The sequence below is a fragment of the Callithrix jacchus genome, chromosome 13 (assembly GCF_049354715.1).
Source record: "Callithrix jacchus isolate 240 chromosome 13, calJac240_pri, whole genome shotgun sequence".
In the NCBI taxonomy this organism is placed as follows: Eukaryota; Metazoa; Chordata; class Mammalia; order Primates; family Cebidae; genus Callithrix; species Callithrix jacchus.
Window position 1 is genome coordinate 70,647,117 of NC_133514.1, and position 72,089 is coordinate 70,719,205.

A 72,089-nucleotide genomic window follows, 5' to 3' on the forward strand; every position below is an offset into this window, starting at 1 on the left:
AAGTAAGATAAGGCCTTTGGATTTTATTCCAAATGCAGTAAATGGTCACTGGGACATTTCATTTCATGACAAATTCTAGATCACACTTAATAGAATACATAAAAATGAGATGAAGACCATGTACAGTAGGGTGAATCCAGCCCTATTTTAAGTAGATACTTGACTTAAAAATAAACTGTATCAGATAACAATTATTCAATGATGTCTCTTATGAATAGTTAGGATATTTTTGGTAGACTGAATCAAGTTGTTTATAATTCACACAGTGTATTATTATCTAGAACAAGATCATATATTGTCCCAAGAACTGTCTGTTTTTCTTCTATGTTAAGGACTTTGTATGGATTTGTTAGATTGAATGACAAGACAGTTTGATAGAAAATCTACTTTTACTTTTCTGAATTACTACATTATGTTATTTTGTCTCTCATTATAAATGTCTATTTCATTTCAAATGCTACATTTCAAAGAAATCATTTGCATTAAATCAAATACCGCATTATTCTTCCTGTTCTAAAATCATAAAACAGTTAATCAGAAAGAAGACATTGCAAATTTTAGAACTTTCTTGTCTTTTAATTTGCAATTTATACATTCCTACTAGTAGCTCATTCAGTTCTATGCTAATATAACTAATGATTTAACAACATTTGGAAATCAATTTTAAGACTAAGATTGAAATGGCACGTTTATATTTCTATGCAATTTCTACCTAACGGTGTTTAGACTAATTACTGCATGTAATATAGTGGCCTATACCTTTAAGCAAAAGTATCAATTATTTTTTCTATAACCTAATTCAGAACTCATTGCTTCTAGGAAGCCTTTAAGGACTAATTGTTGGCATGTGTTTTTTCCTTATTCTGAGTATCACCTTGGAATTTAGTCATTTTCTGCTCCTCTAAGTCATACCTGTTATTTAACAGGTAGCAGGCAGAAATCACACAGATTCATCAGTAGTGTTTAAGAGTAACCCCTCCCTCCACCACACATCTACAAATACACAGAACATTTCATTTTATCACTAATAACTCCAAGGGACAATAGATAAGATAAACATAGGCAATTTGAATGTCCCTTCTGGGTAAATATATATTGTCAATTATATTGAGTCCATTACAGAACCTAAAAAGGAAGCATTTAATGCATTTCTCATGCCCTCTACCAAGTTCAAGGCAATCCTGAGCTGGATCTTCAAAATTGGTTTTCATGGGAAAATGAGGGAAGAGAAACAATTTGGTTCCACAGAGGCAAAACCTTTGTTTTCCTCCCTAAGAAACAAAATGGATATCCAAATGTTGTTAAATTTGCCTGTTGCCCATTAATAACCTGCTCCAAGAGAGAAAGAGAGAGTTCAAAGGGTTGGCAGGGAATGTTGCCAGTTATCCCTGACATCAGGCAGTGGCCACTGTTTTGTGTTCTCCCCAGGGCTGAGGTTTCAGTGCTTCTGAGGTTGGTAGCAAAGTATCTCACCCATTTGTAAAATAGGGCAAGCTCCTACAACTCAAATCCGATTCCGCTTAGAAGAATGATCGAGTTAGAAAGCATGAACATTGTGGGGAAGGCAGGCTGCCAGCACACCCGTGGCCCACGCTACCCCCTCACCTCTGAGCACCTCAGACATGTGAATGGAATTTGATGGGTTATTTTGTTAGACCTTTCATTTGTGGTGTTTGGCTCTTTATCTAGATTTATCAGAGGAGCATTTTCTTTAGCCAAGTGTTCACAGGTCAATAACTACATAGCCTTATTGATCACTCTCTATTTTTCTATCTATGATGAAAAACTCTTCACAGACTGTGTTTTCTTTGCTACGTTTTGCACAAAATGTTGATCTTTCCGAAATCCATATATAGAGAGAGTATACGTATTTTTTCCCTTTTAAAATCGTTTCGTAAGGTGTCAATTCTTCTGTGATCCACATACACAAAGTAATACTTGATGGGTGACGGAAAACTCAGAAACAGCAATCATAATACAGCTTACAAATGGGTGCATGAACATGGCATTCTTGGGCTATGCTGTTTACAGAGAAGTCAAAGATCCATGTTATAATCAGGTGCTTGACTTGAACCCATACACGTAGTGATTGGAACTATAGTTCTATCAGTCTCCATTCTAGTGATCATGGTAACACTTTCGAGCTGAGAAAATGCCATTTTTAAAGGCAATGCCAAAAGAGCCAGCAGTTAGGTTGAAGTGTTAATTGTAGTGAGCCTGTGGCATGAAGATCCTCCCCAGTAAATATCAGCCTGCAAACAGAATCACCAGTGCTGAGCAGCAGTGTTGCAGTATCGCTGGAATGGTGGTAGAAGGATCTCTTTACCCCTAGACTACCATGGAAGATTGGAACCCAGGAATCCACAGAGAGAACATGCAATTTCTATCTAGACAAAGGGAGCAAAAGAGAAAGAAAGGGAGTGGGGAGGGTGGGACTCTGTAGTTCAGGGGTCTGCAGTCTCTGTACCAGGACACCAGGAGACCGGACTCAGGGAAGAGACTAGAAACCAGCAGAAAGAAACTAAAGAGTGGCCTGGTAAGTCAGTGATTAAGAACAAAGACATCTTCAAAATAAGCTGAGCATTATCTATTAGTTATCCCTGAAATATATTCTGGTCATATACTAAGCTGCAGGGACAGACATATGTCTTGGGAATTACCAAAAGGGAGAGAAGCATAGCCAATATCCATTCTCCCACCATCTCCAGCAATAACCAGGCTTATCACCTCCTGTTCAGCACTCAGACTCTTTCTCTCTAGACATACCAGAAACACTGTGATCCTAGACTCCTGCTGGAGAATCCAAGGCAACTTCTAAAGAAACATCTGATTTACAATTCTTCAGCATGGGACGGCTGTACAAATAAGGAGGTCTTCCTAGTTGGTCTATCCTGAGGGAACTGGATTTGGGAAAGAGAAATGACCAGTCAAGGCTTGTCAAGTCGTCTAGACCTTTACAGGATCAGAGTGGATCTTTGGTGGCCTGAGAACATTTACACCCACTTTAAGGTTTCTTGTGTTATATGCAGGCTAAATCAACACATGAAGAGTACTAATGAGTTTCAAAAACAAAAGAACAGTCTCATGGTATAGCTCAGAAAGAAACTTCCTTACCCAAAAGCCTGAATGGGTGAAAGAAAAATGAATGAATCAGGAACAGAAAGGTGGAATTTGAGGCTTTATGGCAACATGTCACAGATATGATTTCAGTGGACTCTCAGTTTTCAAACACAAGACTAAAAGAGGGAATAAAAGGCATGAGGGAGATGAAGGGAAATGAACCAGAGTGCATGCACAGCCTTCTGTCTTGTTACCTCTAACAAATGAACCAGGAGAGGGGGTAATTGAGGGCCTCCATTTAACCATCATGGGCAATGTTAACTTGGGCAGCCAGTGTTTACTGTAAAATAGGTAAGGAGTAACTGAAGTTGACATTGACCTTGGCAGAGTTACATAACTACCCATTTCCAGTGAGGCTCCTCCTTGAAGAAATCTCACTTTTCCATCCAAAAACTGAATTCCTTTGATCCCCCAAATCCTCAGAATTTTGCAAAAAGATATTTTTGAATCTCAAAGGGCTATTTTTAATTAAACACATCAAACATGTAAATATTCTAAAGAGAAAGTTATGGCATGGAATAAATTTTGGCAAATAGCTTTGTCACCTCCTACTATATGGTTCTTCATATTAATTCCATATATGCATTATACTCATACTAATATGCATGCATTCTAGTTACAGAAAAATTCCTTAATTGTTTGTATATATTTTTAAATGTTAATTCTTGTAAAGAATTGGAAAGTCACAACTTAAAGGACAGTAATTACTTCAAAATTCCTTTTACTATGTGGAAATAATGAATCATATAAAGGAGTTCATCTCTGCTATTATTATATGACTTTTTGTAAAAACATGATACTCTTGTAAGTCATAGCTATGGAAACTATAACCTGAAGCAAAGTATTTCCTAAAAATTATCATTATAGAAGGGAGATCTTCCCATAAATTGTTAATTGACATTTTCTGCCAAATTACCTTTGCAAACGACACCCAGAAGTCTTAAATGTTGTCAAAATATCCTCATATTCAGAATCTGCCAATCTGCAGGTAGTGAGCTTCTTGGAATGTGATTAGAGACTAGTTACTGAGAGGTGGAACTACTTAGGTAGACACCCTTGCTACAGGCAGACCAGGAGCCAGCATTTCTCAAGATCAAACTCCAGGTTGAATTCATTGTTTTCAGCTAAGTTGCTGCCTTCAGGTTTTTGTGGTTTAATCCGAGGATATTTCTGAGTCAGCCAGCCCTCTGTATTGAGTACTTGCTGTGTACGGTGTACTCTTCTAGGGTCTTTGGGAAATGCAATAATATTTCCAACAGCTATAAAAAAATAAGCAGGGTCAAGCAGGTCCTAGTTAAGAAAGATAATTTTATTTTATTTTTCCGTAGGTCTTAAGGAATCTAGAAATTGATATTTTTGTTTGTCATAGTTAAGAAAAAGGACTTTCATATTATAGAAGCAGGTTAAGAGCTAAGCAGAATATATCTTAAAGTATTCTCCAAATAAGAATGATTTGTATCTAGTTATATATTCATCTCTGGGTCTCTCCATTTTCTTATCAATAGGCTTTAAGTAAAAGTCCTATTTAAACACCTCTTTTCAATTTTGCTACAAAAAGATATATTGGATGATAAAGAAGAATTGTCCTCAGAGGCCAAGAAATTGTTGATAGCAGGAAAATGAGGGGTCCTCAAGAGAAAGGTGTAGTCAGAGGATCAGAGTTGGGGATAGAAGAGTCTATTTCCTTCTTCAAATGCAAAGTTTTTTTCCATGGCCAGCTTTCAAGGTTAGGGTCTGATTTTGTGGCAGTGATTTTTTAAAAATTGATTTTATATAGTGTGAAGAACTGTGCTAGGTTCTTGGAACATGAAATAGATAAGACTTAGGCATTGCCCTAAGGGTGGTCAAGTTATATCTTGATTAATTGGACTTTTTATTTTTTTTTGAGACGGAGTCTTACTCTTGTTGCCTAGGCTGGAGTGCAAGGGCATGACCTCGGCTCACCACAACTTCTGCCTCCCGGGTTCAAGCAATTCTCCTGCCTCAGCTTCCCGAGTAGTTGGGATTACAGGCATGCACCACTACCTCCAGCTAATGTATTTTTAGAAGAGGTGGGGTTTCTCTACATTGGTCAGGCTGGTCTTGAACTTCTGACCTCAGGTGAACCACCTGCCTTGGCCTCCCACAGTGAAATTTGACTTTATTATCAAGGAAATTTTGATTTGCAGGGCATTTGTCATGTCATTGTGTCAAAATATAAAGTGACTCTTTTAAAATAGCAATAATATTTATAATCACACCTCACCTATTTTCTACCCCTCTTCCCACTTCTTACTCCTCCAATTCATGGGGCAAAAATGGGGTGGAGCCAAAAGTAGGAAAAGAGGCACTCATTTTTAATTTTAAAAGCTTGAAATATAGTGGCTAATTTTTAAGGCCGTGTAAAACTAGCTGTTTCATTGTGATTACATCTAAATGGCTGCATGAAATTGTTTACATGGAACTTCCTTGGCCTCCTGACTCACAGGTTTCAGTAGAAATAAGAGCTGCCAGCCAGGTCATCCGGGTTTTCCAGGAGAAATGATTCAGAGCTGTAGTTTCCAGCTGAGGGAGGTGCAGTATCATTGACTGATTTTGCAGATACTTAATGTTGGAAAAGTTAATGATGGTTCTGCTTTAAATCTAGAGCAACCTTGGAGAAGAAAGGTTTCACCTACAGTTTCTCTTGCTTGATTTGATTAGAATCTCAAATGAGACCAACAACTGATTCTTTGACTTGATTGATCGTTCCTAAGGGTTACTTTGGCAAAATGGCTCTGGGGACTTCTGATTTAGAAGATAAAATAGATTTGACCCTCTTTTAAACCTATAGGACCAAGGTATGCATCTTGACTTGTGTGTTCATGCTTGGCCACGCACTGAATTGTAATCAACTACTCAGGCAGTTTCTTTCAATGTAGTGAGATGTGATATCCCAAACGACTCATCTTCCCAGTGTAGAATTCCCCAAAGCATGTGCTACAGAACATCAGTGCTGTGAGCTTTTAGAAACTAGTCCATTTAAAAAAATTTTTTTTTGGCTAAATGAGTATGGAAAACCTTGGTCTAAACAACGTGGAATGGATTTATTTACTGCAGGATTTCTCAAAACTTCAAATAGGGTAGTGAGGGGAAGTGCATTATCTCTGAGTCCTAGCTCTACCTCTCTGTAGCTTTTACCTTGAGTAAGTTATTTAATCTTTCCAAGACTTAATATACTTATCCGTAAAATGAGGGTACAAATACCTATGGCACAGGATTGGTCAGTGGATTAAATAAGATTAAATAGCCAAAGCGGTAATTTTTGCCATTTGTTTTGGGGTGTTTTTTGTATCACTGTGTTTCTATGTCATACAATTTAAGTTATGTTTTGGCATAACAAATTGTAGATTCAATTTTATTTTAAAATTTTTAAATATATTTTTTATTTACTTTAGAGAAAGGGTCTTGCTGTGTCACCCAGGCTGGCATGCACTGGCATTATCATAGTTCACCATAACCTTGAACTCCTGAGCTCAAGTGATCCTCTCACCTCAGCCTCATGAATAGCTGGGTCTACAGGCATGTGTCACCACACCTGGTGAAAGGACTTAATTTTAATTTGCAAACAAAGCAGAGGTACTGCTGAGCATTTCAAATTCTACTTAATCACTCTTATATTAGATGCCCCATTGGAAATCACACAGCAAATCTCTGGGAATTATCTCATCATTTAATGTCCATTTTTATGTGACCTTAGTATTATCCTATACTGGTCATTGATTTTTCTATTGGAATTCTATAGACCTTTAAATGGCCTTGCACTAATGATGTCAATGTGTTTTAAAATATTGGACAGGTAAAGCAGTGCTTCCTACGTACAGCGCATGCTCTTGCTGAGAAGCTGAATCTCACCAGAGGCCCTGTTCTTTGATCTCACATTACACTGAATTGAGTTGCCCAGATTACTACTCAAGAGCCATCAGGATATCTGAACTCTGAGTTTCCAGCATTTACCTTATTTATTGTCACATTATCCATCTTCATTAGGGTACAATAAACATCTTTGCAGAGGACACTATCTTGAAAATAGTTCAAGTATTAGTTTTAGCCCAAGAAGAACTTGAGTAAATCATACCTTTTCTGCTCTTTAGAATCTATCAGTCTATTTCATAGGAGATCCCATTTCAGGCAGGAGAGGACTTTATATATCCTTCAATTAGTACCTTCCAAGCGTGCCCTTTGGAAAGAAGAGATAATTGTGACTATACATAAGAAACCTAGTGATACACTATTGTTCTCCTCATCATGCTCACTCTCTTCCCCATGACTGCAAAAAATAGGCATTACATTTTTAGTTATTATATGAAGATTCTGAAAAATGGTGGCATATAAGTCCAGTTCATTTTTTATACACAACCGTATTAGATATGAAACCTTGGTAAGAGCTAAATAGTGTTTGTTGTGTCCTATTAGGGATATATAATATCAAAGATGGAGTGTCTCATCCACCTGTGGGACAAGCAGGTTAGTTAAGATATTCAGGGAGGCTATGGGCTCTGTATGGCAGGATAATGGTCTCTTCTAAGAACACAGCTTATATCAGTCATAGTGTATTGAGGACACCCCAAGTTCCAAGTCTATATGGCAAGCTCTAAGCTCTGACAGGTAGCACAGAGGACCTCTGTCCTCAAAAGTTTATTTATAATACCAGGACATTCAAATGAGGAAAGGCAAAAATAAGGCAACAGATAAATGCAAGATGCATCAGCAAATGCTGCAGGAGGTCAGAGGAGAAGAGATGCTAGTGGGCTGTAGATAGGCAAAATGACTTTCTTGGAAGAAAAAATTTATTGGAACCTTTGAACCAGGGTAAGATTGGATTGGGCAAACAAAGAAGGAAAGGACTCCTGGAAGTAGGAAAGGAATGGCAAAGAGTTGAGTAAGTGAAGAACCCAGTAAAACAATGGTATGAGTGAAGTGAGTTAAGAAAAGAACAAACACTTTGTGCAAGTGGCTTAGAGCAAGTTGAAGAAAAATTCTAAATCTATAATTTGGCGTTGATTATGGGTGATATTATAGAGTCTGTAGGGAAGACATGATTCTGTAGGAAAACAGAGCCTCAGAAAAATGGATTGGGTAGTTTTGTGCAAGAAAAGTTCGAAATGAAGTGTAAGGAGGGAGGTCACTGGGATGACCTAAGGGGGAGGTTGCTGAAGACTTGGATAAGGGTCAAAACAGGTGGGTAGAGAGGAGATAAACAGAGAAACATTAAAAAGAATATCTTGCAATGCATGGATGATATCCGGAAATGCTTAGAAAGTATAGTTAGTCAATGATGTAAAGAAAGTGTTGCATTTGAGACATACATGAAAAGCTGTAGAAGTTATGGAGTTTAGAATTATACTTGAGTTTGAATCTCAGCTTGCTTCTTACCAACAGAGATCTCAGGAAAATTATTAAATTATTTATACTTAAATTTTCCTAAATCTAAAATTAGAATAAAGTCGTTTATGTGAAGATTAAGCAAACTAACACATAAAATGCCCATCATGAGTAGGCACTCAAAAACACTAGCCCCTGTTTCTCTTAGGGAATCCTAAGTCATCCCACAGGGAGCTAGAAACAAGGAACCGGAAATCAGGTTCAAGTTCAGTGGCTAGAAGTGTAGATTAACCACTGTCTAAAAAGAGGTGGCAGTCTGAATCATAAGTAAGGCCTGCAACTGTGTTGAGGAAATAACTAAATAAGGAAAAGAAGAAAAGGTACATAAAATTTGGAGAAAACTTAAGATGAGAAAAAGAAAAGAAGTAGTACATAAAAATATGAGCAGTATATATGTGGTGTCTTTAGTACGATATTTAGAAGCCAGTAATCACTCAGTAAAAACTAGTTGTTATTATTGTTAGAGATGCTTAAAGGCTTAAGAATGAACCCTGGCAAGAATAATGCCATGATCATGAACTACAGTAAACTAAGAGGTGATCCTCTGTGTCCTAATTGGCCAAAAGATTAGGAGAGGACTGCAAAGCCTTTTCAAATGAAAGTAGTTGGTCACCTAAGTATTTGACCTTTGTAATTCTCATTTCTAGTGAAAACTCCATCTTAATTTAGGAACAAGACTACGTGATGCTCACATCACGACCTGAACTATGAATGATGCATGATTGGTTAACCATTGCCAACAATACCTCTCCAGCCAATACCCAACCTGCCACAGAAAGAACAGAGAATCAGTGTCCTTAAAATAAATGCAACTGACAAGCTATTCTAACATAGACAAAAATAGGAAACTATGAATTATAAAAAAATATAATTCCCTCTGATGATTTTCAATAAAGCCAAATGCCAAATACTGGCTTTCCATTTTGTTGAAAAATGAATAAACAGTTTTGCAATGACCTGGAGGCTTGGATAGAGGGAATAAATAAATTATTGACACATAGAGGAGTAGACAATTCTCCATCCACTGTTGAGCTTTTCATATTTTGTGGAGCAGATGGTCTAAATAAAGCAGCCAAAAATAACAGGTGGGTTTTATTATATTAAGCCACTGAAAATACTCAGCATCTACAGTTTAAATCATGTTCAAAATATTAAGCCTTAAAATAACTTTTTGAAAATAATCTTTCATATTTTAAGACACCTTTGTCCATCATTTATGATATCAAAGCACAGGGACCAATGCATGTATGAAAACATATTTAGGGACAACAGGGGAAAGGCAGATTGAAAGAAACAACCATTTTTCATAGAAATTATTTTACCTAGGGTTGTTACCTAGACTCTAACTGATATGGGTAGTATCACCTCTTCTGGGGTCAAACAAAGCTTGGGTCTAAGTCATTGCTATTGTAAGTCTGGTGGTTTCGTATGTCATACCCATCGCCATTTAACATATGAACAGCAACTACAAAGAACTCAAATACATTATTCGGCCTGTAATTTGTCAAATGCATAACTTTAATTAGAATTCAAGCTGTAACCCAATAACACCTAACCTATATGCTGTGTATGTGCCCTTTAATGTATACTTTAGCAAGGAAGGAAAAAAAGTCTGCAAGGTGGGAAGAGATGAGAGAAAATACATTGCCTGGCTCCTCAATGGAAGCAATAGGATAGCTAGCTCTGTTCAGAATTTTTTTTGTATAGCATGCCTTATTAATTAGATACATTTGATGACTAGTGTTTTAAAAATAAAAATCGTATCTTCTTACCCTCCTTCTCCAATCTCCCACTCCCTGGAAAAACTACTATTAACATTTTCCAGAGTATCCTTCAGAATCTGAGCATACACCTTGACAGTTGAAGTGCTCAAACCATTAAGCCTACAATGAATTTTAAGAATCTTTTACATTTATAAAACATCTTCATCCTTATTAAATAATTTAAAACCATAGGCACCTTCCTGGGTATGAAGCATGAATTACAAAAAAATTAGATTATGTCTCTCTCCACTCAATGTTTGAAACTTGCTTTAAAAAAATTCCAACATTGCTTCATGGATCACTTTTACATGTACATGAAGATTTACTTTATACATGCCCTTTCTTTAGGTATACCCCAGTTTATTTAACTATTCCTCAAAGGATGAGTATTTGTTACCTTTAAATGTCACTCACATAAAGCTCCAATTTATACACTTGCTTATATATGCACTTACTTGTGCAATCACATAAGTATTTCTAAAGAACTTACTGCTAGAGGAAGGCTTGATAGATCAAAGATTTTGTGGATTTTTTATGTCAATACCTCTTGGAATACCCATTTTCAAAACTTCCTCAATTTTCTTTTACTTTCAATAAGCCATACTACCTTTTTTTCCTCTTTAGATCTAAAGTGCCTATTTATTTAGGAGACATCAATGCCTCTATGCTTTCATCACAGGCTGGCTGTATTTGAGAATCAATTAATAATTATATACTTTTGTTGATCATATATAGGAAGAGGATCTGGTGAAAGAGATAAAACAGTTTAAACTATAAGTCACAAGCTCAGTAAGTAGTGGCACTGTCAGTGGGAAAGGGAAGTAGTAATAATTAGGAGTAATAGTCTTTGCTCATTGATAAACCACTTGATGTATAAAAATGCCTTTTTGGGTCGGGCGCGGTGGCTCACGCCTATAATCCCAGCACTTTGGGAGGCCGAGGCTGGTGGATCACGAGGTCAAAAGATCGAGACCATCCTCGTCATCAAGGTGAAACCCAGTCTCTACTAAAAATACAAAAATTAGCTGGGCATGGTGGTGTGTGCCTGTAGTCCCAGCTACTCGGGAGGCTGAGGCAGGAGAATTGCTTGAACCCAGGAGGCAGAGGCTGCGGTGAGCCGAGATGGTGCTATTGTACTCCAGCCTGGGTAACAACAGCGAAACTCCATCTCAAAAAAAAATGCCTTTTTGGCTTGGATTGTCAAAAAATCTCTCTTATGTAAGTGCAATAGGAATACAGATGCTTGTAAAAGAAAACATGTGGTGGTAGGATGGGTTAAGAGATAATTTCTGCCTGACATAAAAAAGGAAAGGTATGACAACTTGTTATTGTGGTGGTTGCAATGAGCCTATATACGCAAGAATAAACACAGGACTGAGAAAAATAAAGAAATGGATCCTTTAAGAAGATCCTGAACAATTGGAAATAAGAGAGCTTTTTAATATGCAGAACACAGAGGTGGCAACTAGCTATGAGTGTCAAGGTGCTACCTCAGGCCTTGTCTCCTAAATATCAAGATATGTTACATGAAAATTGATGTAGAGGCAGACTAGAACTAGAAAGCACAGCAAGTTAAGTATGAGCAAGGTCAGCCTCATGGCACGGGACATGAGAAGGAGAATCTGGAACTTGGAAGATCTGGAACTCGGAAGATTCTTCAATTGCTTAATGCAATTGTCCGGTGCATCTGGACTCTGCAATGTGATGTCTTTTATATAGGTTTTAGACTCAGTGCAGCAAACATAGATGGGGCAAACAGAACTGTCCCCAAACAGTGAGCAATTGAAGCAAAGAAAGATCACATCACTCAGCTACACTGAGGCTCATTGAACCGATTACCCCTTAGCTGGGATCTCACTGTCCAGACCCACAGTATACTTCCTTTTTGTAAGTAATATTAGCATGGAGGCTAAATAGAGGATATTAACTATTGTTGGCTTATGTTTTACTAGTGTAGACTGAGTATTTTATGGTTTTGCAGATACGTACACAGACACACACTTGTACATGTGCATCCTAATTTAAAGCTATATAGAAAATTAACTGAGGAACAGACTATGAGTTCTGTGATCTTCCTTCTCATCAAACTTGCATCCCACCAACTTCAGGCCTGATGCAGCTATTCTTGGTGCATCAATATGACTGATTCCCAAGAGTTATTTTGGTCCATATGGAGTACTATTTTTATTCTTCCCATGTTTATACTTTTCCAGGTGTCCAAGGAAATGATTGGTCCTTCTGTGACTGGCTTGTTTCACTAGCGTGTCTTCCAGATTCATCCATGTTGTCACATATGACAGGAATTCCTTCCTTATTAAGGCCACATAACATCCCATTGTCTGTATGTATCTCATTTCATGTGGGCTAAAATAGTTCAACTCATAGAAGCAGAGAGTAGAATGGTAGGTGCAAGGGGCTGATGGGAGGGAAAAATGGAGAATTGCTCAATAGGTATAAAGTTTTAGATATCCAAGATGAATAAGTTCTAGAGGTCTTCCGTACAATCTTGAAGTACACCTCACCATACTGCATTGTGGACTTAAAGATTTTTTGCAGAGGGTAGATCCCATGTTAAGTATATTTACTGTAAAGAAAAAAACCCAAACAAAAAAAACCACCAAAAATAACCCAGGAGCATGAGAAAACTTTTGAATTCATTTATTACCTTGATTGTGTTAACAGAAACAGGTGTATTCATATGTTCAAACTCATCAAATTCTATACATTAAATACATGCAGTTTTTGTATATCAATTGTATCTTGATAAAACTTTGAGTCAATCAATCCATTTATCAATCGATATGTCCCTATTTATGTGCTTAAAAGAAAAGACAATGGTAGTCAGGAAGGCAGGGATTAAATAAAAACCCTGAACAATTTAAAGGCAACTATGCTCCCCATATCAGTTTCTACTCTGCCCTGTTCAAAATTGCCTGCTCACCACTGCCAAGCCACCATTAGTTTCTAATCAACTTTTTTTTGTGTTGACTTTTTGTGTGTGCTTCACACTCCCTGTACCCCCAGTGCCAGAGCCTCCACAGAAAATCTGCACTTTTCCATTGCTGCTTAAAGATCATCCCTTCTTTTTTTCATACTACAATGATTTAGAACCTTAAAATTCTTGCTTATGTCAATCATTACTCACACTGTAGCTTCCTTTCTTCTGACCTTCCCTTCCTCCTTTTTCCATTCATGGTGGTTAAACACACGCACTCTAGGGTAAGATAGCATTGGTTCAATCTTGGCTATATCTATTAAACAGTAGTGTAATTTTGGTTATTTACCTTTCTGAGGCTCAGTTCCCATATCAGGAATTCAGGAAGAGTAAATAAGTTGTTCATTTTGTGTGAGAATTAAAGTGTGATAATGCATATTAAGTGATTGGCATAGCATCTGGCACCAGTATGCAGTAACAAGATTAATAACCTATTTGCCATATTATCTATTATTCTTGTTACTATTAAGCACCTTCTATTTTTCAGACACTGTGTAATGTGCTAAAAACACAAAGTTAGCTTATTATTTAAATAAACTATGGTTCCTTGAGAAAGTTATAATCTGGCCAATGTTTCCAGCTAGACTTTATTCTTATTCCTGATGTGAACACCTGGAGAGATTTCTAGCTGCCTTAAAAAATTTGAACAGAACTAGAACCTCCAAAGTGTGTTGCTTATATTTTAAATCTATAACAAAAGTTTATTTTATAAAGAGTACAACACGGTAAAAGCAGCCCAGTCTTTTGGACATATAGTCAAGCTCCTAACTCCATATTTCTCTTCTTGTGTGGGCAGAGAAAAAGCTCTTTACAACTTATTTATTGTGTTTTATGCTGTAGTCAATCTCTCATATCAGGACAAATTATCTGTCCTCCTCTACCCCAAGTTTTCCTTGGCAGAAATGGTTGGAATAATTGGAAAAATGATCCAGTGTTCTTAGTCCCTACAGTCAGTCTGTTCTAAGCTTTTGATCACTCTCAGGGAAAGGAAGCCACTCCTACTGAGAACAAATTGAGAAAAAAAGCTTTTCACCTCCAACGAAATAAGAAAGTTTTCACAACTTCAAACTATAAGCACACCTACCAAATACTGCAGTAAATATTCCTATATCACAGAAGCATTCAACCTGTTAGGTCTTAAAGGAAAGATCTCTGAAAAGATCTCAGGGTAGATGTAAGGCTTCAGCGAAGAAATTATAAGACAGTGAATGAAGAAAACAATTGACCTACCACAATTCAAAGGAGATATAAGAGAAAATTAAATCACATGAAAGTCCTATTAGGAAAAAATGATAAATGGAAACAAGAACGATTTCTTAGAAGTTGATATGTATGAAAGAGAAAGAGATGCTGTCTATACATAACTGGTATCTCTGAAGAAGAGCATGGAAAAAATGGAGCAATTAAAATTATAAAGCAATATCACAAGTGAAAATATCACAGAAATCAGAACAAACTCAAATTTGCAAATGAAAAGTACAGTCTGAAAATTTGAGACTGAATCATCTGAGACATTTTGTGAAAGTTACTGTACTTCAACAATGCAGAAAAACACAATGTGAATGCTATGGACTGAATGTGTCCCTTCTGAAATGTACACACTGAAACTCTAATCCCCAGTGTGATGGTATTAGGAGGTGGGATCTTTGGGAAGCAATTAAGTCATGGAGCTGGAGCCCTATGAATGGGATTAGTGTCCTTATAAAAAGACAAGGGGTCAGGAGAGGACACATGAGTGGGTACTTGCTTTATATCTCTGCTCTCCCTCATCAGAAGGTACCAGGGTAAGAAGACCATCAGCAACTGGGAAAAGTACCCTTATTAGATACCCACCAGATCCTTTGATGTCTTAATAGTGGACATTTTATGCTCCAGACAGTGAGAAATAAATCTCTCTTGTTTAAGCCAATCATTTGTGTGGTATTTTTGCTACAGCAGCATAAACTGACTAAGACAATGAGCATGGGACAAGAAAGGCAAATAGTGGACAAAGGGAAAACTTGGTTGGCTACAGATGTCTCTAAGACAACATTTGATTACTGAAGACAGTAAACAATATCTGAAAAGTCCTGAATGAGGGACCCAATAGTTTATACCATCTACTCTTTAAATAAAACACAACAGACATTTCCATGATGTAAGCAACTTTGTTAACCACTTAGAGACCAAAGTACTCTTTAGTAGAATAGATACCAGTCAGACAAGAAATGAAGGATAATAAAAACCCAATTACAGCCAGACATGGGGGCTCACACCTGTACTTCCAGTACTTTGGGAGGCTGAGGCAGGAGGACAGCTTGAGCCCAAGAGTTTGAGACCAGCATGGGCAACATGGCGAGACTCTGTCCCTACAATTTTTTTTTCTAATTAGCCAGGCATGGTGGTGTGTGCCTTTAGTCTTAGCTATTTAAAAGGCTGAGGCTGGAGGATTGCTTGAACCCAGGAGTTCAAGGCTACAGTGAGCCATTATCACATCACTGCCCTCTAGCCTGGGAGACTGAGTGAGATACTATCTCAAAATAAAACCAAAATCTTATATATGAAGAAGACATGGTAAAAAGATTGGCTGTAAATATTGAATCAATTTAAGCATGGAATTATGGTTTCAAATCAAAATAAAAATAGATACAATTTAAAATAGAAAAGTTATTTTATAAGTCCTTTACATTCAAATGTAAAAATTTATAAAGGATTGAATTTCTCTTGAAGAAACCATTATTTCAGTTTTACTCAGTTTCTTTTTATTTGAATTCCACAATTTTTATTTTAAATAGTAAATATAGGATAATACTGTACAACATTTTTCATTTTGGGTTCTGGAGTATATGTGGAGGTTTGTTACATGAGTAAATTGCATGTCACTGAGGCTTGATGTATGAATGATTTTATTACCAAAGTAGTGAGCATAGTACCCAAAAGGTAACCTTCAAATCCACATCTCCTGCCACCTTCCACACTCAATCAGTCCCCAAGGTCTATTATTCTCATCTGTATGTGTATTCCATGTTTATATCTCACTTATAAGTGAGAATATGTGGTTTTTGGTTTTCTGTTCCTGCATGTGTTTGTTTGGGATAATTGCCTCCATTCTACATCCGTGTTGCTGCAAAGGACATGCTTCCATTTTTTCATGGCTGCATGGTGTTCCATAGTGTGTATGTACCACATTTTCTTTATCCAGTACATTGCTGATAGGCGTCTTAGTTGATTTCATGTTTTTGATATTGTGAATAGCATTGTGATGAACATACAAGTGCATGTATCTTTTTGGTAGACTGATTTAGTATATAACCAGTAATGGGATTGCTGGGTCAAATGGTAGTTTTGTTTTACATTATTTGAGAAATTATACTGTTTTCTACTGTTGCTGAACTAATTTACATTCCCACCAGCAGTGTGTAAGTGTTTCATCACCTCTGTAACCTCACCAGCATCTGTCACTTTCTGACTTTTTATTACTAGCCATTCTTACTGGTGTTAAATGGTGTCTCATTTTGTGTGTGTGTGTGTGTGTGTGTGTGTGTATGTGTGTTTGAGATAGAGTCTCATTCTGTTGCCCAGGCTGGAGTGCAGTGGTACAATCTTGGTTCATTGCAACCTCTGCCTCATGGGTTCAAGCCATTCTCCTGCCTCAGCCTCCCAAGTAGCTGGGATTACAGATGCGCACCACCACACCCAGCTAATTTTTTTTTTGGTATTTTTAGTAGAGATGGGGTTTCACCATGTTGGCCAGGATGGTTTCAATCTCTTGACCTCATTATCTGCCCACCTTGGTCTCCCAAAGCGTCATTGTGATTTGTATGTGCATTTCTTTAATGATTACTAGTGATGAGAATGTTTCATATATTTGTGGGCTACATGTCTGTCTTGTTTCAAAAAGTGTCCGTTCACATCCTTTGCCCATTTTAATGGGCTATTTGTTTTGTGTTTGCTGATTTAAGTTTCTTATAAAGGATATTAGACTTTTGTTGTGTATACAGTTTGCAAAAATTTTCTCTCATTCTGTAGGTTGTCTGTCCACTCTGTTGATAGTTTCCTTTGCTCTGCAGAAGCTCTTTAGTTCAATTAGATCCCATTTGTCAATTTTTGTTTTTGTTGGAATTGCTTTTGGGAACTTAGTAATAAATTTTTGCCAAGGCTGATATCCAGAATGGTGTTTCCTGGGTTTTCTTCTAGAGTTTTTATAGTTTTCAGTTTTATGTTTAAATCATTAATCAATCTTGAGTTAATTTTTTGTATATGATAAAAAGAAGTGGTCTAGTTTCCATCTTCCCTGTGTGAATAGCCAGTTATCTCAGCATCATTTATTGAACAGGGAATCCTTTCCCCATTGTTTGTTATTGTCGACTTTGTAGAGGATCAGGTGGTTATAGGTGTGTGGGTTTATTTTGGGATCTCTATCTATTTCCACTGGTCTGCACGTCTGTTTTTGTACCAGTACAATTCTGTTTTAGATAATAATTTTTGCTCCATTACCTATTGATCTCTCTGTAAGAAGGTGTATGAAATGGTGCTCAGCAAATAATAGCGTAATTTGGAGGCGGTGAAAATTCATACGGTTTAAAGAACATGTTTTCTTTATACTTTTTGAACTGTTTGACTTTTTCTAAATAAGCAACTATTAATTTTACACAAAAGGTATTTACTTAGCTTCAGTTCTCATAAGGTAGGAGAAGAAATGTGAATGGAAAGGAAATAAAGCAGTAACTATCTACTCTTTTCCTAAAGTAGTAAAACTAAATCAGTGAATTCAAAATCAGTTTAAAGTCTGGTCACAGAATCATACTATTCCATCCACATCTGTATATGTTTAGTATTTTCCTCTAGACAAATTTTTAAAATACTCAATTTGTAAGCTATTGAATAAAAGGCCAAACTTTTGCATACAGATAGTCCCAGAACACCTTAATATCGTGCCCAAGTTTCATTGTGAAAATAAAACATCCTTTTCTTTTGTCTAGTTTGGCTGTTTCCCATATTGATGACAAAAATATTAGAGCCAATCAGGGATGAAAATGATTACTTCTATAGCTTTTCATTTATAGAGGTGAATTTGTATATAATTTTTTTTAATCAGAAAAATCTGAGTTACACAACCTTTCTTTAAAGTTCTCATTTTAAAAAATGCTTTTCATTTGATTTAAAATCAGACTAATTCAATGACAAAGAAACAAGGGGAGTAAAATTATGACAGCTGAGGTTGGGCAGGCAAGTGAATTTTGATGTGGTATCTGAAGCTAAAACCATGTTATAAAACTCATGTGATTCTATTTGTTTTAGTGGAAATACTAAGCATTTATTTGCCCCTCATGAAAAGTGTTTTATTACTATAATCCAGAATTTTATCAATGTCCAACAACCTTTTGTGTGCCAAGAGAAAGAGAGAGGGAGGGAGAGGTAAATAAACATTTTTATAAAAAGAGCAAACAAAATATTTGTCTCTGTTTTGCAAAACCATTTAAAGTTCATTGAGTCCCCTTTATTAGGTAACCCAGTGTCACAAACAAAATACAAGGGAGAAGAAGGTAATGTAATTTTCTGAGGTCATATAATGATCAGATTCATGAAATGCTGAAATAGAAACTTTACTGTCCTGACTCTTTTTCCTTGAGTCAAACAATGAAAGGCAAGAATGTCTGAAGTGACAACTTCTGACCTTATTGGGTCTGAGTGTTACAGTAAATGTGATGTTAGGGAAGAGAATAGAAAATATTATATCTTCTATTTTCTTCAAAAGGTTTTAAGAAGGGCTTACCAAGTTGCTGCTCCATCTAAGGAGTGATACTAATATACTTAAGCAGATACAACTCCAGTTTCTCCAGGATGATGGTTTTTAACTTGGGGACCATGGATCTATTGAACCAAGAATAAGTTTCAGAGGATCCATGAAATTTTTACATTTCTATATTTCTATATGTATGACTTATAGAAGAGAGGATCAGAAGTTAAGAACAAATGCTCTAGGAGTTATTTATCTTAATAATATTATGAGAAGCAAATAATTTTTTAAATTACATAAATATTAACATTTTGGAAATGGCATCCCATAAAATTTTGGAAACCTTCAGATACTAAAACAGAACTTGTTCTATACATTTCATGAACCTACAAACTAGATTCTCCCAACCAAGAACATTCATCAGCTTGACCTGATTATAACATACCTCAAAAATCCCCGTGTACATACATCTTCTGGGCTGGTGAACATATTCTCTGACTCTTTAAATTTTATGCAAAGTAGTAGAAGCTAGTAGAGGAAGCACAATTTGAATCCCAGGTGAGTCTTTCCCAATTCCCCCACAAACAAAATGCAATTAACATTTATAGAATAGAAGGGTACTATTGAATTCTTTTGGAATTTTAGTAAACCATTGTATGAACCCTAATACTTTTTACTTCTTCTCTTACAACACTTTTTCTTAAAAGCCAGAAAATAATAACATATAAATAAATAATCTATAAATCAACTTTATGGGTTGCAGGTATGAAGGGAGGGTTAGAAAGCCCACCAGCTAGAGCTTTTTATATATCTCAAACGAACATCTCTTAGTCACATCTAAGAGCATATTAATGTACTAGTTCTTTTCAAAGTAGTATATCACTGAGTAATGGTCTTCTGTTGGCCTTTGTATTCTAATAAATACTTCATTTTTCTCTTGTGATGTTGACATGTGAAAATTTCAAACCTAACTGTAAGAATGTTAAGTTGGAGGAATAATAAACTAGATCACCTTTGGAGCCAAAAAATGATGTGATCATGGCCAAGAAAACATAAAGCTATAGTTTAATGTTTCTGAAAACACTGAACTCTGTACTTCCATTTTTGTTCCTTAAGTACCAAAAGACATTTATTACATTCTCTAATTGTTTGCTGCTCACTTATGATGGAGTATTAAGTATAAAAAATGGCATATCTCTTTTTCATTTTTTATTTCCAATTTGGACATGATTTGGTAGAAATGGGAGGGAAAAGAAAGGAACAAGTTAGTTATGTTCGTCTCTATCTCTGTGTCTCTTGTCTTTCCAAATGCAAGAATATTGTCTTTCTAATTCCTTCTATTAAGTATGCCACTTTTGGATTCTGTATTTGTTCTGTCTTTTTAAAGAGTAACTGACATGCTACTATTTTCATTCACATATAGAAATATAGGAGACATTCTTCACTGAGAAAAATTCTCAGTTGAAAACCTTGAAGTAGTCAGTTAAAAACACAGTTCTTCTAGACAAAGATGTGACTACAACAGCAATTGACCTAACTGGCAATATTCTAAGCCAAAGAATATGACTAATTACTGTCCTGTATTGTTTTCTACCACTTAACAGGTGTTAGTATAAATTTGGAAACAATGGGGTTCCAATAGCTCAGGCATTGTTCAATGTTAATGCTGTCTGTGAAATATTGTGTCCTGCCTTCTATAAGCAGTGAAGGTGTTTGCTTTCTTTTAACACTCTCAAATTTATTAGGATATAGACTACCATGTGAAACACACTCATCATTCCACCAGGGTGCTATCACCAATGTGCCTAGAAGACCAGCCCTATTAAGTCACTTCATATATCTTGGTGACCGAATGGTTGATCTTTCTCATTCCATTGACTAATGAAGAGACACTTGAAGTGATCTCTAAATTGGTACACAACATGCTCTTGATTTACATCAAAATCAACATGCTCTTGATTTACACCTAAGAATAAAGCACCAAAACTTTATACTTAGGAGTTCTACACTGCAGAGGTACCTGTAACAATAATGTTTCTTCTAGAAAAATAACTATGGCACATTGACAAGTCAGCAGAATCTCTTGTCCTCAACTCTTCTTTTTCTCCCCTCTTTCCTTCAACCCTTCAACTATTACCCAAGTCCAACAGGACCATATTTTGATATTTTTATTTTGAAAGCATCTTAAAAGCATTCTAAGCTTTTAAGAATTATCTTTATCACAAGCAGATAAGTTCCAGATTAAGGTCAGTGGTGTGGCTGTGGTATAATGGTGGCATTGACAATATCTGTTTGCAAAACACATTTCAGCTAGTAAAGTTTTATCACAGGTATAACTATCTCATTACTACCAATAATCAGACTGGATCTCTAGGAGAGTAATTGACATGACCAATGTCATGCCAGACGGATTGGCAGAGCCATGATTTGGACTAGTTCTTTGAGGTCTAGTTAGGTGCTCTTTCTAGTACATCATATTGTGACTATGCAGACATTTTGTTCCCAAAAGCAACATTTTCAACAAGGAAAGAGGATTTTATGAAGGATACATAAGGAGACAATGACAGCCTATGATTTCAGCACTGCTACGTGACAGCCTGACAGAAAAACTCACTCATCTTTAAATCCCTCTTCAACTAGACTATAACAAATGTCTAACATTTTAACGTTAGTCATACATTCGTCAAGCAAAGACTTATTTTTCATGCATACCCTTGTTAAAATGCAAATATTCCAAAAAGGCAAAAATTCAAGTGATGAAGAGAGTCAATTTGTTAAATTCATTTTTAATGCTGGGTGAGAAGAAATTGAACACAGGCAGGTGAGTATTAAGTTTAGGAAGATCTGCTGTAAATGGGTCCTGCTAGGGAAGGCAGTTCTGAGCATTTTGTGACAATAGGGTTTTTTCTGGATTAAGTCTTGGCAACATTATAGTGTTAATGTGGTCCTTGAGTGTTTTTTTATTACTGTTTATTAGTCTTGAGTGTTTGTACTAGTGTTTCCTAACTGAGACGCTGAAAAGAAGCCAGATTTCCCTAGCAGCAGAGTCCAAGGGAAAAAAAAGAAAAAAATAATAAAAAGGAGTTAGAAAAATTGTGAAATTATTCATCTGGGGTGCTGTTTAGTGACCACTCCTACCTGCCTCCTTTTTCCATCATTCTTTCCATGTTTTCCTGGGAAATTCCACTGTTCAGGAGAAAAGGTAGACAATAGGGACAAGGAAAGGAAACTATAGGTCTGGTGTATTACTCAGGGTTCTCCAGAGAAACAGAACCAATAAGATAGGTAAATAGGTAGGTAGGTAGGTAGGTAGATGTTTGATTGATTGATAGATAGATAGATAGATAGATAGATAGATAGATAGAGAATTGGCTTACCAGAAATCATGGGGAATGAGAAATTCCAGCAACTGCCATCTACAAGCTAGAAAACCAGAAAGCTGGTGATACGATTCAATGCCATTCTGAAAACTTGAGAAGGGGCTGGGGGGAACTGTTGGTATGAGTCCCAGACTCTGAAGGCCCCAGAGCTAGGAGCTCCATGTCCAAGGGCAGGAGAAGATGGATGTTCAAGTTCAAGAAGAGAGAGAGAGAGAGAGAGAATTCACCCTTCCTCTCTTTCCATTCTGTTCAGGTCCTCAGTGAATTGGATGGTGCCTGCACACATTGGTGAGGGTAGATCTTCTTGACTCAGGCTATGATTCAAATGCTAATCTCTTTGCATAAACACATTTAGTAATAATGTCTTACCATCTCTCTGGGTATTTCTTAGCTCAGTCAAGTTGACACATAAAATTAATTATCTCACTTGGGGTCTGGAATAAGGTGGAAGAAGCAAGACTAAAGAAAGTCTGCTGAGATCTCTCTGAGATGGAATTATCGCACTGGTAATTCCTAGTCTTTTGAGTTACAGACATCTTTATATATTTGATAAGAGCAATTATTCCTCTTTCCAGAAGAATGTATATAACATGGCAGAAAATTTTACATAGAATTTTGAAAGAATCATGAGCTGCCTGAACACCAAACACAGACTACTAAGAGACCTACGGAGCTTACATATTAAAATTTGCACTAGATGCCATGATTCATAAAGATAGAGACATCAATCTTTTTATTATTATCACCTCAGTACCAAATGTCATGTCTGAGCACATGGAAGGTACTCAACAACTACTTTCTATATAAATAGACTTCAATAGTAGTAGGCACCAGGAAGAAAAGAAAAAATGACTGCTATATACAAACAACGTGTTAATCTTAAGAAAAAACGATGAGGCTGGGAAACAATCTTCTTGGATATCTCAGTGCATATGCATGATCTAGGCATTCTGAGTAAAGGACATGGTTTTGCAAACATGCTCTAGAAGCTAGAGATGGTATTTCCCTAAGGAAACAAACCCCTAGAGACATGCAAATTAACAAAGTCTCTTTCCTCTCTTTCAGAGACATTTGTTCACATTACAGGTTAGTAATCTTATCTTCTTCTTCTTTCCCAGGAGAAGATATGTTTAAATTGCAGAGTAAAGGTCTTTCTCTCTGGGAAGGAGAGTGACAGATGTGCCAGCCAATATATATATATAAGTTTCAAGTCTCGTGATTTTGGGGCTCCTTCCTTGTGATGCAAGGCCATTGCATATGTAGGTAAGCATCTGGCTCTCACTGCATCAACTTGTGGGGATTGGAGAATGGGAAACTGCTGCTGAGATGCTTCTTTGGCTACTGTTTTCTTGTAAGTAATAAAGGGTCTGTGTCTCTTACACAGAGCTTTGTTTTCTTTTGTCAGTACATGTATATAAAACCATGACAAGCTAACCTGTTATATCACTCATGGAGGTAATCACGGTTCTGTTACAGTTTCATACATAACATGAAGGAAGCCAGACATTAATAGAGAAAATTTTGTATGATTTCTCTTACATTCAGAAAAAGCAAAACTAATCTTTGGTGATAGAAGTCAGAGTTGTTTTTTTCTCTGGGATATATGAACTGAAAAGAGAAACAGAAGAAGTCTTCTGGAGTGTTTAAAATTATCTATATATTGCTTTAGATGGTGGTTACATGAATATAAATATTCAGTTATCACCTAAGATTTGTGTAATGTCCTACATGGATGGCTATACCTCAATAAAAATACTGCATAGAAAGGCCAACAGAAAAATGCCCTCTAAACTTCAGCAAGGTAAGAAGTTAAGTTTAAGAAGAAGGTATATGTCTCCAAAAGCTTTTTATGAGGTACTTGACCCAAATTCTGTGACCTATTATCACTGTTACATAGAATCAAAGTGTACCTTACATCACCCCATTAATTATTCCTGCTACCAGAGCTAGGAAACCTGGAATACTTGCATATGGTTAATTTTATATGTGTTTACGTGGCTAAACCATGGGTTGGCCAGATATTTGAAAAGATAAGACATTATTCTGGGTGTTTCTGTGGGATATTTCTGGATAAGATTTACATTTAAGTTGATGGACTTTGAGTAAAGCAGAAAACCCTTTGTAATTTGGTGGCCCTCATCCAATCAGCCAAACTTGACTCAAAGCCTGAGTCAACCCCAAAGATTAGCTTCCCTTGAGCAAGAGAAAATTCAGCAGACTGCCTTCAGCCTTCACCAGCAACATCAGCTCTTCCTGATTCTATAGCAGATGGCCTCAGACCCGAACTGGAACATCAGCATCAGCTCTCCTGAGTCTCTAGCTTGCAAGCCTGCAGATTTCGGACTTGCTGTCTTCCATAGTAATGTGAGCCAATTTTTTATAATTAACACTTTTAAACGCACTCCCATACACAAAGATGATCCCCGACTTACAATGATTTGACTTATGATTTTTTTTCACTTTACAATAATAAAAAAGCCCTACAAATTCAGTAGAAACTATGTTTTGAATCCCCATACAACCATTCTGTTTTTTACTTTCAGTAAAGTATTCAATAAATCATATATGATATGCAACACTTTATTATATGATAGGCTTTGTGTTAGTTTTGACCAACTTCAGGCTAACACAAGTGCTTTGAGCATGTTTAAGGCAGGCTAGGCTAAGCTATGATGTTTGTTAGGCTATATGTATTAAATGCATTTTTGACTTATGATGGGTTTATCAGGATATTATCCCATCAAAAGTCAAAGAGCATCTGTGTATACACACACACATATTCTTCCTACATATGTGTACATACACACACTCACATACACACCCGCTATCGGTTGTGTTCTCTTGAGAACTCTAATAGAGCTTATCAATCTCAAAAGTTCAATATCACCTTTGCTTTTACTAATTATACAGCCTTGGCTGTCCTGTTTTATTGTTTCCAAATATGGCAGAAAACCACATCTTAATCCTTACTATATTCTTCCTAAAGTCCATTCCTTCCTTTGAATTAATCATCTCTACCTCTGCTTGTTTCTTACTGAATTGTGCATGGACAAAATCATGCACAATGAGAATATCATGAGAGTGGAAGCTCAGAAGGGCCAAAACTTGGGATGTCATCAAAAATCAATGAACATTATCTAGAAATCAATATTGTAACAGTATATTTTTGTTTTGTTTTGTTTTTGAGATGGAGTCTTGCTCTGTTGCCCAGGCTGGAGTGCAGTGGCATGATCTTGGCTCACTGCATCCTCTGCGTTCTAGGTTCAAGCAATTCTACCTGCCTCAGTCTCATGAGTAGCTGGGATTACAGGTGCCCTTCACCATGCCCAGCTAGTTTTTATATCTTTAGTAGAGATGGGGTTTTGCCATGTTGGCCAGGCTGGTCTTGAACTCCTGACCTCAGGTGATATGTCTGCCTCAGACTCCCAAAATGCTGGAATTACAGGTGTGAGCCACTGCGCCTGGCTGTAACAGTATCTTTAAACTAGTCTACTCCTCAATTTTCCCCTCTGGTTTCTGAATTTTGCATTATTCTTCATGATATTCTTGCTAAATATGCTATCTCCATTGAACATATGACAAGATACAGCATTATTCAATAGTGAATGAGGATTAGAACACATAATTCTGGCTTCCTGATTATATGACCCTTTTATATCCATTTACCTAATGTCTTTAGAAGGCATACTATATAGAATACATTTATTTTAGTTGAGTTTTATATCCAGTAGCAGCTATTAAATTTTACATTTAATCCTAACTGGACTAGTTCAAAATCCATAAGACTAAACACATTTCTCAGTTTTTGCTTTTTCCTCTTAGTTGATTTCATAAAGCTATATGAAATCAACATTTACTTAAAAGACAACTTTGACCAATGATTGTGTTTTCTGGCTCCTATGGTAATTGCACTAATACATATTTTAAAAGAAATTTATCAATCAGGTAAATGTCTCTTTAGATGAAAATATAAGACCAGCAGTGATGGCTGCTAACATTTATTGGAATATGCACAAATGTCTTACCATAGCTTGTTAAATAACTATTTTCCTGCTGAAAATATGTTTAACTTTCACCACCTTAGCAAAAGTGGATCTGAAAGTAATTCTTAGAGCAGGTCTCTAATTTGGCAAATGGCCCACAGATCTATTTTATTTACAAGTGTCAAATCCTTTTTTCAAAAAGTAAGGTCTACATCAATAAAATGGAGGGATATTTCACACACACACACACACACACACACACACACGCACTTAGACCTTATCTCTGCGAAGAGTATGGTGGCCATGAGAATGCACTTCACAAATCACAAAACATAATTTTCTGATAGCCTTCACTTTTGTATTCTGAAGTTTATTTCCACATTCTGACTGAGGCCATGGCTTCCACCGGCTGCACCCAGCCAGTGCCTGGTGGCGTCAGGAATACTACAGCATGTAGTAGAACTCCTCTATTGAGTGACTTTGGCTCAGGACCTCCCCCTATTGAACTTTCCTTAGAACTACACTGCAGGCTAGAGGCTTTCACTGGGAGCATCTTCACCTCCTCTCTCCTCTCAGGAGGAGACCTCCGCCACCGTGGTCTGATGGCTTTCCAGGTCTCCCCAGTTTCCCTCTCCATTTTCTCTTCCTAGCATCTTCCATAATAGGTCTTTTGTATGTTTAATTCTTGATATCTGATTCTCAAAGGACAAGAACTAACAAATACAGAATTAGATATATTGTATTCTTGAAACAGTTTCTTGAGATACAGACTGTTTTTTATGGTGTCTATATAGAGAAAGAATACACTAAAGGATAACAGAGAAAGGCAAATAGAAAAAAGAGGATGATACTCAAAGGGCTGGCATAGAAACAACATCAAAGAGAGGAGAAAGATAGAAGAGGTGAAAGCCAGAGGCTCCTTAAAAGGTAGGTGGAGGCAGATAATAAAAAAGAAATAGCACCAGATGATGAATACAATGGAAAGAAAATCTGACTCTATGTTCCCAAACTTGGAAATGCTGTCAGCTTCTTGCTTATTCTTCACACCAGGGTGCTGTGGATAAGGAGGTGAAGGAGAGGGAAAATTACTGAAGAGAACAAATACTCACCTAACATGATCTTTCATCTCTAGTCATTCTTCATGTGGTTCAACCTTCTTAGTCTGAATCAAGTTTCTCTAGAAGAACCAGTGTCTACAATTTCATATTTTAAAACACAAAGTTTGTAGCTTTGTTTTGGAGTTCTTGTAAACATCTAGCATATTTTATAATTCAGATATCTATTTGAAGACTGGTTCTGTTTAAAATTCAGGATTGATAAATTAAGGGACATTGTCCCTCATCTTATAACACTTAGTCAATCTTAGTCAATTTGGCCTGCTAAAATAGAATGCCATAGGCTGGGTGGCTTAAACAACATTTATTTTTCACAGTTCTGGAGGCTGGGAAGTCTAAGATCAAGGCTTCAGCAGATCCCGTTTCTGGTGAGGGCTCTCTTTCTAGTTTAAAAACGATGGTCTTACATCTTCATATGGTGAAGTGAGATCATTTCTCTCTTGCTCTTTTCTATAAGGGTCCCCAATACCATTCATAAGGCCCCATCCTCATGACTGAATTCCCTTCCAAAGGCCTTACCTTCCAATACCATCATAACAGGAATTAGAATTTCAACTGAATTTTGGAATGACACAAATATTTAGTTCTTAAGAGTAGCCAAGATGTTCTTTCATTTAATCTTTTTGCTTTATTTTATTCCTTTATCCCATGTTGCTTAAAGGAATCATCATTTTTCTTTTCTAGGTGCCAAACATTTTAACACTGCAGAAGACCATGGAGACAACTGTCTTATTTCTCCATCACATAAGGACTGAAAAATACAAAAAATGAGTTTTTCTTTCCTGTGGCCTTGGACTAGCTACATACTACAGTAATTAGCAAGGCAGGCTCTGAATCACACAAGCCCTTCCCACTGACTCTTGAACTTTTTAGCTATGAGAACCTAAGCACAGACTTCACAGAGCCCCAGTGCTTCTGTTTTGAACAGAGATCATATTTCCAATGGGATAGGGTTGTCTGGGGGTACTAAATGAGAAATACATACAAAGTACATAATGTAAGGTGAGGCACATAGGACTCAATAGAGGGAGCTATTAAATTCTATGTAAGTAACAAATCCTGATAATGTTCAATTCTGAATAAAACCTAGCAAGATAGTTTTATTGTCCTTATTATTTTTATTGATTAAAATAAGTTAATTAATTTTCTCATAGAAATACCTATTTAGTGCATAAATTGGTGATTTTAGAACCCAGATCCATTTTCCACTGTCCTGCGGCAATGCGGTGCAGAGCTGGGCCTGCTTAATGCCATTGGCATAGCTTTGAGTTAATTTGTGAGCTGTGTTTGCCTGCTAAAGAGTTCATCTTCCAGAAAAATCGGAGAGATGCTATAAGCAAAAGCCCAGAATTCCTTAAGAGTATAGGAAGATGTCGAATGAACATTCCCACCCACTAAGGAGGAAGAACAATTAAAGACTGAACTATGGTGATGCCATATTTTTACATCCTAAGGCACTGCACCACAGGCCCACAATGAATGTTTAGCTCTCATAAGTCTCCACATTCTTTATTCTGTTTTTGGAAAAGCTTCCTGTTTCTAATTTGACAAGCCATCTGCCTTGTTAGCTTTGCTTCCTTTATCATTTTTTTTAATTGAAAATAAACTCTAGAAGCAGCCCCATGTAAGGCAAAGAAAAATAATGAAGAAAAACATGTGCCAAGGGCTTCAGTGCCACAACGTTCACCCCTAGTGTTCTTATTTGTCAATTTGTTTTGCTTGATTGGAGGTCCACTGAATAGGAACATAATTTCTATGCTACTGCCTGTATACAAATACAATCATTCACTAGTTCTTAATATAAAATTGCAAGATGGCTTACTTTTAGAAATACAGAGGGAAATGTAATTAAGTATGGAAAACAGTTTCTCTTTTCCAGTCAAAAGTGTCTTAATAACTTCTATTTATATACTACTCTGTAATTGCCAAAGCACTTTCATATGTGTCGTTAGATTTAATTCTCCTATTTACCTACTCTGGGATTAAATTAGATTGTAGTTGATGTTGTGGTGGGGTAGATTTGGGGAAAGTTCTACAGATTCTGCTGTGTGCTCCCTTCTTCTTATTTAAATATTGGGAATTTAGGAATCTGCACAGGACTCTTAATTTATCATGTATGCCTCGGGTAAAAAACTGATTTAGGCACAGGGAAAAAACAAACTTAACCTATCCTTTCCAGGTAAACATTTGCATTTTAACTGCATTTAATTATTTCTGAATTTCTGCCTTTATCCCTTTCACCCTCCCCAAAAACTTGTTGGGGCAGGAACCATGGTTTTATACTCCTTGAGAAGCCTCATACAAGTTGCTTAATATTTAAAGGCTAAAAAAAAATTACTTGGGCTCAAAATTAACAGGTTTTTGCTTGTATTCCCTGTGATCTATGAGCAAATTACTTTATTAGAAAATCGTTAGAGCATAATTTGCTTCTACATGTCTCTAACATCAATTCTTATTTCTTATAATTAAAATACAGGTTCTTATAGTACGTCATTATTGTAAATAGCATGCTGCCAGATATTGATGTGGAATTGTCATTAACCCTAACACCTATGCCTTTTTTAAAAGTCTGTGAGTTTACCGAGGTTATGCCACATTTAGACCCCTTTACCCTACTTATACACAAAGTGCTCTTTCTACAGACAGCCTGGGATAGGTCTCACAATGAATTTCCAAAACTATTTCCTTTTATGTTGTCTTGCTTTCATTCTTGAAAGCCATGAAAACCCATTTGAATTTGTCTGGACCACTTTTAATGAGTTTCTTACTGATATAAGAAACACAATGAGAGCAAAAGCAAAATTAGAGTCCAAGCAGGACTGACGAAGATGGGAAGTCTGTTATTTATGCTGTTATAAGAGGAAGGCTGGAAATCAGGACTTTTTAAATTGTACTATAAGTTCTGGGGTACCTGCGCAGATCTTGCAGGATTGTTGCAGTTATACACATGCCATGGTGGTTTGTTGTCTCCATCCTCCCATCACCTATATCAGGCATTTCTCCCAGTGTTATCCCTCCCAACCTCCCTGTCCCCACTGTCCCTCCCTGCAACAGACCCCAGTGTGTGATGCTCCCCTCCCTGTGCCTGTGTGTTCTTATTGTTCAACACCCGCCTATGAGTGAGAACATGTGGTGTTTGGTTTTCTGTTCTTGTGTCAGTTTGCTGAGAATGATGGTTTCCAGATTCATCCATGTCCCTACAAAGGACATGGACTCATTGTTTTCTATGGTTGTATAGTATTCTGTGGTATATATGCCACATTTTCTTTGTCCAGTCTATCATTGATGGGCATTTGGGTTGGTCCAGGTCTTTGCTTTTGCAAACAGTGCCACGATGAACATACCTGTGCATGTGTCTTTATAATAGAACAATTTATAATCCTTTGGGTATATACCTGGTAATGGGTTTGCTGGATCAAATGGAATTTCTATTTCTAGATCCTTAAGGAATCACTACACTGTTTTCCACAATGGTTGAACTAATTTACACTTCCAGCAACAGTGTAAAAGTGTTCCTTTTTCTCTAAATCCTCTCCAGCATCTGTTGTCTCCAGATTTTTTAATGATGGCCATCTTAACCGGTGTGAGATGGTATCTCAATGTGGTTTTGATTTGCATTTCTCTAATGACCAGTGATGATAAGCATTTTTTCTTATGTTTGTTGGCTTCATATATGTCTTCTTTTGAAAAGTGTCTGTTCATATCCTTTGCCCACTTTTGAATGGGTGTGTTTGTTTTTTTCTTGTAAATCTGCTTTAGTTCTTTGTAGATTCTGGATATTAGCCCTTTGTCAGATGGGTAGATTGCAAAAATTTTTTCCCATTCTGTTGGTTGCTGGTTCACTAATGATTATTTCTTTTGCTGTGCAGAAAGTCTTAAGTTTAATTAGATCCCATTTGTATATTTTTGCTTTTGTTGCCATTGCTTTTGGTGTTTTAGTCATAAAGTCCTTGCCTATGCCTATATCCTGAAAGGTTTTGCCTAGGTTTTCTTCTAGGGTTTTTATGGTGTTAGGTCTTATGTTTAAATCTTTAATCTATCTGGAGTTAATTTTAGTGTAAGGTGTAAGGAAGGGGTCCAGTTTCAGCTTTCCGAAATCGGGATTTTTAAGAAACAAGGATGCACAGAACCCCAGCTTAAACTTTCTGTTAGAATCTTACTTTTGTCATCAAAGTCTTGCCTTAAAAGACACCTATATCTTAATTTTACAGTTCAACATATATGAAAGATTTACCTAGCTAGAGTTTCTAGGCTATTCTCTACTTGGAAATAAATTATACCTCTCAGAAAATTTAGCCCAAGAACCAGTTCTAATGCCTATGAGAAGGATTCAATTATCAGCTCATATGTGACTTGAGAAATAGAAATTGAAAGAAAAAAAGAAAAGTTTATTTTTTTTAACATGCACACTTGGTAAGAAAGTATGTAGTGCATGCATGCAGATAAAGTGTAAGTCTTCTCCTGTGCATACTTTCAAAATAATTAATTTGTTTAAAGTTTAATCGTCATTTTGTGCATGCCCCTTTTCTTCATTGCTCATGGTTTCCCTTGCTATAATCAAATAAAAATGGATTCACTGGTGCTTTTAACAATAGAGCAGATTTGAGAGTAGAAAATAGGCCTTTAAAATATCAGATTACCTCAATTACTTGGGATTCAGCAAGTGTTCTGCTTTGAAAAATATTGAAATTTAGTGAAGAGTTCCTGACAATATATTTAAACTTCTGTAGCCTCTTACAGACCCATTTAACTTACACTTTATTACTATTTAGAGGCAAGAGTCCATTCCATGAGTTTTTTTTTTCTTTTCATAATAGATGATTTATAATGACTGGTGTCACATGGTTGTAGAAATCATTAGATAGCAACATATTTGTGGTTCTCAGACTCTAGATGATAGAATAAAATGTAGGCATTCTAAATCCAATTCTCTCTGTGCATGATGAAAAACAAGCTAAACAACGATGTGCATCCAATAGCTATTGGCTGTGCTGGAACTAAAATTTAAGCTGTTTACTCTGAAATAGTATGCACTGCACTATGCAGTCTCACAAATTTATCTCCTGAAAAAAAGACTTCTAGGAAGGAAAAATTGGGTGCTGATCTATTGGAATCTCCTCTGATAACCTTTCTCCCTGCCCTGGTCTTCAATCTGGGGGTTCCCAGCTGACAAGTGTGTTAGTATTCTCACCTCTCCACCATTCATGGTGGAGAACCACCATAACATGGTGGTTCTCTAGCTTAGCTACACATTACAAATCACCTGAGAAGTCCAACAAAAAAAGAGCTTCTATTTCTGGACATAATGCAATAATTGGTATTGTAACTTACCCTAAGCAAGTTGTAAGTAAGTACAAAACTGAAAAAATACAAGGCAGTTGTTTTCATACATTAGACAGAGTCAGATGACTGTGATATTAGAGAGGATAAAAATTTAAGAGTTATGACTCATTTTGCCCTAGTTTTTGCCTGGTAGTACTTTCCCAACCTAAGAACAGGAAAACGTAGTGTGAGTAGAGAGCAGGTGCCTCTCTGAGCCACTGGGCTGAGGTTGGAAAACAGAGAATGCAGCTTGGGATTGCTTTGGGGCTTGTGGAGCAGGATGCAAGAGAAGAGGGAGTCATGTAGATGGTTGTCCCAGAAAATGGCACAGTTTCCCTGCAACACCCTAGCGAAAAGTTGCCCTGCATGTGCAGAGGGGAGACTGTCAGGCCCAGCAGAGAGCAAATGCTGCAGGCCCAATTGCTGTACAGAAATCCCAGACGCCATGAATGGCTGGGAGAGCATAGTGGTCCAGGCTGGCTAGAAAGGTGCTGAATTTTGTTCCGGCAGCTGGTTAAATTGCTAGTATATCCTATTGAATCTCTTAAGTTTTGTCTTGCTTAAAATAGGAATATAATATTTTATTTTCTTTGCCCTAAATCATGGTTAAGGTATATGTCCTTACTCTCATTACATAGTCTTGCTTGATCTCAATGGCATGCTCAGCAAACAAAGAACACCACATCTAAGCATGTAATAGTTCTACTGCTGAATACAAAAGATAAACCGAAATTTAAAAGGTGGTCAGAAATAAAAATATATATGCAAATGAATAATGATATGAATGATGGCTAACTACCATGAGAAATAATGGCAGCCAGGAGTCTATGAAATAGCATATTTACAGTGGTGAAAAAAGATAATGTAAAACCAGAACTATCTCCTTCAGTAATGATAGTGAATTGAAGACAGTTAGATAAGAGCTGAGAAAATTTGTTCCCAGCATATCTGCACTAATAAGAAATGATAAAGGGAATTCTTGAAGCTAAAGTCAAATATTATTATATAGAAACTTATAATTAAAAAAAGGATTAAGAGCACCCCAGAAGTGGTCAATATGTGAGTATATAAAAGACTATCTTTATTTAAAAAAATTAATATTTATTGTGAGATCTATAGTGTATATAAAAATAAAATATATAACAATGATAGTGCAAAGGATAGCAAATAGAGTTAGCCTGTTAGGAGGTTCATATGTTTCACATAAACTAGTACCGTATTAATTTCAAGTAGACAATGAGAAGTTTAAGAATGCATATTATAATTCCTGAACAGCACTAAAAATTATATAAAGAAATATATCTAAAAACACATTGGAGAAAACCAAGTATAATACTAAAAAGTATATATATTGGGATTATATATATATATTATAAATTAAAAACATGCATATATATCACCACACACACACACACACACACACACACTCACACACACACATTAGGACGGTATGGATAAAATTTGTGGGATCCAGTAATACAGTGCTTAAAAGAACACTTACTTTAAATGCATATATTATAGAAGGTAAATTGTTTGAAAACAAAAGTCTAAGTTCCTAGATAAAGAATCTAGAAAAAGGAGAGTAATAAAACCCAAAGTTAAGAAAATTTAATAATAAAGGGAAGTGCAGAAGTACAAAATAAAAATAAATTTAAAGAATTAAAGTCAAAACTGGGTTTTTTGAATAGATTAACAAATAAACTTTTTGAAAGATGAACAAGAAAAAATGAGAAATACTAATTAATATAAATGTTAATAAAGATGCTATAGACATTAAAACAATAAGAGAGATATGAAACACTTTACACCAATACATTTAACAATTCAGAGCCACAATTTGGAACCACAGTTTATCAAATTTGACACAAAAGAAAAGGAAATGAAAAGATTTTTATTTTATATAAGAGAAATTTTTTTATATTAAAGAAAAAAACCTTGAAAAAAAAAAACGACAGGCCTTAGTTACTTTACTGGTGAATTCTTTCAATCATTTAAGGCAGAAATAATACTAATGACAAAGAATCAGAAAACAGAGATGGAGGGAGGGAGCATTTCCTAACACATTTTATGAGGTCATCATAATTACAGACCAGTATTACTCAAAAATCCTCAGACCAATGTTACCCAAAAATTATTAATAAAATATGCATAAGTGAATCCTAAAATTACTAAAACAATTTATATTTAAACTTTTTCATAGGATTGCAAAACCAGTGTGTTAATTCAAACATGAATCAATATAATTCACTGTGTTAACAGAAAGAGGAAAAAATGTCTTATAATCACTTCAGTAGATACAGGAAAAGCATTGAATGATATTTAATATTTATTACTGAAAAGACTGTGAAATTAAAATTGGAGGTCAATTTGTCAATTTGATACAGACCATCAATGAAAAATGTATATAGGTAAATACTTTACCACTAAATAGTAAAATATTTAACACTTCCTTTCTAAAAAAAAAGGAACACCATTATCAACAGTTTTATTCAACATTGAACCATATGTTCCAGCCACTGAAATAAGATAAGAAAATGAAGTAAAAGGAAGAGTTATTCAAATTTAAAAAGAAACCCAGATTTTAAAAAACAGTTACAGATAAGATTGTGGAAGGAATCCGCAAAAGTTTACCAGAACTGATAAGTTATCTGAACAAAGTTGTAGGATACAAGGCCTAAAAACTGTAGACCTAAAAATACTCTAGGAACTATTGAAAAATGAAGATAAAAATATTATTTCCTGCAGTATTAGAAAAACAAAGTAACTTAGAGTGATGTTGTATAAGATCTACAATACCTCTATACAAAAAACAAAAAACATTACTGAGAATGATGAAGACCTAAATACATGCAATGCTATATCATGTGCATTGATGGATAAACACAATATTATTGAGACACATTTTCTCCAAAGCAACCTATAAACTCATGCAATTCCAACTTCAAAGGAATTCTAAATCTGATTCTGAATTTTACATGGAATAACAAAGACACAAACAGCCAATACAATCTTGGAAAAGGTTGTTTAAATTGGAGTAGTTATACTACTTAATATCAAGAGGTGCTGTAAAATTGAAGTACAGTGTGTAAGGGCAAATAGATTAATAGAACAAAGTAGATACAGACATCGACTCAGCTGATTTTTCAGCAAATATTTAAGAGCAATTCAGTGAAGAAAATAGTCTTTTCAATAAATGGTTATGAAATATTCTGTGGAAAAGTAAATATATGAATAAGTAAACTTGATCTCTTTCTCATATTGTATACCAGGGGTTGGCAAACTTTTTCTGCAAGGTGGCAAAGTAAATATTTTTACCTGTATGATCTCTGTTATTACTACCATTGATCTGTTATTATACGGCAAAAGCTGCCATTATGTAACTGCCCAAGTAAAAACTGTTTCAATAAAACTTTATTTTTTAAAAAAAGATGATAGGGCAGACTTCATTGACAGGCTGTTGTTTGCCCACCCTTGACATCAGAGAAAGTTTTACATGAATCTCATATCTCCGTCCTAAAGTTAAAATGGCAAGTTTCTAGCACAAAAATGTAGAGTGTCCTTGTAACCTTGAAGTAAACGAAGATTTTTAGAGAGGGCACAAAAGTCTCTAACCATAAAGGAAAAATAACAAGATAAATTGTACTTCTTCAAAATTTAAAAAAATATACACATCAAAAGACATTATAAAGAAAATATAAAGGCAATCTACAGGTTAGAAAAAAAACAACTAAAATTAAGATGACTGGCCACACAAAATAGAAAAGTCATTTGTAAACGTTTGTCAGCACTCACTGAGTTACACACTAACAATCAGTGCATTTCACTAGAGGTAAACATTTTAAAGCACAGTGAATTTCAGCTTTTAAATGAAAACAAATGGTGACATTGATTCCACAGCTCTCTTTACCCATCTCCCTTCCTGAGATTCTGCCTTGATAGATACGGCAGGTGGAGCTTCTATGTCCCATGGCAGGAAAAGATGGATGTCACATCTCAAGAAGAGAAAGAGAAAAAAACCCATTTTTCTAAAGGTTGGTTTTTGTTCTATTTGGGTCCTCAGCAGATAATATGATGTCCACCTGTATCAGTAATGGTGAATTTTCTTCACTCAGCATACTGATTCAAATACTAATCTCTTTCCAAAATATCCTCAGACATACCCAGAAATAATGCATAAGATTTTACCAACTATCTGGGCATCTAGTCAAGTGGGCATATAAAATTAACCATCACATTAATAAAATACGTTTTGTAAACCTTACTAATATTAGCCATTATTTTGTAATGGGATTTTCTAACAAACACTGTTTTCTTCTGATGGAAAGGATATTAACAGGAATAGAGTTCCTTCTCTACTAAAAGCACAGATTCATTTTATTATATCCATAGTAATACAACTCAAAAAATTAATGGATTACATTCTAATGATTTATTTTCTAATGAAATTCTTTGTATTTTAGTAAAAAGGTTATGCAAACCCTTGAATGCTCTAGACAAGCAGATAACAGGAACGAGAAAAAGAGGTAGCTAAAAAAAGCAATGGTCCAGGCTACTGTTTTTTAAATAGCTTAACTACATATGCAAATTATTTAGTAAAGAATTATTAGAAATGCTTAATAAAAGTATGATAAAACTTTTATAGTTCATAAATATGTATTATATAATTGCAAAGAGCTAAAAAAGAAAACTGGAAGCTTATGCATATTCCTTTTCTGTAAACACATTTATTATTTAATTCAACAAATATATTTTTAGCCATCTATGATATATCCGGTATTGTTTTGGGCCTAGCCTTTTATCAGTAAATAACACAACACCTTCTACTCATGGGACTCACATGAGGGATTTGAAATGTTGGTGAAATATAATACATTCACCTGATGGAGTCCTAGTGCTCACAGAAATACTTTAAATGGAAAGTAGCACCTCTGGTATAAATAACAATCTAGGGAATCCAAATTGAAAAGAAAATATGAAATGCCCAGGAGAAGGCTGCATATAATTTTGGTATTCATAATGTTTGGAAAAAGTGAGACTAACACCTCAAAAATTTATATCTACTTTTGAAAACCTAACCAGGATTATGGACATAATATATAATGCAAACAAATTACATGGGATAAATGAATATTAAGGTAAGATTACCTGTACTAGATGTTGGGGTGTTATGAAACGTGCCTAAAACCAATCAATTTTCTTTGAAAATACTTTGAGTTCTACATACATGACTATTGTCTAGCTTAGTATATTCTGGAGAACTATTGCAATGGAAGACAGACAATGAGTTCCTGGTTTTCCAGTTGGAAGATTTTACTACTTTTAACATTTTAAAATCTTAGGAAAATCTAGATGGTATCAAAATTATTAACTTTATTGAATACTCCTTGTATTCTAGACATTATGATAACTGATTTATGCACATTATCTTATTCTATCTATTATTCTAACATACCTGTGGAGTAAGTTTTATTGTCCCACTTCATAGACAGGAACTTTGAAGAACAGAAAGTTATTCACCTGTGATCACAAAGGTAGTAAATAAGAGAGCTGTGATTCAAACCCAGATTATTGTGACACCCAAACACTGCCATATGTCATAGGTTCCCCAGACTGTTGTTCATGACATTTGTTCATTCAACAAATATTTTATTGAACATCTAATATATATATATATGTATCTTATATATATATATATTTTTTTTGAGACAGAGTTTTTCTCTTGTTACCCAGGCTGGAGTGCAATGGCGCGATCTCAGCTCACTGCAACCTCCGCCTCTTGGGTTCAGGCAATTCTCCTGCCTCAGCCTCCTGCGTAGCTAGGATTACAGGCACGTGACACCATGCCCAGCTAATTTTCTGTATTTTTAGTAGAGACGGGGTTTCACCATGTTGACCAGGATGGTCTCAATCTCTTGACCTTGTGATCCACCCGCGTCGGACTCCCAAAGTGCTGGGATTACAAGTGTGAGCCACCGCGCCCGGCCATATTTTAAGTGAAGTGCTTTACATTCCATCCTGTGGTTTATGTAACCCTTGTGACAACAAGGATAAATACTTATCATTATCCCAGCATGGCTAGGATAAGAGCAGGCAGAAGAACACGGAAGGACTAGATTGACTGAGTCTTCTGGCCTCCAACTTTCTCCTGTTCTTGCTCCTTCCTGCCCTCAAACATCAGACTCCATGTTCTCCAGCTCCTGGACTCTTAGACTTACCCCAGTGATCTGCCAGGGGCTTCTGGGCCTTTGGCCTAAGTGAAGGCTGTACTATTGGCTTCCCTATTATCGAGGTTTTGGGACCTGAATTAGTTTCCTGGCTTCTCAGCTTGCAGATGTCCTATTGCAGGACTTCACCCTGTGATTGTGTGAGTCAATTCTCCTAATAAATTCCCCTTCATATATTCATCTATCCCATTAGTTCTGTCCCTTTAGAGAACTCTAATTCAGTAGGTGAATAAATGTTTCTTGAATATTTGAGCAAAACTCCTTGTCTATTTGGTATCTGAAGGAAACAGACACCTAGGATATAAATTAGTAATTCAGGCTATCATTTTAGCAGAATAATAAAGCCTTGATGGGAAGAAATAGAGGCTAGTGTCCAGACTGATTTCAAGAGAGTGGTCCCAGGTGCCCAGAGATAAACAGGCACTGCCAAAAGGCTGTTTGCTTTAAACATTTATAGGAAAAATTTCTGAGGGAATTACAAAGAACTGTGTCTCTCCTTTTCTTCCCAGGAGGTATGAGCACAGGGGAACAGAATGAAGGCAGTAACATGCAGTCTCAGCTTTATGCTTGCTTTTCTCTCTGAGGCACTCATCAATGTCACATGCTATAAATACAAGCTGGAGTCTCTGATGGAAGAAACGGTGAAAAGGTAGAAAGGACTGAGGAATGCCTTGCAGGACTCTGACAAACTAAGAAAGCCAGGAAGAATAAGTCCCCGAGGAGACAACAGGAATGAAAACAGGTGTCCAGAGTTGTAGCTATAAAAATGCAACATAGAAGAAAAAAGAAAGTTCTTCCATAACAAGCATAATGGGTGGTAATTCCAGGCTTACTAAACATAAGCAGTGTCAAAACTCTGAAAAAAATAATAAAGTGATTAACTAGCCCTGGAAGGTGCATATGTAATCTAAATGCCTTGTTTAGTAAAAGGTTAAGGGCAAAGTTATTCTCCAGTTAAACGGTAAGCCCTTTTGAGGGCAGGAACCATGACACATTGTATTAGTCCATTCTTGCACTGCTATAAAGAAATAACCTGACACTGGGACTGGGTAATTTATAAAGAAAGGAAGTTTAATTGGCTCATGGTCCTGCAGGCTGTTCAGGAAGCATGGCTGCGAAGGCCTCAGGAAACTTTCAATCATGGTGGAAAGGGAAGCAGGCACTTCTTACAGGGCTGGAGGAGGAGGAAGAGAGGGAAGGGAGAGGTGCTACACACTTTTAAACAACCAGATCTCATGAGAACTCGCTCACTATCACCAGAACAGCAAGGGGGAAATCCACCCCCATGATCCATTCACTTCCCACCAGGCCCCTCCTCCAACACTGGGAATACGATTCCACATGAGATTTGGGTAGAGACAGAGATTCAAACCATATCACACACGTAAGTTTGTATCTTTTGAAGCTTCCATAATACCGAACACATTAGTATCTGTTGACTTGACTAAACATACACATACGCATACAAACAGGAACTGGAAGGGGTGGTGGAGATGTTTGAAGGATATAAGAGCTCTGCAGATCTCAGAGTGCTTAAAAGAAGCGAGAAATACAGACATAGCTTATCCTACCAGGAAGAACCAATAAGCAGTTACAAAGAAAATGGAAAATCATGAACTACGGTGAGTAATACCTAGTGTGAATAGTAGCCTCAAAAGTATGAAGTCAGTGGTTCATGGGAAGGACACAAAGACAGCCAACAACTGAGGGCCCTTCTGAAGTCCTGGGGCCCAGAGGCAGAGAGCAAATACTAGAGGACACAACGGCCAGTTTGCAGAGAGCAAGAAAAAAAAAGGACAGAAATTATGAAGGAGAGATAATTCACAGGAGAAATGGACTTCATAAGGGATTAATTAAATAACAAGTGAATTGCAAAGAGTCTGGCAATTTTCTGCAACACAAATAACAGAGCAAATGAAACATGTGAAAACCTAGAAAATCAGCACTGTCTTGAGGCACTAGCCCAGTCAGCCTGCCTAATGAACTGTTACTGACAGTCAGTGTGGACCCCCACAGTTACATTATTACCAGACCATAGCTGACAGAGAGTATGTGTAATTTTTTTTGGAAAATAAAAAGAAACTATAATTCATATTTAGTTTATATAAATTTTGATGTCCAACCACAGCACAAGTTGCATTTAGATAACCCTATTTTGTCTAAATGCATCATACTGAAACTATGATAAGGCATCTCAGAGTGAACTGAATTGAGTGAACCCAGTGATTGCCTTGTTATTGGTCAGAGATGGGCCATGCCTCGCTGACTTTACTGAACCGTTAGTCATTTGGTAGAGAGGAATAAGGGGTTACAGCCTTGATGCCTTGAAATGAGGAGACCTTACAATGAATCCTGTTAATGGGGAGCTAATAGTTAAGGGAAGTGGTAACTGCTGGGTCTCTGGTACAGGGTTTAGAGGTAGCTCACCAGGAGGCAGAAGCATGAGGTAGGATGGAGAGAACTTTTTAAATTGTTCATCACTCTCTTTAGCTGTTGTTCACTTTTCAGGAAAACTAGAATTGAAGCCATCTTCATAAGAAAGTTGGAATGCATTTCTAGTGGATGGGTAATAGATTTTTTTAAGGTTATGAATTCATGTGAATGGTTTGAATCTTCTCCTTAGAAGAATTCACAAAAACAAAAATGAGCAATTTTATGAAATTTTTCAAATCCTCTGAAGTTTATCCATGAAGTTGGGTTAAGAAACTGGGCTCCAGTGACTTTCATATCTTTAGTTAAAAGCTAAGAGATTTGGGAGTGTAGAGAATTTATGTTTTTGACTATGTTTTAAGTTTAAGGTTGTGACTTCACAAGGTATGAGAACCTAATGATGCAGTTTAATTTTTGAGTCCAGATAAAATTTTTATAAAATTGAGACAAATTTTTTCTGAACCTTCACCTGATAGCTTTGAGACTAATATAAACTAACTAAATAAAATAGATGGCCTCTTTAAAGGTTTAAATTAAGAACTTTGTGTTATATCAAAAGACAGAATTGAGTCATTTAAAAATAAATTGGGACAAAATAAACAGAAGATCAACATAAAAATACTTCTACAGAAGTATTTTCTGTAGAAGTGAGAGTCTGGAATGAGGAACAGAACTAAGAAATAGTGAAGATGCTGACCTAAATAACAATGAGAAAGAAACTAACTCAAAAAAATGCAATTCTCTGAACAGAGAGGGAGAAAGAAAAGAGGGAGGGAGGAGGGGAGAGAGAGACATAAAGAGAGAAGAGAGAAACTCCTGCTTGCTTTGTTTTCCAGACAGTTAATTTTCTGTAACATATTAACAAATTGGAAGAAAAGAAAAACCATCAGACGTATCAAAATCACCAGACAAGGCCTAAATCAAAGCAGGAAAAACTAAAAGATCTTCTCACCCTTGACAAGTTTCAGATTCCCTTGAAATATGAGCTTGAGCCCCAGTGACACTAATGGGAGTTATATGTGTCTTTGGAGAAAGGAATCTTCCAATTATGGGAGCTACATAACTAAACAGCATGAATCTTGTTGGAAAAGTTCCTAGGAGCCAGATCCACGGCCCAAAGCCATGCAAATCCCTAAGGAATGAATGAATCCTGACTTTGTAGAGGACAGACTGTTGGGAAAATGAGGGCAATTAAAATCATTTGAATGCTGCTTTTTCAGATGGTAAGCTTCTGACATAGAGAAAGCGAGCTCCAGTAGTTTGCCCTCTATTCTGTATATAATTTCTAACAATGCCAAAGGAGAACATAGCCTTAGGAGTAGAACAAAAAAGACAATTTTCTTAGCTCTTTGTAACATACCAATAAAATGAATAAAACTGAACCATCCTCACCATAAGCAGTTTTAAACCATTCCAACAGTAAGCAAAAACTAGTTGTCTAAATGCTAATGATGATTCTTCACTATCATGGCAGATTAAATTCTGTGTAATTTGGTGTTTTGATTTTAGTAAGGTAATATACTTCCAAGGATTGTTGGTAAAAAAATGATCAGTTCACTCATAGTGGCAAAGGGTCAGTGCTGGTGGGAGAAGTCATGCATATTATTACAAACCCACTGGAGGGTCCCTTTGCTTAAACAGTGACCTACTTATCCCGCTCTCTGATGTTTAAGATGTCAAAAGTAAATCCCAATATTTTTGTTTATATCAAATAGACACTTTGCTTCATCTTAAAATGTAAACATCTCTTAAAGAGGGAATACTTCATGCTTTCTTAATCATTTGCAACTCACAAAGATATTACATGTAATATCTTTTTTCAAAATTCCCTTTTCATAGCTCTGATTCCTTACATTCTGTGGCAAGTTAAAGAGCCAGAGCTGGAGACACTGCAGGTAGCCAAACAGTGTGCTATGGGGACAGCCTAATACATATGGGGAGTGGGGTATGCAAGGGAGGTATGTGCCCATGAATCTGTTGGAAATTGGCGTGTTACTATGACTCTCAGCCTCTGCGATCATATTTTCCACAGGCATACATTTTTACTCTTTTTTCTTGGATGTCCTTATGTATTAGATGCAAGCGGGTTAGTGAAATGCATTCTTATTTCTTGGTCTACAATAGTATATTTTTAAAAATCTTTTGAGACTTACGTTAAAAATAATTCATGTTGAAAAAAGTTGCTATTTTTGGTGAAAAAAATGCAGTTAGCACTTGAGGGCTAAACCAATTGAAAGTGTATTATTAACGACATAGTAGAGAACAAAATTTTAATATATTTATTTTTAAAACGTGATTTATGCCTGTAGTTGAGCATGTATACAATTGTCCTTCAAATACATTTCAAACAAGCTTTAAAAACACCCTATTTGTATCAGTCAGAACACTGGTCCACATATTCATGCTGATCTGCTATAATTCTTTTAGGACCCCCTTCATTCAAGGAAAATAGCTCCTTAGAAACCAATGCAAAAGTGCGGCCTGAGATACCTCCCTTTACTTGTTCTCCAGTCTACTATGTTCTATGGGGTTATAATGCATTAAACGTACATAAAAGGATTTCTGAGACATCTGGAGTTTTGAAAGAATAAAGATTCTAAAGGCCACCTGTGCCTACTGGTACACAGATTTGAGAACTATGGCCGTCATGCCTAGACACCTCATACACGAATGAGTGAGTAGTGCAAAGTTCACCAGAGGGCCATAGAAGCAGAAAACAACAGCTGTAACTGCTTTATTTATACCAGGACTCCTGGACCTAGGGAACCCTGACAAATGTGTATTAGACCCCAAGGTAAAAAGGCCTCTGTAGGTAAAGTGAGTAGAAACTGTACTGAAATGTGTATACCATAATCATTGTATAAATGACCATACCAAGACAATCAAAGTGAAATTGATAACATGAATGGCCCTATAACCATTGAAGAAATTAAATTTAAAATTAAAATGCTCCTAAAAAAGGAATTTCCAGGCCCAGATGGCACCACTTGATAATTCTGCTAAACATTTAAAGAGGTATTAACATAAATTTTACACAATCTCTCCCAGAAATAGAAGAGGACTAAACATTTCCTAACTCATTTTATGAGGCTAGTATTCTGCTGATACTAAAACTAGACAATTGGGTAAAGATAGTTTTAAAAAAGTAATCAAGAAAAAAATGAAAGATGGCTCAAAGGAATATCTCTCATGAATTTAAATTATCAACTAAATATTAGCCAATCAAATTTGGCAATATGTAAAAATAATTATACACGAAGATCAAGTGGGATTTATTCTAGGTATGCAAAGCTGATTCAACATTAAAAAATCAATTAATCTAATCTACCATATCAATAGGCAAAGGAAAAAATTATAAATCATATAATCATGTCAACTGATGCAGAAAAAGCATTTGACAAAATCCAGCACTCATTCATGATAAAAGCTCTCAGAAAACTAGAAATAGAGGGAAACATTTTTAAGTGGAAAAAAAAAGCCCTATACAAAAACCCCTGCAGTGAACAACATACTTAATGACGAAGACTGAATGTTTTTTTCCTAAGATTAGGTAGAAGTCTGAATGTCTGCTCTCATCATTTTTATTCGAAGTATTGGAAGTTGGAGACCACACAATAAGAAAAAAAAAAGAGAGAGAAAAGAAAAGAAAAGACAAAGGCATCTGTATTGAAAGGGAGGAAACAAAACTGTTGTTATTTTCAGATGACATGATTGTCCATGTAGGAAATCCCAAGGAATCTACAAAACACCTCTTAGAACCAATGAGTTCACCAAAAGCAAAGGATAGAAGATCATCCTAAAAAAAAAAAATCAATAACATTTCTGTAAACTAACAATGCACATTTGGAAATTTAAAATATAGTATGATTTGGGCTGGGCGTGGTAGCCCACGCCTGTAATCCCAGCACTTTGGGAGGCCAAGGTGGGTGGATCACGAGGTCAAGAGATCGAGACCATCCTGGTCAACATGGTGAAACCCCGTCTCTACTAAAAATACAAAAAATTAGGTGGGCATGGTGGCGCATGCCTGTAACCCCAGCTACTCAGGAGGCTGAGGCAGGAGAATTGCCTGAACACAGGAGGTGGAGGTTGCGGTGAGCCAAGAACGCAGCATTGCACTCCAGCCTGGGTAACAAGAGCAAAACTCCGTCTCAAAATATATATATATATATAATTGCTTTAAAATAAAATATTTGATATAAATCTAATAGAACATATACAAAATCTAAATTACAAAATTATAAAATGCTGATGAAAGAAATCAAAGATCTAAAAGTTAATGGATTGGACAACTTAACATAGGAAAGATGCCAGTTTTCCCAAAGTTGATCTATAAGTTGAATGAAATGCCTGTTGAAGTTCAAACCAGTGGTTGTTAGTACAACACAACAATCTTAAGCTAAAATTTATATATAAAGGCACTGGAGCTAGAATAGCTAAAATAATTTTAGAAAGAAAATATAATAAATATAACTCTACCTGATGAAAAGGCTTATGTAGAGCTACAGTAAAATCAACAACTATCATAGACAGATTGATCAACAGATCAGAAAAGAAAACTCAGAAACAGACCTATACCAATATGCTGAAGTTATTTTAGATTTTTTTACAAAGGTGCAAAAGCAATTCAATGGGGATAGTCTTTTTCACAAATGATACTGGAGCTGTTAGAGGTAGGCAAAAAGAAAATGAATCTTGACCTAAACCTCACATCTTATACAAAAATTAACTTAAAATGGGTAACATACCAAATGTAAAACATAATAGTTTTAAATATATATATATATAGGTAAATGTTTCAGGAGTAGGTTAGTCAAAGACTTCTTAGACTTAACACCAAAAGCATGATCCATAAAAGCAAAAAACTGATGAATTGATAAAGTGAACCTCATTAAAATTAAAAACTTTTGCTCCACATAGACCTTGATACACAAATAAAAAGACAAGATAGAAACTGGGTGAAAATATTTGCAAACCACCTCTCTGAGAAAGGAACTATATCTAGAATATGAAAAGAACTGTCAAAACCTAATAGTTAAAAAATTTTAGTTAGAGACTGGGCAAAAGACACAGAAATTTTACTAAAGGAGATTTAAGGATGGCAAATAAGCACATGAAAATATGTTTAACATCATTAGCTACTTGAGAAATGCGTGTTAAAACCACAACAAGGTATTATATATCAGAATGGCTAAAGTAGAAAATAATAATACCACCAAATGCTGGTGAGGATGTGGAGAAACTGGATCACTTGAAGATGTTAGTAGATGATATAGTTTGGACATTTGTCCTCTCTAAATCTCATGTTGAGCTTTGATCCTTAATGTTGGCGGTGGGAGGTGTTTCAGTCATGTGATAGATTCCCGATGAGTGGTTTGGTGCTACCCTTGTGGTAATGAGTGAGTTCTCATTCTATTAGTTCAACTAAGAGTTGGTTGTTGAAAAGAGCATGGAGGTAAGCATGGTGACTGACGCGTGTAATCCCAGTACTTTAGGAGGCCGAGGAAGGTGGATCAGGAGTTCGAGACCAGCCTGGCCAACATGGTGAAACCCCATCTCTACTAAAAATACAAAAAAATCAGCCAGGTGTGTCAGGTACCTGTAATCCCAGCTACTTGGGAGGCTAAGGCAAGGAGAAGTGCTTGAACCTGGGAGGTGGAGGTTGCAGTGAGCCAAGACTGCACCACTAGCTTGGGTGTCAGTGTGAGACTCCATCTCCAAAAAAATAAAATTAAAAAAAAGAGCACGGAACCCCTCCCTTCTCTCTCTTTCCTCCTCTCTTGCCATGTGATGCCTGCTCTCCTTCCCCTTTCGCCATGAGTGACAGCTTCCTAAAGCCCTCAACAGAAGCAGTTGCTGGTGCCATGCTTCTTGTACAGCCCACAGAACTGTGAGCGAAAAAAAAACCTCTTTATAAAGCCTCAGGTATTTCTTTCTAGCATTAAAAGCAGACTAAGACAGTAGACATGCAAAATGGCACAGGCACTATGGATACAAATTTGGCAGTTTTGTACAAAGCTAACCATGTGCTTAAAGTGCTTACTACAATCACGCAATTGAATCCAATCATAGAGAACCTAAACTTATTTTCACACATAAACATGTTTGTAAAAAGTTCATAGTGATTTTATTTGTACAAGTCTCAATCTGGAAACAACCCAGATATCCTTCGTGGGGTGAATGGCTAAACAAACTATGCTACAACCTACTATAAAACACTATTCTGCAGTAAACAATGTGTAAAGTATGTGCAAAAATCCAGAACAACTTGGCTGGATCTCAAGAAAATTAGACTGAGTGAATACAAGCCCATATCAAGAGGTTACATACTGTGTGACATAGCATTCTTGAAATGAGAAAATTGTAAAGATGGACAACAGATTAGTATTTGCTGGAGGTTTGGAAAATAGTTAAAGAGAGCAGTGGCTATGGGTATCAAGGGCCGCATGAGGGATACTTGTGATGGAACTCTTCCATGTCTTGGCTGTGGTGTTGGTCATACAGATCTAACCTTGTGATAAAATTACATACAGCTAAATACATACACGTGTAAATGCATGTAAAGCTGGTGAAATCTGAATAAGGTCAGTAGATTTTGTAAAAAGAAAATAAATGACTATGAATTTTAGCCGAAAGCATTCCAAAATATTATTTTGTTCCAGAGGCACTCAACTGTATCCTAACTGTGTTTCTGTTTCCAGCAGTTTGAAATGGAGAGAAACTTCGGAGATAGGCAGACTGGTGGGTCAGCACAAAGAATAATTTCAAAAAAGGTAAACGTTATTAAAACACAAAGGTAAAAATGGTAAAAATGTAATTAGAATTAAATGTAAAGTAGGCCCTCAACAGCAATGAATCAGTTTCTGACACATCTATTTTTTGCATCCCTTCTTCTCTGCTTTCTCTTACCCCTTCAATGCATTCATTTATTCATTCATTCATTTTTTTATGAATTCAACAAATTTTAGTGTACACCTTTGATATATCAGGCATTGTATAGGTGGCAAGGATCCAGAGGTGTAAGCGTGAAGCACATACTCTCATTAAGCCAACAACATTCTAGTAGGAAAATAATATGTGTGTGTGTGTGTGTGTGTGTGTGCGTGTGTGTGTGTGGGTGTGTTTATTTTTTTTCAGGTCTTAGCATAGCAGTCCTCTTCCAAATACTGAATTGCACATGTCCTCACTATAGCAAATCATCTGTGTTCTCTTATAAGGTTAGTTATTTGGGAAAAAATGCCATTTCAAAAGAAAGACACAACACCATACACCATGTAGATACCTGAGCATATGTAGAGTCGTGTGCAGGAAGACAATTCACTACAGATCTCTTGTGTTCATATGTTTTGAAGGTAAAAGCACTGACCTCTGTTCCAGACTATCCTCTCAAGGATGTTTTCATAATGAACAGGCTTGGAAGAGAAATTTTGTCTCCCTCTGGAGAGGTGGGTGGGTTTGTTTTCCTGTGCAGGATAATAAAGATCATGTCTCCCCTCAGGACAAATGTCAAGCAGGTATCCTTGTGGCTGATTATAAAAGATTCAGGTTCTCAACTCACAGTGTCTCTTCTGTGAAGCCTCTACAATACAACCCACTGTGCATTCTATAATGCATGTGCGAGCATCAACTGGCCCTCTTCACATCACCCTTAGAAATGTGGGGCTCAGGAAATTGGAGCAACAAAAACAGTGATGATACTCTATTACTATTGCTGTGGTAATAAGATGTCCTTTGTCTCGGATTCAGAAATTGATTCTCTTCTATTACTGTCCATAAAGCTGTGAGAGGCTAACATGTTAACTTGCAACTAACAAGTTGAAAGTTCACTTGGTTACTAGTATATAAGCCCAGACTCTTCATAGCTCTTTATTCCACATTAATAGTAATTCCTAAATTTCACCAACATAAGCAAGACCAAGGTCATCAGCTCCTCATCCCATCCCTTGAGAGTTTTTGAGAATTTCCAGAGTCCATGCTTGGTCCTCTTATTCTCTCCCTCTTTCCAGCTCCTCTGATTAAAACCTGCTGCTCTAAAAAGCCCTGGTTCATAGTGCCTCATTATTGCTAACATCTGCCTGTAGGTTGCTGGTATCTCTAACAAATATACTGCGTTTAATGCTACAAAACTCACAAAACCAAATACAAAAAAAGTATTGTATATACTTTCCTACACTGAAATGATGGTCATCTTTCTAATTCTGTGACATTCGTTACTTGGGAAGCAGAGAACATCTGCTGTAATGTAGCTTCTAGACTGTTACTGAGCCTCCACCTAGAGTTACCTTCTGTGTGGAACTTAGGTGACCAATACCGGATCCAAAGACCCTAGCCGAGACCTACAGCTGACGGCAGTTTCTATTGTGACTCATATCTGATATCCTCTCCTCTCCTCCCTCTTCCACCTATTCTCCATGCACCCATGAAAACCCCCTTTTAAAATTATTCTTTTACTAATCGAGAAAATTCAGAATGCCTTTTGCACTCATCACTTTTAGTATGTTCATTCTTGTGAGAATTGTGGCAGAGACTTAATCTGCTTTAGAGATTTGTCATTCATAAGACCCCTTGAGGAATCACAAAACAAATAAATCTGTCATTCTAGGAAGAGTGTTAAAGTGTTATTGCTATTACATAGGCACCAAGGATTGTGTGGAGATACTAGTAGTATAGTAACTTAGTAAATAAAATCTTCATATTTTAAAGAATGTCAATTGCCTTCCAAAGAGATATATATCCAGTTTTTCAAGGGTTAATTTTACCGGAAGCCAAATGGCATAAAAGTAGATCACAAGGACAAGTGTCTAAGTATTACATAATAATAATAAAATAGTATTTTAGATGAAGACAGAATTTTTTCAAAACAGAGATATAATTCTTATATAGTATAAATCACTCATTTAAGTCTATAACTCGGTGGTTTTTAGTAGAGTCATGTATCACTTAGTAACAGGGTTACATTCTGGGAAATGCATCTTTACGCTAGTTTGCCAGCATGCAAACATTACAGAGTGTCGTAACCTAGGTGATATAGCCTACTAAACACCTATGTTATAGGAGTCTATTGCTACTAGACTATAAATATGTATACCATGTCACTGTACTGAATACTGTAGGCACTTGAAACACAGTGGTAAGTATTTGTATATTTAAACATGTCTAAATGTAGAAAAGTACAGTGATTTTTGTATTTTTAGTAGAGTTGGGGTTTCACAACGTTGGTCAGGCTGGTCTCAAACTGAGCTCAAGTGAACCGCCTGACTTGGGCTACCAAAGTGTGGAATTACAGGCATAAGCCACCGTGCCTGGCCATGTGCACAGATTGTCTTTGCGTCTATGGTTCACCTTTTGATGTAAAGAGGCAATACAATATATGATCATGTGCTTCTTTTATAATTGGAGATAGAAGAAAAATGATGGCAGATATTGTTTGGCAGCAAAGCAGCAGTATTACCTTCATCACTATTTGTATTTAGAAAGCAGGAACCTTGTCATTGTGACACTGTATCTATGAAATGCTGCATTTGTAACTAGTTGTGCCCAAAGTTTGATTTCTCACAGATCAGCAAGGGACTCGGATTCTGTCACAGCCTGCTCAGGGTTGCTATGATTATACTTGCCTTCCAGGAGCTGGGTGTACCCCACTTCTTCTCTCTGCCCTTCCTCCTCTCCTCTCATTTTGTTATTGAGTTGTAAGATTTCTTTATATATGCTGGATACCAGTCCATTATCATATATATGATTTGCAGCTAGACAGGATTTTAAGCATCAACAAGCATAATCTCCATCTTTTATAAATGTGGGCAAAGGATTAGAGACATTAAGAGAGAGAAGATAGACCACTGATTTGGGGCAGAAACAGACTTACATCCAGATCGCCCTACTATCAGGTGTGGGAGGATGTGCTAATACATTCCAAGCTTCACACATCCTTACTTCAGCTCAGCACTAAACTAAATGCTCTCAGGAAGTAACAGACGTGTTTAACTCCACTGAGCCCCTCATCAGGAGTCACAAAATAACTTCTCTGTGAACTTCATTTAACCTTTCTGACCAAAGAGATCTTTTCCATTGAAATAATATCTAACAGAGCATTTTCCAAGGTGTTTTTTTATTGATACACATAGAAAGAAATCCATCCTGATGTGTATAAACCTCTTAAAAGGAAAACATGTACAAAAGAGTACATTATTAATGTAGATTATACTCGATATATAAGACCATACGAGGAATGTTAAAAATCACAGAAATGGTATTAGTTTCATTTTTGGGTGTTAAGAAATACTGTGTCATTAAAGCAAATGTGACAATGTACTTTGAAAAATACAACAAATTAAAGTGGGGCTTTTCAAGAGGGATTTCTTTCCGAAAAGGTCAGCCATAAAAACAGAGAGTGGGGAAGATTTCCTACTCCCAAGATCACCAAGATAACATCATTTATTGGACTTGATGCCCATAACTGAAGTTTTACATTGTTCATCACTAAATGTAGCAAATGTAGTTAGAAAGCAATAAACTTAGAAAATAATCAGTACCAATGATATAGGTAATAATAACAGAGAAAATTGATTTTTTTTTTGCCCTTTCCAAATACATATTTCATGTTTTTAGGTTAGTCATTTTAGGATAGAAAATACGAATTTTGGGGGCAGGGGTATGGGGAACAGAGTTTTCCTCTTGTTGCCTGGGCTGGACTGCAACCTCCGCCTCCCGGGTTCAAGCAATTCTCCTGCCTCAGCCTCCAGAGTAGCAGGGATTACAGGCACCTGCCACCATGCCCAGCTAATTTTTATATTTTTAGTAGACACGGGGTTTCACCATGTTGGCCAGTCTGGTCTAGAACTAAGTTCAAGTGAAGCACCCACCTCAGGCTACCAAAGTGCTGGAATTATACGCATGAGCCACTGTGCCTGGCCATGTGCACAGATTGTCTTTGCATCTGTGGTTTACCTTTTGATATAAAGAGACAAACTGTGCCTCATTTTAATGCTAAAACCCCGCTCTAAAGTGAACATATGATGTATGTTTCCCTATTATGCATGTGCTCAGCTCCCCTCATAAATATGTATAGCTTTTTTCCCAAACATGCTGAATATGTATGACACAGACCTTGTAAGGCATAAAACCCAATCCGTCCTCCCCCTTTTCAGAGAGAGCACCTTTGCTTCCACACTGGAGACTTTCTTTTCCCAGCTTGGAAACCATTATCACCAATAAAGCTCTTTTTTCTACTGTACAGCCATCCTGGAGTTCTTTTGGACAACAGATGCCAATAGCTATTTCTGTATTTCACTTCACAGAGGTAGCATTTTGGAGAGAGGTGTATTTTCAGGGCTGTTTGGCCCCAAACTTTGGATGGAAAAAGAGATGGAAATAACTAAAAGGAATTTATCTAGAAAGAATGTAAGAAGTCTCTTTCATGGTAAGGATTGGGGTTGAATTTCTGCAGAAATTCCTAAGGTACATGAAAAATTTGGATATTTTTTGTTGCATCCAAAGACTAAGAAGTGAGAACAAAAGAGAAACAATGTGTAACTAGGCAGGAGAGGGACTCTGAGATGTGTCAATATGCTGAGGCCCAAGAAAGAGACAGCTAGCAAGACATCTCTCCACTTTGTTGTTTTTTTTTTTTTGAGATGGAGTCTTGCTCTCTTGCCCAGGCTGGAGTGCAGTGGCACAATCTCATCTCATTGCAACCTCTGCCTCTTGGGTTCAAGTGATTTTCCTGCCTCAGCCTCCAGAGTAGCTGGGACTACAGGTGTGTGCCACCATGCCTGGCTAATGTTTTTGTATTTTTAGTAGAGATGGGGTTTCGCAGTGTTAGCCAGGGTGGTCTCAATCTCCTGACCTTGTGATCCACCCGCCTCAGTCTCCCAAAGGGCTGGAATTACAGGTGTGAGCCACCGTGACCGCCCTCCATCTTTGACAGACGATGGGGGCCTGTAGGAGCCCACCCTCCAATTTAGGGGGCCTGTAGGAGCAGTTGAATTCTGAGTTGTACTATTTGTTAATTCCCTTATGATAGCCTCAGAGTCTCAAGTCACTTCTAAAGCTTTTTGAACACTAAAGCCTAAATTCAGGGGAGCTTAGGGAAATGTAAGGTGGAGCTCTGCAGGTGGGACAAAGCAGACCAAGGAAAGTAATACCATACAGGAAGCAGTCAGGAGACAGCAGGAAGAAATTAAAGAAGATGCCCAGAATGGCAGTCTGGAGGAGGAGGTGACAAATGACACCCAGTTTGCACTAGGTACTTCCTAAGCATTCTTATCATTTCTTAGGAAAGGGCCCAGAGTATCTTCTGAATTTGGAACTAGAATTACTTTAATCAAACCCACAATAATTTTCTTGTCCAGAAGACAGGAAAATCTGGAGAAACTTAGGGTGCATTGTACACTGTGGATTTGCGTTGCTAAGCTGGAAAAGCTCAGGTCTTCTACATCACTTTAACAATGCCGTGTGGCCATGTGCTGGCCTCATTTCTGAAAAAACAAAAGCTTCACATCGCTTTGTCTGAATTTCCTCATATCTATTTTTTATAGCATGATCTTTCTTTTCTCCTGGTCTGATCACATCACTCATGGTGCTCAAGAGGGCTTTATAGGGAGATTAGCAACTTTTTCATGCAGGTGATTAGATGGCACAGGATTTCTTTGGCTGAAGGAGCAGTAGCTTCTTTTCAGCTGAATTGATTTCACAGTCAGCAATCTCAGAATCATATTAGAAGATAATTTCTTGCTGACTAAACAAATTATGGTACAATATAAGTTAGACACCTTATCTGGAATTAAAGCAGCCTTGGCTGCTCTAAATATAAAAAGGGAACATTGACCTTTTAATACTGACCAAGACATTGGCTGTACATCCCTGCTGCAACATTTGCAATTTGCAGAACAAGGAGTTGGCATAGCTCTGCTGAATGATCATTTGTTGGAATCCATGAATCTCAAAAAAGTGAAAGGATCTCCCTTTAGGTGTTTCTGGGGCTATCAAAGCAAACAGGTCAGATGAATGAATTATTGATAGGCTTTGGATCAATGGTGTACCACTGGAATGACAAATGATAAGCACAGCAAAACTGTCACAGCCCTCATTCCCCAAATACTCTTCACCAATTCTTCCCACCTAGCCTTACTTATATCAAAATATCTCAGATGACTTCTTCCCCTACAATCACCACACACATTTTTCCAACACCTTTTAATTCTGTCTTGTCTCATAAGACCTATTTGTAGGGTCAGCTACCCCATGAAACCTTCTCCAAATAATCAAAGCCATAGTAATTTTCTATCTTCTCAATACTAACTTTTAGAACTCCTATAATTTTTACTAAGAATTTAATTACCTAAAATCTATAAGGTTTCTGGTACATTCTAGCCTACCCTGTGAAAAGATCATTGAGTTAAAGTCTAAAGCCTTCATAACATTGTTTGTTCCCTCCCCATCTCGCTTCTCTGTTGGCACTTAGCATAGGGTATCACATCTATGTGTTATGGCTTCTTAGGAATCATAATCATGTTTTCTACTATCATTCTCAGCAAACTGACATAAGAATAGAAAACCAAACACTAAATGTTCTCACTCACAGGTGGGTGTTGAACAATGAGAACACATGGACTCAGGGAGAGGAGCATCACACACTGGGGGCAGTTGGAGGGGGTAGGGGAGGGACAGCAGGGGATGGGAAGGGTTGGGGGGTGAGGTGGGTGGGGAGGGTGAGGAGGGATAACATGGGGAGAAATGCTGGATGTAGTACACACCTAAAGTAAAATTTTAAAAAAAATCATGTCTTCTAATTTTTTTCTTCTTTTGTACCTACAGTCTATTCTCCACAGCCATAAAGAGTATTTTAATTATCCATTTCTACAGATTCCATTTCCACCATGATATTGGATTGCAGAGAAGTATTAGACTAAATGTTGCCATAGATCAATATTACATAAAGGCTCTTTTCTTAGCAATATGAAAAGTGACATTCACCTTTGGATTGTGCCATGAAGTATTGAGCTGTACATCAAACATAAATGTGTTTCAAATGTGTATTAAAATTTCAGGTATAGCTTATTGAAGTTTACCTATAGCTTCTCATCCTTGGCCTTTTGGGTGTACATTTATAAGCTTTCATTAAACATTCTAGGAGAACAAATCTATGGCAACATCAGACTTACTGTGTCCTGAGAAGGACATCTTTAAGAAGTTCTTAGGAATTCCAGGAGTCCCACAAGTATCCTTTTTTATTCTTAGTTAAGTGCATGAATGGATGTTAGAAATTCTGTCATGACATATTTGTACCAGTAAGCTGAGTGGCGAGTTTCTTAAAATACGGCTAGCAAAAAACAGGGGAGGCAAGAAGGCCTGTTTCAATAGAGCAGAATCCCCATCCTCCAACCCCAGTTTGAACTAAATATGTTAAGAAATGCTTTACAACAGAGAATTACTACAGAGTGTAAAGCCCTACTATACTTCATTAGGAACTAACAACTGTTTTTGTTGCTACCTTTAAGAAACTAATTTTAGTTATATAGTACACATACAGAGGCTTAATGAAGTAGAACCCCCTGCCCGGATATTTCAAATGTATAATTGATTTGCCAAATAATCTAGGTCATTTACACCCCCCTAAAAAGTCCACCCCAAATACTCTAAGTTGTACTGGTTTTATACTGAATTTTTCAGATGATGAAATCTGTGCAAACCAAGGTTTCATAAAAGATAAAACAGTGTGAGTTATTAGCTACAGAACAATGATCAAGCATGATAGTCTCCAGGTATAAATACCACATGAGAACGCTCCATAATATGATGGGGCTTGTTTCAGCCTCATTGACACCCATTGACAAAATCCATTCTAGTCCTTAAATGGTATCTTGGGTTTATATACCTCTCAGATATTATTTGCTGCTACTTATAGTATGTCTTTGGCAATGCTGTCCCTTTACATTTGCATTTGCCAAAGTTGGGTTAAGAGGATTGGATACCTTGGTGTGATATTTTAAACCTACTCCCCGCTGTGGGCTTTAGATGTTGGTCTTTGGAGGCACATTTGTTAAACACGGTTGAATAATGGCACTGCACAATGCTTTCCTAGAGAATATGTCCTGTAACAGAATTTCTTAAGTTCATATTTTCAGTTATTTGCTACAGAGACATACAGATCCACCTCATTGCACCCTATTATCTACCCCCTACCATGCCTTTGGCACTTTAAAACCTGCTTAGCACAAGAGAAATTACATTTGTACACTTAAACTCTCAGTGTCCTGGGGAGTTTCCAAATGTGAAATTTATTTTTCTTAAGTACATCTTTGAAAACAACCAAAATGTGGTGAAACAGTCTGAAATGCAACATGGCAGATGGACAGAAAACTTTACTAGCATGATGGATGGGTCCTTTATCTGTTCCTCTGTGAATGGCTGCTGATCATAATCACTTTTATAGCTTCACTGCAATGAAAAGGATTATTTCTTTTGTCCTGGAATCTCAGGATGAGCATATTTGTTCAGAGGATGAAGAAGACCAAATTAGACCAAACTACTGGGGCATAATAAATTCACAGCAGTCACAAGCCAATGTTCTTTAATTCTTAAGACGCTATCAACTTTAAATATTCTGATCCTCTCACAGTTAGCCCGCTTATCCTTTTGTCCTTATTGAATTAACTGCCTTTTCTTTTACATTGTCTCCTGAGGGGACCTCATTTTAAATCTTTTCAGTTTAATTCCATTAATTGGCATATTGTCTGGTCTCATGTTCTTCTCTTGGGTCTTGAACTTATGTTCCCCTCAGTTCTTAAACTCCTTAGCTGTATTTTGCAGCTTTGAATGACAGCTTGCTCCATCTGTAGACAAAGCATGTGCATTCTTATCTTTCACTTCCAGGCTAATGTTTAACAATGAATTCACAATCCTGGCAGTTTATCAGCCCATTAAGTAAACCCAAGTATAGAGTTCCTTGATTTTAAAGTCATCATACTGAAATCCAGGGAAACTGGTTCACTAATTTGAGCATAATTTAAAAGCTAACAATTCTAAATTGTGGCAAGTGGATCCAAAGAAGACATATTTATCTTCTCAGTCCTCCTGCCTATAACTGAGACAGATCTGGGGGTCATACTGCCTTGGGCTTATGTTCATTCCATCTTCACCACTTATTAGTTAAGTAATCTTGGGAAGGTGACTTAACAGCTCTATAAATGTCTCTAGTGCTCAATAGTTTCATCTCTAAAATGGGGGTAATAATAAAAGTTCATTTTAAACCATAGAGATGTGATGAAGATGTAATAGGATAATTGTTACAGAATGCTTAATATAATGCCTTGCACGTGGAAAATAATCAATGCTAGCTATTGTTGTCATTACTATTAAAGTAGCATCACACCTATTAGTGGTGTATTTATATTCTTCTTGCAAAACACATGTGAGTCTCACCTTATCCGAACCTTCAGACTCCACATGGAGAATGTCATGTTGGGAAGAAGGCACCATAAAACTTGTCACTTATTCTGTTCCACTGTTGTAGTCATCCCCTCTCTTTAATTAAACTGTAAATCACTCACAGAGAGACTATATCATACCTTTTTACAAACCATGCTCAGCACAATGCCTTATTCTCACAAAAAAGGTGGCATACTCATCTACTATCAACAATAAAAGTATGAGAAATCAGATGTTGTTTTCAACTTACTTTTAGAAAGAGGCCCAACTAGAAGCAGATGGTAGGTTATTACAAGGAGATGTAAGGATTATTGAGTTAATCAGAGGGGAAAAGTTTAGGGAAATAAGAGAGATGAATCTGTCTTTCAGCCAGTCTTGATTATCCATAGAAGGTAAAAAGAACAATTGAGTGATAAAAATCATAGTGCCCATTTTCACAAACTTATATTTAATAATTACATGATCCCATCGTGTTTAATTATCAAATACACAAAAGATTCAGGATTGACAGTGATGCCTGCAAGAGGGCTGACCAGAAGCTCCTGGGGCTCTTCTTCCCTATGAAATAACCCAAAAACAATGAAAAAACAACTACATTTTGCCCGAAATAACTAAAGGAGTACTAAATAATAGCAAAGCAGCAGCAGAAATCCTGTAGAACAAGAAACCTATGATGGCTGCATAGAGATGGGCAGGAAACAGCTTGCTTTTGCCACCCACTCCCCTAGTTGGGATCAGCTTGGCACCAGGAAGGACTTCTCTCTGTGAAGAAAAGGTAAGCAAGAGGACTTCAGAAAGCCCTACCACTGCTGCAGACACCCGCAGTTCTTACAGGCTCTGAGCCCAGCTAAGGAGTTGTCCAGAGTCCACATGTTGAGCTACTCTCTGAGAAGGAGCCACTGATGCTGTGTTTCCACTTTGTGTGGCCAGTGCTGCTACTGCTCTGTGCCATTTTGGAACTGGAGCCACTGCTAGAGTGCATCCTGCTTCAGGGACAAGTAGCTCTTGCATTCCTCCGTCCCTGAGGCTCAGCCTCTACTACAGTATGCTCACTGACAGTACATCATTCCCAGACCAAGCTCCTGCTATTGCCAACTCTCTAAGGTCAAACTACCACAGTGCCAGTCCTTCCCCATCACCCCAGTCACTGGTGCACCCTCCCTTTATGGCTGAACTGAAGTGGTACCCTGCCTCCAAGCACACAGAGCCTCAAACTACCAGAGCAGGTGTGCCTCCAGTGCCACAGCTGAGGCAACACCCCAATTCCCAGGGACCTCATGCCTCCTACACACCAGATAGTCATCATCTTCAAAACACAAGAATCCAGAAGCTCCACTGACCCATGTAGCACCACTTTCTGGATCTAACAACATGCAGTGCCTTGCATCCAGGGAATTAGAACCTTGGCTGAGCTGTGCCACCCACCCTCCAGGATAAATGACTGCAACACCCTGCCTCTTAGAACTGGACTAGCTCCCCTAATACCTGTTATAGAGGCACCTCAATTCTCTGGGAGTGGAATCATTACTGTGCTGCTCTCTGACCACTGCAGTCCAAGCCACAGTGGCATCTTATCATTCTTGGGTCTTTCCTTCTGCTGCAGCTGGCCTCACAGAGCCTAACATGCTGCAATATCCCACCATCCCAGGTCCAGAGTCACCATTGATGGTACCTCATTCCCTGGAGTCTGAGCTGCTAACGTGCCCTGTTAGTTCTGAATCAGGAATTACAGCTGTTCCCAGGGCTCAAGCTTCCAGAGAACTTCCCTGAAACCATATCAGTGCCATGCCCTACCCTCTACAGGTCAGCACTACAGCTATATCCCAGCCCCCTAGGCCTAAGCTGCTAGATGTGGCTCAGAACAACAAACCCTGGCTTAGTAGAATGGCATTCACTAATGCCTGTACCTCAATGCCTTGGTGCTTTAGTAGTTTACAGGACACTGATCCCAGGAACTGAGATTCACAGCTGCTCTGAGCACCTGTGCCCTGGATCCCAGTGCTTCTGTGGCAGCCTGTGAGCCATGCAAACCAGAATCCAAAGAGATTCTCTCAGCTAAGATTCACCACTATGAGAAAGACAAGAACAGATAAGCCTTAAAGCCCTTGCCCTAATAACCTAGGCAGCCACCATAATTGCCACAAACTCCTGCAACCTAAATCACTGAGGAACCTGCCATCATTGCTAACACTGAAGAAGCTGCATAGAGACTACATCACTACACCCACATGGAACCAAAATCACTGCACCCTGGCCAATGTTCACCCTCCAGTTCATCTACAGGTGAAAGTCTTCCCCTATGAAAACCACTTTGCAACATTTGGAATTGGTAACTGCACCACCAGATGCACAGACATCAATGCAGAAATACAAGAGACATGAAAAAGCAAAGAAACATAATACATCCAAAGAAATTCAATAATTCTCCTATAACTGATCCCAAAGAAATAAAAACTTAAAAATTGCCTAAAATAAATTCAAAACAATGATCTTAAGGAAACTTGGATACAAGAGAATACACATAGATAATTCAATAAAATTGAGAAAGCAATTCATTATCTAAATGATAAATTCAACAGAGGCAGATATCATCAAAATGAACCAGATGGAAATCTAGGAGCTGAAAAGTTCAATCAATAAAATAAAAAATAAAATTGAGGGCTTCAGCAACAGACTGGATAAAGCAGTAAAAGGAATCTGTGGACTTGAATATAGGCCTTTTGAAATTATCCAATCCGGGGGGACAGATAATAAAAAAGAGTGAAAAAAATCATATGGGATATTAAGTGAATAAGTATTTATACTATGTTATTTCTAGAAGGAGAAGAGACAGAGAAAGAGACACAAGCTTATTTAATAAAATAATTGCTGGAAATGTCTCAAGTCTTGAGAAAAACATAGACATCCAAATCCATGATGCTTCAACACTCCCAAATAGATTCATTTGAAATAGGTCCTCTTTAAGGCATATTTAATAAAACTGTTAAAAATCAAAGACAAAGAGAATTTTAAAAGCAGCAAGAGAAAAGCATTAAGTCACATACAAGTGAGTCCCCATTAGACTTTCTGTGAATTTCTTAGCAGAAACCTTGCAGACAGGAGAGAAGGGGATTATATAATCAAAGTGATAAAAGAAAAAACAAATCAAAACTAATCTCTACCAAGAATACTATACCCAGCAAATCTCTTCTTCAGAAATGAAGGAGAAATAAGTCATTGACAAGCAAAAATTGAGGGAATTCACTACCATTAGACCTGCCTTACAAGAGTGCTTAAGGAATTTCTTCAAGAGAAATAAAAAGATGACTATTACTGGCCTAAATAAATATAAAACTCACTAGAAGAAGTGAATACACAGTCAGCTCCAGAATACACCAGTGCTGTAATGGTGGTATGTTAACAATACATACCTCAAATACAAAAGCTAAAAAGAAAAATGGTTGAAAACAACAATAAGTTGTGAAAGATTATATGATGATGTACATTTACAAAACATAAATTGTTTGTGTGAGGGGTAAAGGTCTAAGGCTTTTGTATGTGATATAAGTTAATTTTTTATCAGCTTAAAATACAATAGTCCTCACTTAATGTCATTGATGGGTTCTTGGAAACTGACTTTAAAATAAATGATATATTAAAAAAACAATTTTAACATAGACTAATTGATATAAATAAGAGTTAAATTCCTATGGCATATTTCTAGTTACAAAAGCATCACCAAACTTCTAAATGAAGACCCCAACACTTCTAATATTAAACATTGAAATTAATGTGAGTTAAACATACCTTTAAAAAGATTAATTAAAAAATAAAATAATTATTTACTCAATTATTCCAGTTCAGTTTCACGAGTAGCTAGAGATATTGCATGATCTCTACTATATGTGAAATCTTAAGAAAAATTCCAGATTACATAGACAACAAAACAGTGGTTGTCAGAAGTGAAGAGAGGAAGTGGAAACACAGTTCAGAGAACACAAAGTAGCAGATATGTAGGATGGACAAGTCTAGAGATCTAATATATAATGTGAGAAGTATAGGTAATGAAATTTTATTACATATGGGATTTATACAAAATGGGTAGATTTGAGCATCTCTTATCACAACTAGGTAAATATGTGAGATGATGAATGTTAATTTGTTTAAGTACAGTAACCTTTTTGCTATCTATATGTATCCCATAATATATCGTATAACAAATTTATACAATGGCATTTATTAGAAAAATAATTTTGATGAATATGTTAATTTGCTTCACTATAGTAACCTTTGTACTATCTATATGTGCCATAATATTATGCTGTATAACTTAAATTTACACAATGAAATTTATTACAAAATAATAAATTGGAACATAATCTAGATAACAACCTATCAAAGAGACTAATGCCCAACTCAGACAAGTGACAAGTACTTCAGTGATAACATACTAAAATAAAATGCAAAGCTGTATTTCATCACTGAGACTATAAAAATGGTGCTAAAGGATGGTGTGCTTAAAAAGTTTATGTCCTGGAGGGATCAAATTCTAAACATTAATCAAAGCTCACACAATTTCCCCAAGAATCTCTTGTGGTGACATGAAACAAAACTGGATTGATAAGCCTGTTCAACAATCCAATTGTTCTCCAAATTTAAAAATTTAAAGGTGGGCTTAGTTCAGTTTATCATGGATTTAATCTTATTTCACCTCCATTTCTGCTCATTAACACATTCTATCAGCATAAAGACATATCAACTACTTAGAAAATAACAGTTTTTGATATTGTAAGTACAACTACCTGGAGGTAACTGAATTCAGACCCTTGAAATCAGATTAGAGAGTCAGAAGCTTATAACTTTGAAAGAGTGGTAAAACAACTAATATATAAACATAATCAGGGAGAAAAATTAGTTGAGTTTCATCTTGGACCAGTCATTTCAAAGTCAAGCAACAAAGCTAATGAAATTAGCCAGTTGGACACAGTTCTCGGTAGGCAAGTCACCTTGGTTTCATCCCCATGGTCCTGCTAAAACCAGGGGGCCATCTTACTGATACTAACAAGGGGGTGCATATATACAATAAAGACAAACAAAAAAAATCTTCTATCATGATTACTATGGTTTAAACATCCCCCCACCCAAAAAAAAAACTCTTGCTGAAATTAACTACCACTGTGATGGTATTGAGAGATGGGACATTTTAGAGGCAGAGCTCTCATGAGATGGTCAATGCTTTCATTTCAAGAGAGGCTAATTATAGCAGGGGTCTGCCTACTTTTTCTCTCTGTCTCTCCTGATTGCTTGTCCTTTGCATTGTGACTTTTGCCTTCCACCATGAGATGAGGCCCTCACCAGATGCCACTGCCATGCTTGCCAGCCTCCAGAACCATGAGCCAAATAAAGTTTTCTTGTTTATAAATCACCCAGTTTGTGATATTCTGTGATCACAGCAGAAAACACATTGATGATTTAGATGGCAACTTTAAATGCAGACATCAGAAATGCCAGACCAAAATCATTCCCTTTGGAAATGAAAGAAAAGGAAACAAGTAGAAGTTTGAGGCTTAAAAAAAAATTATAACATTATAAAAATTATAACATTAGGATTCTGTTTGGCTTCATGTAACAGAAACACAAATAATGTTTTAACTGAGTAGGAAAAGGTTTATTTCTCTCTCTCTTTTGTGATGGAGTCTCACTCTTGTTGCCCAGGATGGAGTGCAGTGGTGTGATCTTAGCTCACTGCAACCTCCGCCTCCCAGGTTCAAGTGATTCTCCTGACTCAGCCTCCTAAGTAGTTAGGATTACAGGTGTGCACCACCACACCTGGCTAATTTTGTATTTTTAGTAGAGACAGGTTCAACATGTTGGTCAGGCTGGTCTCAAACTCCTGACCTTAAGTGATCCAGTCTCCCAAAGTGCTGGTATTATGGGCATGAGCCACTGCACCTGGCAGAAGTTTATTTTTCTTACACAATGAAATGACCAGAAGTTGGAAGTCCAAAATTTGCATGGTGGTTGCAGAACACTATAAGGGACAAGACTCCTGTTCTTTTCCTGATTCTCCACCCTTAACAAGAAGATGTCATCTTCATGATTACAAGGTGTCTGCTATATCCCCAGGTATCTGTCCCTACAGATATTTTAAAAGTGAAGGGGCAAAAGCAAAGGGCAAAATGCAAAATGGTACATGCCATGAGTGTCCCTTATTTAAGGAATTTCCCACAAGTGCCATCTGGTGACTTTAACTTACATGCCACAGGGCTTACTCACTGGACAGCTTGGGAAGCTTGGTTCTTCCACTGGTCATAATGCTGCCCAAGAAAACATGTAGGGTCAGTTAGAAAAGAGAAAGAAGAGAAAGGATCTGGGATAGACAATTAATAGTGTCTATCAAAAACTCCTATCTTGTCAATATTTTTTCTTCAATGAATAATGTATTCCAATTATTTTACAATCTAGTTCTCTTGTGAATAATATGCTCGGAGACCCAAATGGGAGTAAACTCCAAAGACTCCAAGTTTTCTGTCCCCCAGGTGTTGCCTGCCTATTTAATGTCTAACTAAACAATCTAAATATCATAGGAAATGACTTCACAAACTCTACATTCTCTATCACGAATTTGTTTTCTATTATCATTTCTGAGAATCCCACAAGACCACGGATCTTTTTCACAGATTTATTTTGGTCGGCTTTTACCATAGACTTTGGAGATTTCTCTTTTCATCACTTTTAGCTAGTTCATAGCTGCTTTTTCAGACATGCACAGTTTCTCTCCATCGATTTCTTCAAAACATAGTTAACACAAGTCTATAGTTTAAATCTTTGTTTGCTTTAACTGAGGCTTGAATTAACGTATGAATCTTACAGCTCCCAAAATGAAATCTTAGTGAGATATCAGACATCACTATTCCTAGAGTCTAATAGCCATGTCCCTTTAAGTGCTTATTTCTTGTATAACTTTCTGCTAATTTCCTGCTTGACATCACATTGCAGAGGTCAGAACATCTTGTATAGGTGGATGCCGCTTTCCCATGATCTTTCTTCATTAAGCCTAGAAATCCCCATTTTTCTTTTTCTACCCTAGCCAAAAGAAGATCAAAACAGTTACCATTATAAAAATTCATGCAGAAATGCCCTGATACAATTAAATCTATGGAGAATGATTTAAAGTTGGTACTTTGAACCTTCATCTTAAGCATCTACATTTGGATCATTTTCCTCACTTGGGGCTTTCCCAGGAGTTATCTGAGAATAAAGCAAATGAATATTTTTTACCTAAAAATTTATGAATATGACTAAAGACCTACTCTTATAATAAATTGAGGGCCTTAAACCTTTCAAATATTACTTTCCAGATGTCATAATTTTCAGATTCAGTCTCCAACTACGAAAGGAAAACAACATTAGCCTCTCTAAAAATGCAGTTTGTTCACACTATTTAGAAATCTACAGTGTTATTAACATCCAACATCATGAAGATCAGTGCCACAGGAACCACAGAGTCAATCTAGCTGGGTCCCATCATTTTAATTTGAACCAACTGAAACCTGAAAGCGTACCTAAGGTTATTCTGAGAGTCAAAAATAAAACCAGATGAAGGACCTGGAGCTTTCAAGCACTGTTCATTGATAGCAATACCCAGGATGGTGGTGATCTCTGGCTCCTAGAGGTAAGGGTGGTTATTTAGGAAGTGCATGACCCTAATACTTAAGGTAGTTTTCTAAATCTCTTCTTACATGAGTGCTTTCGTTGCTTCTAAAACATTCAGAAGGTGTCCTCTGGGCATGGGAGGAACACAGGATGAGAAATATCTGTGATAGAGTTCTCTCTAACACCAAGAAAATATTTCATCAACTCCCATGTTCAAGAAAAATATTACATCAACATCTATGTTCAAGAGCCCTATCATTTCTTGTAATCAACTAAATCTTATTCTGGATTTCAGTATGCTTCCTTTTACAAGATAATTTCTCAAAATAGTTTCCTATAATCATGGATTCCAACTCCTCTTTCCCCATCCTCTTTGACTGCAATCAGACTTTTACTCCCATTACATTACAGCTCTCTGACCATAGTCACCAATGACCTCCATGTTACATAATTCAATGGCTAACCTTCAATCTTCCTACTTGACTTATCATCAGCAGTATGGAATTCCATATGTAAAACACTTTTTTTCACCAGCTCCCACAACGCTTTCCTGGTCTTTGTCCTACTTTACGAGTCAATGCTCCTTAGTCTCCTTTGCTGGTTCTGTAATATCCATGTTAACCTTTTACCACTGGAATTCTCTAGTGATCATTCTTGGGTCTTCTCTACTCTGTCCTCTGTATCTTGGTGATCTTTCTCAGTTTTATGACTTTAAACACCATCTTCATTCTCATGATTTCTGAGAAAACATTTCTAGCATGGAACTTTCCCCTAAACTCTTGTTTTGAATATTCAGCTGCTACTGACTACCTCCAAGAGGTATCTAACAGAAATGACATAATTCATACTTTAAAAAACAAGTTCCTGATTTTGATTCTATCCCATTCAACTTGCTTCTCCTATGCTTCTTCCCATATTAATAGAAATTCTCCTCCTCCTCCTCCTCCTCCTTTTCCTCTCTTCTTCTTTTCTTCTTTCTTCTTTTTCTTCTTTCTTCTTCCAGTGTCTTACTCTATCACCCAGGCTGGAGTGCAGTGGCACCAACACAGCTCACTGCAACCTCTGCCTCCTGGGTTCAGGCAATTCTCCTGCCTCAGCCTCCCAAGTATCTGGGATCACAGGCACCTGCCACGATGCCCAGATAATTATTTTTAGTAGAGACAGAGTTTGACCATGTTGGCCAGGCTGGTCTCAAACTCCTGACCTCAGGTGATGCATCCACTTTGGCCTCCCAGAGTTCTGGGATTATATGCATGAACTACCATACCCAGCCAGTTAATGATAATTCTATAGCTCAGTTGCTCAGGCCAAAAAGTTTGGGCCATCCTTGATTTTCTATTCTATGTAGCACTGAATCAAAAAGCAAATCCTGAATCTTGATTATATATTATATTAAACATATTGTATTACATATGCCACATGTTAGGATCTGTCCTCTTCTTAACCCAGCATTATTATCACCAGATCCTAGCCTCGATTATTGCAATAACTTCTTAAGAGTTCTCCCTCCTTTTGCCCTTGCCTACTCACCTATCCTAAACAGCTTATTTTTTTATATAAAGCAGAACGATTCCGTTAATATATTCAGATCCTGCTCCAATCCCTCCAGGGCTCCTCACCATTGATTAAAAGCTGGAATCTTTTCAACGGCCCCAAGGCCCTCCAAGTGGGAAGATTTTCAAAGGCCGACCAGGCCTCCTGCTCAGCCTACACCCCTCCTACCTCCTCTCTGTGCCTGTTTCCTCCTCATATCCTCACTGACCCTGCTCCACCACTCAAGTCTTCCTGAAGTTCCAGGCACAGTTTCCTCTGCCTAGAACCCCTTTCCCTGAGATGTCTGTAAGAGTTCTTCCCTCTTCTCATTCAAACCTTTGTCCAATACCTTTTCCCTGATCACCTGACTTAAAGTTACTCCTCCTCTCTCCACAGCACTCCCTTCTCCCCACAATGCCCTGTACCCGTAGTGATCCTTGCTTTTATTGCACTTCCTATACTCCTCTGTACCTCTCTCTACTTTATCTTCTAGAGTTCTATGTGGATTTTTTGCATATTGTCTAGCTCCCTGCACCTTAGAAAGTAAGCTGAATGGAGGCAAGAATTTGTCTTTTATTCACTGCTGTCTATATAATTATGGGTGTAGGAGTATTAGTGCTTAATACGTATTGTGGAATGCATAAAGAAATGAATGAATTACAGTGAATAACAATATAATTAGTTCAAATAAAACAAACACAAATGGAAACAATCTGTTACCTGGAGTACCCTTAGTTGGTAAACATTGCATCGAATCTAAATGATATTGGCCTTTTCCAGGAGGTCGCTGCTGTCAGTCATCGGATGTTGAGGGGGCTGAATTTAGTTAGGTGCATATTGAACATGTGAAAATCTGTACTAGTATAAAAAACTAATTTAAAACCAAAGACTTTTTATAGAGAATTTATACATGGTGAGTGATTTTGAGAAGAATTTCCAATTACACAATCTCTAAAAGCAGTTGTGCATTTGGTTAGAAAACTCCTGTAAACTTGACCTTGCAAAAAAGGACATATTTTAGACCATCTAATAAATAAAACGTACCTGCATTTAAACTTTTTCCTCTATAAAAATGTTAAAAGGAAAGGTTTCAAAATATAAATCCAATGTTTGAGTGAATTGGCTGCAGTTTTACGATCCACAGTAAAAACTGTCATCTGGTTTGTCAATTACACACAAACGAAAAGGTCTTCAAGAAGGTCTCTACACAAAGGACTTTAATGACTCACAAAAAGTCTACATCAAAGCATGTGTCAAGGAACAGCTAATTAATAACTGTCTGGTAAAGAAAGACTGACATTAATGCAAATTAATGACATTATGGAGTTTAGCAACAATTTGCAATTGAGGATTTACATAATCAGTCATTATAGCTCCCTGTTGTCTCTCAGGTCAATAATGTGCAGTTGGAAGACATGCTAATACATATTTACTCATTAATCTACCATGTCTTTTAAGAGAGAGGCTGGATCTCTGGTTGAATTAATTCCTATTTAAATTATAATAGAGGATAATTGTTTCACAGATTGGAAGAAAAGTATGTGAACTCAAAGATGTAGATTAAACATAGGTCGTTTATAAAACTCTTTGTGTTTATGATTAGTGTAGTAAAGACAGTTTAGGATCTACCAAACATCATCGAATTTAAAGGCTCAAATAAGGGAGTGTCTCAGATCTCTATTTGCTTTGGATTGCCTGAAACGACTGAAGGGTATCTTTGGTGAGCATGGAGGAGACAGAAGGCGGGAGGTGGGAAAGAAGAGAGAGATTTGTTGCATTTTATTTGGTCATAAAAGCACAGCAGAGTCTCAAAGCAAAATGGCAACAGTGACGAGAACAAATTACTCCAGGTCCTAGGTATTCTCTGTGAACCTTAAAAGTGAAAAATCACTAAGTGATAATTGCATTTGACACTTTCAAGTTAGTAGTCTATTTTTTTTTTTTTTTGCTTCCAAGTTATTGTAATCTACCATGAAAATGAATTAGAAATAAGGCTTGCTACTTTGATGGGGCCATTCCTATTGACCTATTTATTTATATAAATTCAATACTTCCTAAACAATGTACTAGCCAGAGAGACTCCTGCTCCAAGTACAAATTTCCTATGTGCTATACAGTACAATTTCATAAATACCTAGGGACTATTCTGCTGGCAAAGTATTTACAGCCAAACCTGGAATATGAAAAATATATGATTAACAGTGACTGTGGCCATCATTAAAATTACTTAAACATGAAAGTTAAGCACTATTTCTTACTGCTAGTGATAGGGGCCAAATCTCTTCTTTAAAGAGCTAAGCAAAATAGTGTAGACTTTTCTCTTAGAAGCTAAACAAAATGTTTTCAGGTTCCCAAATGGCTTATATGTTTTGGATGAATGGCCTTTCCTGCTTTATTGAGTTTACATGGACCAGTGTGAGGAAATTTATCATATCATGATTGAAATGCCTCTTAAGCAGGTTGCAAGGCAATGCTGTCACAGCATTTGGCTGCACCAACACTTCATTTAGGAATCAACATTAATCCCTCATTTGCATGGACACTGACTTTGCTCCTCAAATGACATTAATAGCCATTATAAATCTACTTTTTACGTGCTATCACTATGGCAAGATATAATGTGATGGGAAAGAATTATATGGGAATTGCTTTGGGCAGCCAGTCTACGCATACGGCCAGCATCATTCAATGTCCCTGACAGTCAGAATTCCATAGTTAAAGGCAGGACATAGAACATACAAAAATATAATAATTTATTTTCACAAGTTATGAAAAGACTGGTGCATAAAAATTAAAGCCAGACCATCTCAACTGACTGATTGGTAAAGGTTGCATGCTATGCTTTTACGTTGTCTAAGAACTTCAAAACCCAGACAGGAGAGAAATTTTGAGGGGATAAAAAATGGGATAAAATGTGTAATAATGAATGACTCCTAGGGAGAAAAAACTATGTGATCAACTGCATTAGATAATTTATAATTAGTGAGCCCTATACATTTGAAGATTGTGCCCCAGATAAAATGGCTGCCTTCTATATGAATTTGCCATTTTCAGTGGCAATAGAATACACGTTCAGGACAATGCTGTCTTAAGAGACAAGTAGGGAAGGGAGAAAATAGGGCAATTTTTGGCTTTAATGCCACAGAAACTTCTTACATAGGCATTTAAATAATATCACTAAAAATGAAACTTCACATAAAACTCAGCTGGATATAAGTCTAGAGTGATCATGCACAGTGGCCAGCTTCCAGATTAGTCTTATCTATCCTTAGAGTTTGGAGTTATTTTACTTTCGTTACTCTTCCACAGGATGGATCATGCCTGAGTGCCCTGCCCACTCCCCTCCTCAATCTACTTTTTAAAAGAACTGGTCTCTAAAATAGGTCTAAGAGCAGCTCTCGAAATTCACAGAAGTGTGTATTTCCTTATTAGATGGATTTGTTTGTGGCAGGTCAATACATACACTATGAACAACTATATATAAATACAAAATGCAAAAGTCATCTTTTTTTTAAAGCAAGTTCTTGCACTGTCACCCATGCTGGAGTGCAGTGGTGCGATCATGGCTTACTGCAGCCTTAACTTCCTGGTCTCAGATGATTCTCCCATCTCAGCCCACAAAGTGGCTGAGATCACCTATGTGTACCATCATATCTGGCAAAATTTTGTAGAGATGGGGTTTCGCCATGTGCTCAGGCTGGTCTTGAACTCCTGGGCTCAAGTGATCTGCCCAATTTGGCCTCCCAAAGTTTTGAGATTATAGGCATGAGCCACCACACCTAGCCCCAAAGTCATCTTCAAAAAGATATCAGAGTTCCCTAAGCAAGGACTATGAGGGGAGTTAAGATTCTACACAGAAGAAAATTGCATTTTTTCCCTAGAGGCACTTGCCCATTTTTGAGTGGGGGATAAATCTCAGAGTCTGCACATCTAAGATTTCTTTGGGTAGAGAGTCAATGCAAGGGAGAGGGAAACCATAGAGGATCTCAAAGGGTTTATGGAGCAGGGTGATACAACTGCATAGTTAAGTGATCTCTAACTTGAGGGACAAAACTTCTGAATTCTGAAGGTACATGAAGAGGAGAATAAATAGCTAAGCCACAGACCTCTGAGAAGCAGAGTCAAATTTTATTAATCTTATAGTATTGAGAAGAAAAAGATTTAGAGTTTAGAATCTGTCAGGGGAAAGGACATCAATAACAACCAAGCCCTTATTTGAAAAACCTGGTGGGCTATGGCCTAGGAATCGGGATGGAGAAGAGACTGAGGCATCAGCACCAACCATCACTATCATCATGCCTGATTGGACTAAGGTGATTAGCTCTCTAAATTCGCCTGTTGAGCAGGAGAAAATGTTATTTCTCTTTGGAAGAAGGTAGTATAATTTGTAATCTCTGTAGTTTTTTTTATACCCAATGTCTACAACCCACATTAAAAAACATTATTAAGAATGCCAAGGAATAAGATCATTTAACCAAGAGAATGAAAAGAGACTTGTGTCTATCCAGATATTAAAGTTAGTAGACATTCTGTTCTAGTGCAATAATAAATGAATAAAAATTTATAGACTGGCTTTAAAAATAATTGTAATTCATATGCGCAAGAAAATAGACACAAAGAAACACAGATGAAGAGATAATTTTATCAAAAAGTTGGAATCTTAAAAATTATCAGTTGGAAATTGTAGGGCTGAACAGCACACTAGCCAGAATTATTTAGAAGGGTTAGTAGCAACCGGTGCAATGAAAGATAGGATTAGTGAACTGGTAGAGATGTCAAAACATATCCTCTAACATTGGACTAGAGATTCTAAGCAGTGCAATATAGCAAGAAACAGAAATAAAGAGCATAAAAATGGAAAAGGAGGACATACAATGCTTATGAATTATAAATGGCATGCTAGTGTACAGTGTGCATTGAAAATGCAGAAAAATTTTACAGACAACTATTGAAATTAAGTAATATTATCAAGGCCACTGGATGCAAGATATTACATGAAATTCAATTGCATTTCTATATACTGGCAACAAAGTGATAGA

The 72,089-nt window shown here is 36.9% G+C and overlaps 1 long non-coding RNA gene across 1 annotated transcript; it reads left to right on the top strand.

Annotated features, from left to right (window-relative positions):
• The first annotated feature begins 2,318 nt into the window (after window positions 1–2,318).
• LOC144579097 (uncharacterized) lies at window positions 2,319–28,575 on the top strand. Its single transcript, XR_013525983.1, has 4 exons — window positions 2,319–2,536; window positions 12,268–12,414; window positions 23,446–23,466; window positions 28,163–28,575. It is a non-coding gene; the product is annotated as an uncharacterized LOC144579097 (long non-coding RNA).
• The last annotated feature ends 43,514 nt before the right edge of the window (window positions 28,576–72,089 follow it).